This window comes from Papio anubis, chromosome 7, assembly GCF_008728515.1.
Source record: "Papio anubis isolate 15944 chromosome 7, Panubis1.0, whole genome shotgun sequence".
In the NCBI taxonomy this organism is placed as follows: Eukaryota; Metazoa; Chordata; class Mammalia; order Primates; family Cercopithecidae; genus Papio; species Papio anubis.
In genome coordinates, this window is record NC_044982.1 from 134,825,081 (window position 1) to 134,897,169 (window position 72,089).

Consider the following 72,089-nt stretch of genomic DNA (forward strand, 5'->3'; position numbering starts at 1 on the left):
TTCACAGAACATCATAATGGCCCCAACCAGCCCTACCCCAAACTCTACTTAGAGTGGTAAAGAAATGCATTAAACTATTACTCCTTAAGACTGGCCAGGAATCCACAGCTCCAAGAGCACCATCCGACTCTCCCCTCCTACCCAATACACCACTTTTTCTTCATAGTTCTCAGTGAGGAAGAGGGGTGGCAATTACACTTGCTTATGTATTGTTTCTACCTTTCAATTCTGTCTCTCTCATTTATACACAGAAGACAGCAGAATCTGTTTCTATTTTCACCCCATTTACATGCCAAAACCCACTAGTATTCAGTAAATATGACTTCAGCTACGAGAGTCCTTTTCCTAGCAATGCTCTTGTACCTCCAACTTTACAGAACTCTTAATCCCTGCTGTTCTTTCCCCTTTGCAGTGCTCACCCCCTCAGACTTAAACCTAAAATTTACCTCTGCACTTTGACCTTCCGCTTTCGTCTCCTGTTTTTTGCCATTCCCAGCTGCCCTATAGGAGCACCTTGACCACCCTTGCTTCAGCCCCTGCCACTGGAGGTCATCTTAGAGCCAGGAGCTCTGGCCTCAGCTTCTGGCTCATTAATTATTCAGTTAGTCAATAATTATTTATTGAGCACCTACCCTGCTCTAGGCACTGCTCTGGGTGCTAGGAATGCAGAGATGAATTTTAAACATCAGGCCCCTACCCTTAAATTGCACGTCAGTCTCATCAGCAGGAGGAAGAGGTGGGCAGTGACCATCTACTAAGTCCCTCCTCAGATGGAGTTGGGCTGAGGGAGGAATCAGATACTCTCTATTGAAATGGATTTGTATTTTCCAGGCCTGAAAACTGTTATGCATGTTCTCTACCTCCTTCCTCGTCATCCAGTCTCTCCTTATTCCCCTCTAAACCGGTTTCTATCCCCATTTAATCCATACTTCTTAGGACCGGGTCAAAGACCTATCACCACGCTCAATGTCTTTTGTAGTTCATCTACCCAATCACATATGACTCCCGTATTTCAGTTAGTGCAGACTCTGATGCACAGGGACCTTTTATTTTCCCCCTATGATTATGAGTCACTGAAACTTATTATTCTTTGTAATTTTTCTCACACCTGTGCCTTTTCCCCCAACTCCCATTGCTACCAAGCTTGCATCCTCTTGTGACTGAACTGTTGCAATATCATCCTAACCAACATCTCCAACTCCATGGTAATTTCTTTCCAAATTATCCTCCACACATCATAAAACACACCTTTCACATGATGGAAGCATCATGTCATGCCTTAGTCTAGATCCTTCAATGGTTCTCTATTACCTACAGTAAGAGTCTCTAATGTGTGGCTTATTAAACATATAAAGAAACGTTTTCAGAAGCAATAAACTAAATTAACTTCTTAAATAATTTCTGAAAGTCAGGTCCCCTTGGTGGGTCAGGAAGCCCAAAGAAATATGAAAGTTATTACGTAGCAGTTAAGATTATAGGCTCAAGTCTAGGCACCACTACTATGTGAATCCAGGAAAGTTAATTTACCTGAATGTGCCTCAGTTTTCTCATAGGTACATTGAAGATAATGATACTTTTTCATAATACAATTGTAATGTGTAATAATTGTATTTTTACAATTATATTGTGAAGACAGTGTTTTAAAGTGTTTTGCATAGAGCCTGATACAAAAACCAACACTGAAAAACATTGTAATTAAAAATATCAGCAGGTGTTCTGATAATCTCAGGACTAGGTGGGTAGTGTTGACAGGTTTAGGATAGAAGTGGCAACACCATCCATTCTCTGAGGAGATGTAGTCAGATGTCTTCAGAATCTGGCAAGGGACCAGAGCCCCCAAGCCTGATTGCTTAACCGAGAAGCAGCCCTAGCTCTAATTGGCTTGTTCCTCTCTACTGATGGTCACCAGCCCCTCCCCCGGGAAGGCAGGACCCCATCCTCCAATCCCCCCAACTCACTCTTTCTCTTCTCCTTTCCAAGGAACAAAGTTCCCTCTCCTTCCAACCATGTCCTCTCTCGTTTTCCCATTTTCTTCCCCCTTCTTCTGAAAAATCCATATTTACTCATTCTTCCTCTAACTATTCCTGAAAAACTAAATGAGACTGCAAGTTAGCCTGTGATAGATCACACCAGCCTTCTGCATAAAGGTAAGTTCCATTTACATTAAACATAGTGTAACCCATGTAGATAATCAGAAAGGTTCTGGTCAGTTAGAAGCAGCTCCTCATTAGGAGAAAAGGAAGAGAAACACAAGGTGCAATAATGAGAAGGACCAGGCCAAGCCACTCTAATAAATATGGATTTAGCAGCCAAATGTGCCAGTCATGCTACATTGTGCCCTTTCTATCTAGCTTTGTCCTCGCATTGTCTCAGGCATTGCTATGGTTATGTAGTTTATGTCTCCGCCTCCATTACATTGTACTTTTCTCAAGAGTCCTGGCCATGTCTTGCTCATGTAAATATCTCCACCTCAGTGTACACTACTGGGCATATTGCAAGGAGATGAGTGAAAGAAGGGAGGAAAAAGAAAGGGATGGGGAGAGGGTAAAAGAAGAAAGGAGAGAGCAAGAAGGGAGATGCAGCAAAAGAAACCAATTTGCAGAGTAGCAAAATCAGATAAGGGTTCTAATCCTTAGCTGTGTAAACAGGGACAAATGACTTAACCTCTCTGGCCTTCAGTTGACTCATCTCTAAAATGGGGATAAATTAATAATACCTACCTCAAAGAACTACCATGAGGTTTTAAGAAAAGTAATATAGCTAAAGTAATAGATGCAAAGCCTGGAATATAATAGGTGATTGATAAATAATAGCAATTACTATTACAAAGAAATACATTTTTTTGAAAAAAAGGAATGAAGTCACTGCCTATATCATAATAGAGGTGAGAAGGTCTTGGCCTAGCCCTCTCAAGTCTGTCCCCTGGTTTGGCTAGTCCTTTCTGGATCTTTGTCGTTGGAGAGCCACTTTGCCTATATAGCTTTCACTTAAATGGTGCTCTAAATCAAACTGTCCTCTGCCACCATTCTTCCTGGGCTTCTGATTATAATCATGCTGCCTGCTATTAGTACAGGAAGGTTTCAAACTCCTATAAAACAAGAGCTAATTGGCGATCTGCTTAATTAAAGTGAGCCTTTTGTTGTCACATTTACAAAGATAAATGAAATAATCAGCTCTGAACTAATGAGAGATAATCAGATTATGCAGCCCCAATAAATAAAGACCAAAATGCTCCTGATTGTCCCTGTATGTCACAGAGAAGGAGCATAGTGAGCTTTAAAGAAGTGCATATTAGTGAGGTTTTATTTTAACAACAGTGAGTAATTATAGAATCTACTTCACCAACTCAACTTTATTATTCAAATTTGCAACAGTCAACAGAGAACTGATTAGTGCCTTCCTGACTGAAACCCTACAGATTCTTAGCAATTAGTCCTAAGCTGTTTCTTAACATAAAAATGTACACAACTTAGAAATACATATAATTGAATTTAACTCAACATATCTGATCTAATTTATTCATGAAGGGTATTTATTAATGTAGCATTGTTCACTATTGTTGCTTTGTAAAATGTAGTAGAGACCCTAAACCTTGCTTTTTTATCTCATAGTAATTTATTAATTATTTTACTAAAAACGTTGCATTGGGCATAAAAATAAAATTAATCCAATATCAACAAAGCTGACAGTAAGCAAATTTATGTATTCCTGCGTGTCAAGAAACCAAAATGGCTGTAAGTCAGTTCCTGTAGCCTAGCCTTAAGAGGCCAGCTCTTTTCCTCTAAAACACACACACATGCAGAGAAAGAAAGAGAGAGACATCTTAAGTCCCTAGTCCCTATAGCCAAAGGAGACCAAAGCTTTTCAATACAAGAATTGATATGAAGGTAAAGATAAAATTTTTATTTTGCTCAGATAAAGACAGATTACCCAAGACCGATAACATATCAAAAGAAAACCCCCTTCCCCAAATGACAAAGATCACTGTGTCTGGAAAAATATCTGCTAAAGTTGTAGTTTTCAAATTTTTCATCACATGGGCCAGTACTATATGTATAGAAAGAGAGAGCAAGCCATGCATAACTTAACGAGAGGAATACATTCTGAGAAACACATTGTTATGTGATTTCATCATTGTGTGAACATCATAGAGTGTATTTCCACAAAACTAGATGGTATAATCTACTACACATCTAGACTATATGGTATAGCCTATTGATTGTAAGCTATAAACCTGTACAGCACATTACTCTACTGAATGCTGTAGGCAAGTATAAAACAATGGTAAGTATTTGTGTATCTAAACATATGTAAACATAGAAAAAGCATAGTAAAAATGTGGTAGTAGAATCTTGTGGGACCATTGTCATATATGTGATCCATCACTAAGTGGCACATGACTGTATTTACATAATACATTATTTCTTAAATAGAGTGAGTTTCTTTTTATTTTCCCAGTTAAGAATTTAAAAAGAATAATATGTCCTCAATATCATTTTACCATCAAAAATAGAAAAGTATAATTCTGGAATAAAGGGCAGGACTTTAAATGGAATACAAGCACCTTTATCAAGAATACTCACTATTGTCCTTTTTTTTCTCATTTACTCTCCACCAATAGAAAATCCATCTTGGACAGGCAACTTCCAAAGATCAGAGTTTGGCAACCACAGAGCTAGCTATTCTATTCTCGATATCATAACAGCTCCCTAACGCCCAGGAGCTGCTGATTTTTAAAGTCAATATTCTAAGTCATTTTGCAGAATTAAAGGTTGATTTGGAAACAGAATAAAGAAACCAAAGCCTTCAAGGCCCACGGATCCACAGCAGCCCCTTCTGGTCTGGTACATAGCTAACCAGGGCTGTGACCTTAGATGAGCAGGGCAGGCATCTGGCAAAAAGCCACCTGAGCAGCATGGGCTTGCAGACGCTCCTGGCAATGAGCCCAGGCTGATTTTCTAAGAAACTCAGAAATTTCAGGTCCAGTCTACTTTTCAAAGCATTTCTAATTTATGCTCTACATAAATGCTATATTTTTAAGAAATAATCTGTTACAAAAGGTGGAAGCTTGCCATGGTGCAGGGGAAAGAGCCAGGACGCCTGGCTCCATCTTCAGTTCTACACCCATCATGGTCAATCATTGTCTGAGTCTTGGTTCCTCATAACATGGAGAAAACACTTACCTCACAGGAAAATGAACAGACAGACTGAGAGTTAGAGAACAGCACAATGTGGATATTTACTTCCAATTTTAGCCTTAAGTTCCTGGATCTAGAATCTAAATAATGTGTTTGGTTCTATGTTGAACCTTAAGTCTTAAACACAATGTCGGTCTATGCAAAATTCTACCCAGTAATTCGCTCACAGATCCTAAATAAGTTGGCCCTGTCCTCATTCTTGAAATAATATATTCCTGCTGTCCCTGGAAACCAAGGCATGGATACAAGGGGGAGGGAGAGAAAGGCAGTCATAGATCAAGTGTCTCAAATGTCAATAAATGGCAAAGGAGAGTTATGGAGCACATAAGGGAAGGAGGAGGCTCAGAATATGGGGCTTCGGATGCCCTTTGACCCCACTCAGAGAGGCCCAGTAATAAATCCAGAGGTGAGGGACATCTTTAGATATTGGAGCCATCCAGGGAAGCCATAGAGAATTTTCCAGCATCATAAACAGTTTGGAAAGAAAAAGATCTAATATGGGAAGACAAGGGCAGAATGGTGAACAAGGGAAAAAGCCTTAGAAAAGTTTTTTTGCTGTTTGGTGGCTGTTACTGTTTTATCTGAAAAATTTTATGCCATTAGCTTGGAAAATCCTCCACTGGGCCTCTTCCCTAGATCAGGATCTGAGATAATAAGACAGGCACCCCTTGTGGGACCATATTTAGTGACTGTCACCTCAAGAATACTGATGCTCAGCCACCCTGGCCACACTTGGGATCTAGGAGAATTCATTCAAAACTAAAAGTCTGTGTGAGAAGACTGTGTGGAATCCATGCCTGGATTATTAATCAGAACAAGTAATGGTAGTGCCTGTAATAACCCTGAAGTCTCAATTTCTTTACATAATAAAGATTATCTATCTTTTATGCCTAGTCCAGCGCAGATTGGTTGAGAGGGTTCTAGTCCAGCGCAGATTGGAAAGGGGGCATCTGCTTCATGCAGTTAATCAGAGACCCAGGCTTCTTCAGTCTAGACTGCAGGATTCTGTGCTGGGTGTTTTACATTCAGGAAGAGAAAGAATGAGTACTGGGCGGGGGAGGAATCTAGTGGAGTTTTAGAGGCCAGGCCTAGGAATGGTGCATAGCACATCGTCCCATATTCCACAGGCAGAATGTATCAAGTGACCTCACTCAAAGCAGGAGATGTGACACATAGTCTTCCTGTATGAACTTGTGGCATTGTCTCTGCCATACCAGGAAAGTCCACTGAGAAAGATTAGAAGAAAGAAAATGGAAAACAACCCCTGCACTTAAGTGTAGTAGGTATAGCGCTTGTTAGTTAGTTGGTTAATTATCTCTTCCACTCAATTAGAAAATGTTCATTAAGAACCTACTAGACTCACGGCACTGTGAGAGGCACTGAGGAGAACTTGAGGTAAAGATGACCCAGTTCCTACAGTCAGAGAGGACCATCTACTGAGTGGCATAGGACATGGGCAAACACATGACCTCTCTAGCCTCAACGTTCTCATCTGTAAAATGTAACAGCATTGTGTCACTCCATAAGGTATTGGTGAAGAAGAAATAATACGTGCGAAGTGCATGGCGTGTCATAGTCTGCTTCTCCTCCTCCTCCTCCTCCTCCTATTCCTCTTCATCCTTCTGCTCTTCCTCTTTCTTCTTTGTCTGCATCTTTTTCTCTTTATTCCCCTCCTTCTCATTCTCCTGCTTTTCCACATCCTCCTCCTCCTTGTCATCATTAGTACTATTATTATAAGGTGTTGTATGTGGATGAAGCACCATAATGATTCAAAGAAAAGGGAAATTTCACCCAATTGGAGAACCAGGAAAACTTTAGAACACATTGATATTTTCGGAGGGTCCTAAAGAATAGGTACAATTTTCATAGATGTGGAGGGAAAGGAAAGGCTTTCCAGGTGAGGGGCGGCGAAAGCAAGGACATCCGCTGAGAAGCACAAGGCAAGGCCCTCACCTGAACACAGAGATGATGGAGCTAATGATGGGACAATGGGGTGGGGAAAGAAGGGGGAGTTTGACAGAGGAAACAGAAGTCAAAACAATCAAAATGAACTAGACGGTTGGGTAGAAGATATTTCCTTACCTGGTCAAAGCTCCTCCCAGGAGCTGCTCAAGCTCATTTTCAAACCTACCAATCCGGGGCTAAAACAGAGAGATTTAAAGATCAGGAATCCCTGTGAGGGGAGAGTATATAAGACATATAGAGGAGAGCTGGGACGAGCACCGGGGGGTAGGCTGAAGAGCGTAATGAAGACCCTGGTGTGTATCTGAGGCATAGGAAAGGTAGGGAAAGTTAGAGACAATTAAAAATTGATTGGGGACCTCCCGGGAGCATTGGTACTGAGAAAAGAAAACAAGAGCTTGTATTTCCAGTCAGGCCTGTATGGATGAATGTGTGTATGAACCTGGACACATCACATCACCTCTCAGAGCCTCAGCTGTCTCATCTGTAAAATGGAGGTAATAAAATCTCAGAGGGTCACTATGGGGATTAAATTAAGTTGTATAATTTGTGTTGAACACTGAGCCCAGTGTGAGTCACCACAAGAACTCAATTGACGTTAGTCATTATTACTGTTATTATCACTAATTCTGCTAAACTCCAGATCCTGTTCATTTATCAATAGGCATGTGATAAATATGTGATGAGTGAATACTCAAAATATACTGAAACAGGCTGGGCGCAGTGGCTCATGCCTGTAATCCCAGCACTTTGGGAGGCAGAGGCAGGTGGATCATGAGATCAGGAGATCAGGATCATCCTGGATAACACGGTGAAACCCCGTCTGTACTAAAAATAAAAGAATTATCCGGGTGCGGTGGCAGGTGCCTGTAGTCCCAGCTACTTGGGAGGCTGAGGCAGGAGAATGGTGTGAACACGGGAGGCAGAGCTTGCAGTGAGCCAAAATCGCACCACTGCACTCCAACCTGGGCAACAGAGCGAGACTCTGTCTCAAAAAAAAAAATATATATATATATATATATATGTATGTATATATACACACACACATAAACACTGAAACATAGATGATTAAGGTGATGGTTCTGGAAATAAAACATAAGAGCCAAAGCCTTTTGGTTCCCCAGTTTCTGGATAAAAAGATTTAAATGTGGAAAATGGAATACATTTCACCAAACCTGTATCTTAATTAAGGAAAATAGAACTCTCAGTTTGTAAGTTAAAATGTAAACTCTTGAACTGCAGAGAGAAGGTACCAGAATGAGATGTAAGCTACAATCTCTAGAATTCAGTTTGTTTGTTGATTACGTGAAAGCTACACATTGAAAAGAAATGGCACTATGGCCATCATTCAAATGCAAATTGAGTCAAAGATAAACTGTTTCAGCATAAATAGCAAAACTAAAATGCAAAGGATAGAACCTGCCAAGGCCGTTCCACTAGAAGCACCACAGTGAGGACGGAGGGGGTTGTTGACATGCACCAAAGTGGGAAGACGTTACCATCTGTGGTCCCAAGAACCCTTTCTGGATTAAGCAATTCCGCTTCCCATAGAGCTCCTTGAAGTTAAATAACTGCAAGGAAGAACATCAACTGTGGGATTGAAATGACCAAAACGGAGGTGAAAACTCTCTCATTGGGTCATGAGAATTATACAAGTAATGCATAAAAAGTGTTTAGCAACATGGATGCAGCTGGAAACCATCATTCTCAGCAAACTATCGCAAGAACAGAAAACCAAACACCGCACGTTCTCACTCCTAGGTGGGAATTGAACAATGAGAACACTTGGACACAGGAAGGGGAACATCACACACCAGGGCCTGTTGTGGGGTTGGGGGAGGGGGGAGGGATAGCATTAGGAGATACACCTAATGTAAATACCTCATGTTAGAAGATATACCTACTGTAATGTTACATATGTATACATATGTAACAAACCTGCACATTGTGCACATGTACCCTAGAACATAAAGTATAATAAAAAATAAAAAAGTGCTTAGCAAAGTTCCTGGTACAAAGTAAGCAACTGCTAGATGTTGGCTGTTACTGTGTTATGAAACCACTTTTGTGTATGAGGAAACTGAGGTTCACAAAAATAAAGTGACATTCACAAGCTCATGAAGGTATCATACCATGCAAATGTCCACACTACTAATCTTTATCCTATGGCTTTGGTCCGACAATCTGTATTGAGAATAGCACAAAAGAATCTCTCAGTAAATATTATGACAATGGGAGAACATGGTCTTCCTCTTTGTCCTTTAAAGGAAGGTAGTATCATCTTCCATAAATCCCTTGTTTGTTCACGTTGACTCCAATGCAACTGCTGGAGTCGGCTTCCAGAAGTAGATTCTTTCTCTATGGAATTACCAATTCCCTAGTCTCCCACGTGGACCAAATTAACACTGCTTAGTGCTAGGGAGATCATATTCCCTTTTGATATTGAAACCTATAATTTTTGATCAATTAGAGGCTGGTTACAAAAACAATCAATTGATATTTAACTCACTGAGCCAGTAATCATTACAATTTCACTTTGGAGTCTCCCACAGAAAATGATTTGCTGTATTTTGAAATTCATAACAGGCCTTCAGAAAAGCAAAACAACTAATAGGGTTTTTTTCTCTCTTGCTTTGTCAGGGAATGTGGTATTTGCTTCCATTTTTAGCATTTGAAGTTTGAAATTATTGGACACAAACACAAGAAAGGATAGCAATTACTATATCAAGTTCAGTTACAAAGAAAGATGTTCTAGAAAACACTGTGGTTTTATTCTGAAACGCTGGTATTGTCTGGAACGTGGGTGATGTAGACATCTTAACAGTAATACAATGAAAAGCTGCCTGTAAAATAAGAGCATCACCACCATTAAGGAAACTCACTATGTACATGGTGCTAAGGCTCATTAACCTGAACAAAATTACCTTATGATGTAGATATTTTGTTCCCATTTTAAAAAGGAGTTCCCAGAGGCCCAGGGAGGTTAAAGTGCTCAAGGTCAGGTCTTCATGAAGGAGTAATTCAAGGACTCATGCCCACATCGGTCTGATTTGAAAGGCTCTGTCTCTCACACCCAGCCACTAATCTTTGTAGACTGGGCTGTCTGCAAGCTGGTTCCCCCAAAATCAGTTCTCCTGCTGGGAGTAGCCCCTGGCATAGAAAGCCCAGCACAGGCTTTAGAACCAGACTGATACTGGCTCAAACGTTGACTCTGCCTCCTTACCTGCTGTGTGGCCTCAGATGAGGCAGTAAACCTCAGGTTTCTCTTTTCACAAAAAAAGGTAGATTTAAAAAATTATAGACCAACCTCAGCAATATTGCAGGTTTGGTTCCAGACCATAGCAATAAAGTAAGTGCCACAATAAAGTGAGTCACATGAGATTTTGGTTTCTCAGTGCATATAAAAGTTATGTTTATAAGATACTATATACTCTGTTAAGTGTGCAATAGCATTATGTCTAGATAAGAAATCTACATGCCTTAATTAAAAATACTTTATTGCTAAAATATGCTAATGATCATATGAGACTTCTTCAGCAAATTGTAATCTTTTTGCTGATAGAATATCTTGCCTCAATGTTGATGGCTGCTGACTGATCAGGGTGGTGGTTGCTAAAGGCTGGGATGGCTGTGGAAATTTCTTAATATAATACAATATGAAATATTTATCTGTAGCATGCCATGCTATTTGATGGCATTTTCCCTATGGTAGAGCATCTTTCAAAATCAGAGTAAATCCTGCCAAACCCTGCTGTTGCTTTATCAGTTAAATATATGTAATATTCTAAATCCTTTGTTGTCACTTCAACAAGGTTCACAGCAGCTTCACCAGGAGTAGATTCCATCTCAAGAAACCACTTTCTTTGTTCATCCATGAAAACCAACTCCTTATCCATTCAAGTTTTATCTTGATATTGCAGCAATTCAGCTACATGTTCAGCTACATGCTCTACTTTTCATTCTATTAATAGTTCTCTCACTCCTTCTACCATATCTGCTATTACTTCCCCCATTGAAGTCTTGAATCCATTAAAGTGGTCTATAAGGGCTGGAATCAACTTCTTCCAAAATCCTATTCATATTGATATATTGACCTCCTCCTTTCAATCACAAATGTTCTCAATAGCATCCACAATGATGAATTATTTCCAGGTTTCCCATTGACTTTGCCCAGATTCATCAGAGGAATCACTATCTATAGCCTTATAAAAAGTGTTTCTTAAATAATAAGCAAACGTTGAAATTACTCTGATCCATGAACCACAGAATGGATGCTGTTTTAGCAGACATGAAAACGTTAATTTCCTTGTACATCTGCATCAAAACTCGTGGGTGACCAAGTGCATTGTCAGTGGGCAGTGATATTTTGAAAGGAATGTTTTTAAGCAGTAGGTTTCAAAAGTGGGCTTAAAATATTCAGTAAACCATGCTGTAAACAGATGTAAACAGTGCTATTACCCAGGCTTTGTTATTTTATTTATAGAGGACCAGGAGAGTATATTTGGCATAAAGGTCCTAGAAGTTTTGTAATGAGAAATTAGCATTGGCTTCAACTTAAAGTCACCAGCTGCATTAGCCTCTAATAAGAGACTCAGCCAGTCCTTTGAAACTTTGAAGCCTCGCATTGACTTCTCTAGCTCTGAAAGTCCTAGATGGCGTCCTCTTTAAGGCTGTTTTGCCTACATTACAAATTCATTATTTAATGTAGCCACCTTCATCTACGATCTTAGCTAGAGCTTCCAGATAACTTGTTGAAGCTTCTCCATCAGCACTTGCTGCTTCACTTTGTACTTTTTTGTTATGGAAATGACTTATTTCCTTAAACTTCATGAACCAACCTCTGCTAGCTTCAAACTTTTCATCTACAACTTTTTCATCTCTCTCAGCCTTCATAGAACTGAAGAGAGTTAAGCACTTGCTCTGGATTAGGCTTTGACTTTAGGGAGTGTTGGAGCTGGTTTGATCTTTATCCAGATCACTAAAACTTTCCCCATATCGGCAAAAGGCTGTTTTGCTTTCCTATCATTCATGTACTCACTGGAGTAGCACTTTTCATTCCTTCAAGAACTCTTCCTTTGCCTTCACAACTTGGCTAACTGTTTAACACAAGAGGTCTAGCTTCTGGCCTATCTCTGCTTTGACATATCTTGCTCACTAAGCTTAAAAGACAAACACTTAGAGGCCACTGTAGGGTTATTAATTGGCCTAATTTCTTTTATTATGAAAAAAGTTATTATTCATTTGATGTTGGGCTAGGGAAGATCTTTACAAGCAAAAAGTTTAAAAAATGATTAACAGATTTGAATGACATAACAATTTTATATCAAATGTTAGCAAGGGCTCAGGGAAGCACATGCTCTCATGACTGCTGGTGGGAACAAATGGGCGTAATTTTTCTGAAGAGCAATCTGGCTGAACACATTGAAAGTCTTTAAAATGTTCATGCTCCAACTCAATAAGTCAACATCTAGGAATTTTTCCTGAAGAATAAGAGAGATATAAAAAAATGTGTTTACAATATTGAAAGAATGGAAATAACATAAATGTTCAATAATACACAAATGTTCAAAAACAGGGGACAAGTAAATACGAAATATTCATATGACAAAATACATCTGGAATTGGCCAAATTTCAATATTGTTGAAGTGGCATCATTGTGTGGGGTAAATACCCAAGGTTCGTTGTCTCATGCCAGGGGAATCGAGGACACAGACACACAAGAAGTGAGTTTAAGAGCAGAGGTTTAAGAAAAGAGAACATCTCTCTCATGCAGAGAGAGAGGGGCACACAAGTGAATTTTCTGGTTTCATGGTGAAATGCCTGGGGTTTTACAGAGGAGCTTAAGGAGGTAGTGTCTGATTTACATAGGGCAGAGAGATTGGTTGGACAAGGTACGACGTCATTAGAGGGGCCATCCCACTCTAATCTTTTGTTATGCCCTTGGGTTTTCTACTTGGCCAGCGCCATGTTGTCTATTCCTTACTGTACATGTGGTTGACAAAGAAAAGGGAAGATGGAGCCGCCATGTTGAACATGCTTGGCCTCCAAGTACCCTTATCCTATTGGCACAGCTGCTGGCATTCACCCATGCCAGCTTCCAGCTTGCTTATCTATGTCTGTAGCTTTATTTTACAGGCTGCTGGTTTTTTTTTAGAAAAAAAATGATTTGGGGACTGCTTTTCATTAAAGAGAAAACTTTACTGAGGACTTCCTTACCCTCACTATCTGCCTAAATAATTTCCTTTTAACTCCTCTGTCATTGTTGTGTCTCAGGGAATAGAGAAGCCTGGGGATAGGGAGAAAGATAGGGGAACAGCCAGTTGGTGAAATCATAACACTCACAATATTTATTGGTTAAGCTCACTCATCGTCTCACATGAACATGATTTGTGATGCTGCAAAACAATTGCAATAGTAATATCAAAGATCGCTGATCACGGATCACCGTAACAGAAAATAATGATGATGAAAAAGTCTGAAATATTGCAAAAATTACCAAAATGTGACATAGAGATATGAAGTGAGTACATGCTGTTGTGAAAATTGTGTCAATAGGTTTTCTTGACATAGGGTTGCCACAAACCTTCAGAATGTAAAAAATGCAATATCTGCAAAGTGCAAAAAGGAAAACACAATAAAACAAGATGTGCCTGCATTAAAAATATATGTTAGAATATTTAAATAATGTTGTGATAATGTTTTGTTGGTTGGGCTCTAAACACAATCAGCTTCTTGGGAGAAAGTATGGTATGGTGGTAACACTACAGATTATATAAAAACATATCATCTGAGTTTCAGTTTTGACCCTACTACTTAATAGTTCCATGAGATTGGACAAGTCATTTGATCTCCTAGTTTCTCCATCTGAAAATTGGGATATTTATGATACTTACTTCATAGGATTAATGTCATAAATATTAAATGCATTAAAAGAATAAAATAGTACAGTGCCTGCTACATAGTAAGTGCTCCATGTGCTACTATAATCACTTCAACTTTCAGAAATATTTGCTTTTGCCTAATACCAGAGCTTCCCGACATGGCCTCAAATGCCCCTGAACTTCCTCTTAAGAAGCTCTCCTCTTGGGAAACTACATGGGTTACCTGCCCTCCATTGTGAGTAGGCACTTCTCTGTCCTAGTTTTTCTGTTTCCAGTCTTTCCAATCACTGCCATACCCCTAAGCATAACACATGATCTTCACCACACCAAGAAAACAGAATCAGACTGGTTGTGACTAACAAAACCAAGATCTCCATGAGGCCAAATCTTTTATTAAGTTTGTTCATTCACTACTCAAATATATTTCCTTGGCATAAAAAGTACATAACAAAAACATGGGAAAACATATCTTCAGGCTTCTTTGTCTTCCTAAGTGCATTGCTCTGCACACCTGGGAGAGCCACAGCTGGGTTCTTTGCTTCTTCAGACTGGTAAGATTTCATATTCTGGTAGCTTTCTATTTTCAGTTAAGTCATGCCTCCCCACCTAGTTTCCATTGCATGCCTGTTACGAGACACAACTTGTGAACCCCCTCAGTAGTCCTTCTCAGAATGTTAAACACACAGTAGATGGTCAATAAATACTTGTTCATTGTATTGCTAAGCATATTTTCCATAAGAAATATAGTAATTCAGTGTTGTGGTGCATATGCATTAAGGCTTAAATAGCCTTGCCTGGCCCTGTTACCATTATGCACTATTTTCTTCCTATAATTCTGTTGAAGTCACCAATGACTTCCATGTTGACTAATCCAATTACCATTTGACCTATCACTGGTATTTAACACAGTTGATTACCCTCTTCTTGATTTCCAGAATACTATGTTCTTGGTTTTCCTTTGGCACACCGGTGGCTCCTTCTCACTTCTCCCCCAATTTTCAACGTTGAAGTGACCTTGGTTTTTTCTATTCTCTATCTGCCGTTACTTCCTTGAGGATAACATTAAATTCCATATCTTTTGATGCTCTCTATTGCCAACAACTTCTAGGCTTCCTCTGAATTTCTGACTTAATGATCAACGGCTTACTCCACCTAACAGATATTTTTAAATTAAAATGTCTTAAGATACACTCCTGAAAGTCTCTCCTAAGCATCATCCCTGACTTTTTTTTCTCTCACACCCAGGTCCAGTTGGTTGGGAAATTCTGTTGGCTCCATCCAGCATCTGGCTACTTCTAGCGTCTCATGCTGGGGCCACCATGATCTCTCCTGAATTACTGTAACAACTCCCTAACTGCTTCTATCCTTGTCCCCAAAGGTCTCTTCCCAACGCAGCAGCCAGAAAGAGATTATGTCACTTATCTGTTCAAAATCCTTTAAGGGATCCTCATTTCACTCAGAATAAAAATTGTCCATAAAATGGCACACACGACGCTGAATGATCTGGGCCCAATTCTCTCTGACCTCATCTCCCACCACTTCCCCTTTCATTCACTCTGCTACAACCACCCTGTGTTCCTTAGTGTTTCTCAAACACACCAAGCATGCTTCCAGCTCAGGGCCTCTGCACTGGCTATTTCCTCTGCCTGGCATGCTCCTTACTCTTTCTCTTCCCTCAACTCAACTGTCACGTTCTCAGTAAAGCCCACACTGACCACCTCAGCATTGCTGTCATCCACCATCTTCTATTGTACTCTATAATATTTTATTTGTTATGTTTAATATTTATTGCTTGTATCTTTGCAATCTAAGCTCCATGCAAGCAGAGTTATTTGTTGGTCTTGTGCCCTGTTGTGTCCTTGATTCTCAGAACATTGCTTGGCATGTAGAAAGTTCTCAATATTTGCTGAGCAAATTAAATTAATGTGGGAAATGCATTCTCATGCTTTGACTTATGAACAGATTTTAGAATGTAGCCCATAACTATTGTAGGCAGTAGGTAGCCAATTTGCTCATTTTTCTGCAAAAGCAAGCATTTCACTTATGATATAGATACCCTAAATATGTCCCTAGGGAACATTTTACAAGATTGGTACGTGATTAACAACTTCAGGTACACAGAATAAGGGGTGGAAATCATAGCGTTTTTTTAAAAACTTTTGCTCAAGTTCACGTTCACATACAAAATTGCTTTCTGTGGTTTTTATTCCATCTCATTAGTACTTTGGCTCTTTCGGTTTAATTACCTGGAAAAGCAGCACAGCATAGTAGTTAAGAAAAATAACAATGGAGCCACCGGTCTGCATTTGAATCTCTGCAAACCTCTCTGAACCTTTTGTTGATGACATTCAAGTATAAAGTCTATTACAAAAAACTTTTGATAGTGGTCCTCCAACCCAGTTTGCTCATTACTTGGAATAGTCTGCTTCTTTGCTAAACAGCACCATGTATTAGAAAGTTCTGTATACAGTAATAAGCTAAAAATCTAGCTTCCTATCACTTTCAAGCAGTGATTCTAAAACTGGTCCTTTCAGCATTGGAGAATATAAACACCATCTACATAATCTCCTAAACAAAAATTCGAAAATTTTTTAAATTTCTATTTTTGTCTGCTGATTTTGAGCAAAATAATTGTTATGCCTTCCTTGCCTCACAAATGCCATGGAATTCAGAGGAAGTATATTGTATATTAGTGTGTCCCAGATATTGTACTAATGTTGTTCAACGTGGGTCCTTTCCAACCTCACCTGTGCCCCTCACTGTATGCACTGAACCACGAACCAATTCAGTGCTCTTACTTAGTAAGCCATCAATACATTCTCTATTCACCTTCACTCTCTGCTTACAAGTCAACTATTTAAACAGCCAGCTCATCTTTCCTTCACATACTCCCTTTCTATGTCGTGTCTTATTTAATCACATGGTAACGTTGCCTGTAATAATTAGGGCTTTTCCAATCTTAAAATCTCATTACTCTAATAAATGCACAAACTTTATCCTAGGCCTGCATAACTACTCATTCAGAAATTACTTTTTATGTCTCCATATAAACTTTCAAAATAAATTATATATTTCCCCACTTCTGAGGCTTTTGCTCTTTTATCCTTCACATCTGATTTACTGCAAAAATGTCTTTGGCAGCATTCACAAAAATTTGTCATTGAGGTACAATCAACAGAATTCCAGGGAGGCCCCCAACAGACTTCACAACCAGTTAATTCACTGGTTCTGGGTGTCAGAGGTAGTTCAGTTACTTAGTGGGAAAATTGCAAGGAAAATCGGAAGACTGCCTGGATTCAAATCTCAGCTTCAGCATGTAAAAAGACCTCAGGCAAACTATTTAACTTCTCTGACTTCAATTTCTTCAGTTAAAATGGGGGTAACAATAGCACCTACCTCAAAGATCTATTGGAAACACTAAATGAATTATTACATATATAACACTTAGAACAGTGCTGGGCACTTACTACGGGCTCAATAATTGTTAGCTAACATTATATAGCAGCCACTGACCTGCCTATTTCGGGGAGAGGGAACAGAAATTTAAGACCTGATCTTCATCCACATGAAGTGTGACTACTACTGAGGGAAAGAGAAAAAAGAAAAATGCAAATTATGTACAAGGGATATGTCCATAAGAGCAAACTACTTTTGGAATCATTTTCATTTATAGCCTGTCTTCTAAATATCTATACTAGGCACCTAGAAGACACCATAAACTTGGCCGGTCTTAAACTGTCTCTTCCTCGTGAATGATGTCAATCTCATGTATTTATTCAACAAGCATTTATTGACTGCTTATTATGGGCCAACCACCTTCAAGGTATATGAGAAACTCAAAGTTATCTTCAATATTCTCCTCATCTTCTATACATCATTCTTATCCTAACCATTGATTTGAATCCCTCCCCTTCTTTCCATCCCCATTGCCATAGCATAATTTCTTACCAGACCTACCCTATCTACTGCCTGCCACTATCCTCTCCCTGCTCCAATCTCTGCTCTTCATTGCTGTCTGAATACTTCCCTCCAAAATTAATCTACATTTTAAGAACTTCTAATGACTCCTAACAGAAATATTTGTTAGCCTGGCTTATGTTACTGTACTCTCTGACTCCAAACTTTTGCTTCCGTGTCATCTCTTGCCAGTCACCTTATGCAAACCATGCACAACTACACTAAACCTCCCCCCATTCCCTTAGCAGACCAGACCTTGGAGTGATTCCATGCCTTTGTTCATGGCCTCCCTGTTTCCATACATGACAAATACCTACTCATCCTGTAGGACTCCATCCAAATAACTTCTTTGCAATGAAGGCTTTTCCAGCCATCCTGTGTAGCTAGTAGCATTCTCCCTATCTTCTCACCATGCTTTGGTCTCACTTGTTTACATAATTAATGAAATATTGCTAGTTTCCTACTTGTTTTAGGTTTATCACAAAGTAGGTGCAACATAAAAGTTAACATTTATGATTATAATAGGTGAATGCAAAAGTAGTTGAGGTTTTTGCATTGTTGAAATTTGCCATTTGATATTGGAATACATTCTTAAATAAATGTGGTTATGTCATACATCATTTTAATGAGCATTTCTTGCTTTTTCTGCTAATGACTTATTACTTACTGTTTATGTTGTGTGTATTTTAGACTATGGAAATGATGCTAGACAAAAAGCAAATTCAAGCAATTTTCTCATTCAGGTTCAAAATGGGTCATAAAGCAGTGGAGACAATTCACATCAACAACGTATTTGGCCCAGAAACTACTAATGAATATATAATGCAGTGGTGCCTCAAGAAGTGTTTGTTTGTTTGTTTGTTTGTTTGTTTTGAGGTGGAATTTCACTCTGTTGGCCAGAGCTGGAGTGCAGTGGTGCAATCTCGACTCACTGCAACCTCCACCTCCGGGGTTCAAGTGATTCTCATGCATCAGCCTCCCAAGTAGCTGGGACTACAGGCACACACCACCACACCTGGCTAATTTTTGTATTTGTAGTAGAGACAGGGTTTTGCCACATTGGCCAGGCTGGTCTCAAGTTCCTGACCTCAAGTGATCCACGCACCTTGGCCTCCCAAATGCTGGGATTACAGGTGTGAGCCACCGTGCCCAGCCAGTTCAAGAAGTTTTGCAAAGGAGATGAGATTCTTGAAGATGAGGAGTGCAGTGGCCGGCCATTGGAAGTTGACAACAACCAATTAAGAGCAGTCATTGAAGCTGATCCTCTTACAACTACAGAAAAAGTTGCCAAAGAACTCAACGTCAATCATTTTACAGTTGTTAGGCATTTGAAGCAAATTGGAAAGTTTAGAAAGCAGGATAAGTGGGTGCCTCATGAGCTGACCAAAAATAAAAGAAAAAATCATCATCATGAAGTGTCATCTTCTCTTATTCTACAGAACCATGAACCATTTCTTGATTGTATTGTAATGTGCAATGAAAAGTGAACTTTATACAACAATCAACAATGACCAGCTCAGTGGTTGGACCAAGAAGAAGCTTGAAAGCACTTCCCAAAACCAAATTTGCACCAAAAACAGGTCATGGTCACTGTTTGGTGGTCTGCCGATGGTCTGATCCATGACAGCTTTCTGAATCCCAGCAAAACCATTACATCTGAGAAGTATGCTCAGCAAATCAATGAGATGCACCTGAAACTGCTACACCTGTAGCCAGCATTGGTCAACAGAAAGGACCCAATTCTTCTACAGGACAATGCCTGATCACAGATTGTACAACTAACACCTCAGAAGTTGAACTAATTGGGCTACAAAGTTTTGCTTCATCCATCATATTCACCTGACCTCCCGCCAACCGACTACCACTTCTTCATGCATATCAACAACTTTTTGCAAGGAAAGTGCTTCCACAACCAGCAGGATATGGAAGCTTCCACAACCAGCAGGATGCAGAAAATGCTTTCCAAGAGTTCATCAAATCCTGAAGAATGAATTTTTATGCTGCAGAAATAAGCAAACTTGTTTCTTGTTGGCAAAAATGTGTTGATTGTAATGTTCCTATTCTGATTAATAAAGATGTGTTTGAACCTAGTTATGATGATTTAAAATTCACAGTTCAAAACTGCAATTCCTTTAGCACCTTTTTTCCTGTTGTGTAGAAATTAAGTAGAGAGCCCCATCTCAAATCTACCACAGTACCTGAACATAGAGATGGTATAATAAACATTTGTTGAATGAATTAATGAGTGAAACAACCTGAGGCACTTCACTATAAAAAGTATAAAATTGGAATACTAAATTTTTTAATGCATTGTATAGGGATAGGGAGGGAATATTTATATCAAAGACTTTGGGGAATATAGTTACTGAAATTAAACATCAAATTTAGGCCTGAGCTTCCAGAAGGAAACTAAAGGGTAAAGGATAAACAGTCTCGTGGTCTGATAAAAGAAAATATACAACTTAATCAAGACAGACAAACATTTTGTAGACAAGCTTTTCCTGAAGGAGTTTTCTGTGTAAATTATATAAGTAACATTGAATAAATAATACAGCTACTTTTTTTGCAGTGTAAAGAAATCAAAGAAATGTTTTTTCTTTTGGATATCTTAAATCAATTCTCAATAAAATGAAATCCAAGAGCAGTGCCCATTCTGGGCAGAAGCAGTGTAAGAAGGGAGCCTCCCATGGGGTTGGAAGGATGGAAGAGAAAGGGATGCCACAAAGGAAGGACGATCAATATCCTGAGTGAGAGCTGGCAGTGGATGCTGAACGCATGGCTTTGGGGACTCAAGGGCTGCCCCATCAAGGTCCTCCCCAAGCTGGAGTCATGCTAACAGCTGGATAATGCAAAGTAGGGACCGCGGGTAATTTCAACAAAGGGTCTTGAAATAATAATGGGAAGCATATGTAATTCTAAACAGATTTGGGGCTCTTTGCAGTGACATTATTTGATGTTGCAAGAATAGGCATAGAAATCAGTTGAGTGTATTTTTGCAAGGGTTCAGTGATAACAGTATCCAGTTCTGTCAAGAGAGTATGTGGGAAAATGCATAGATATTATCCAACCAGGAATCACTAGGTGAGGGTTACCTGGTCTGTTTCAGTTCTGAACACTCCCTGCCTTGCCTCCCACTCCAGCAATACAATTGCTTTTCTCTTCTCTATGCTTTACAGGTACACTTCCCTCTTTTTAAAATGACCCTCCTACTCAACTGTTCACCACCATCTCCAGGTAGCATCTTTAGGTTGCCTTTCTTGACTCCCTCACCCCAAGCTCCAAGTGCCCCTCTAGCAGCCTCCTGTCACCTCCAATCACAGTAGCCATGTGCACATTCCACATTGTTTACATCTCTTCTGTGAGCTCCTCCAGGGAAAGTACCGAGATTTATTCGACTTTGTTTCCCCAACGCAGTGCTTGATGCACAACAATCGACCATTAAATGTCAAAAGCAGGAAGAAGGGGAGTTTGGAAATTTGTTTTTAAAGAGTATTTGAGCATAGAAATGCCACTGAAGATAACAGGGTCATAGAAGGAGTGATTATTGGGGAAAATAACATGTTGGTATTTGACTCACAAAATAAGTGTGTAAGTCCATTCTCACATTTTTATAAAGATAATACCCAAGACTGGGTAATTTATCAAGAAAAGAGATTTAATTGACTCACAGTTCCACATGGCTGGGGAGACCTCAGGAAACTTACAATCATGGTGGAAGGGGAAGCAGGCACATCTTACATGGCAGCAGGCAAGTGTGAGAGAGAGAGTGTGTGAGCACAGGAAAAACTACCACTTATAAAACCATCAGATCTCATGAGAATTTACTCACTACAGCATGGGGGAAACTGCCCCCATAATTCAATCACTTCCCACCAGGTCTCTTCCTCAACACCTGGGATTGCAATTCACGATGAGATTTGGGTGGGGACACAAAGCCAAACCATATCAGTAGGTATGATTGAAATAGCTATTTGGCGATGTTTGGGAGGAAAATGTGGCATCCACAATACAGATTCGAAAATTGTCTACTACAAAGTAGTAGCCAAAACAGAGAGAAAATGAACTTTCCTTTAAATTGTACCCTGATGAACAATCATCTGTTGACTAAGATCTTTCCATCTTTTTTCCTCATTTGGAGACCATTGCCACAGAATTGGGGTTTGATTCAAGATGCTCAGCTTCATTTGAGTAGAGTTCAAAACCCTCCTTATATTATATCATGCACCAACTCAGTCCCTTCTACTCCAGGGAAACTCACCAACCACCACCTGAGCATATCTTGCTGATTGTCCCCTCAGTGGTATTGCTCAAACCATTTCCCTGGAATAGAATCCTTGAGGATCCTTCCCTTCAGTGGCCATCTGCCTCAACCTCGTCAATCTCTGTCAAAGTCTAAGCTCAAAAGTGTAAAAGGCTCTTCTAAACTTAAGACCCTTGTGACCTTCCTCTGTTGCATGAATGTCTGTCTTGTCTACCAAATCAGAAGGCAGAACCCCTGAAGATAGAAGCAATATTCTTTGCTCCTTTTTAATCCCCCATTGACTGTAAGCGTTATAGTTCTGCACACTCAGCCAATTAATGTTTAGGATATTAATGGACAGGAGATAGCTTTTTATTAAACTCCTAATGGAGCTTCCAAATCATTGTTTCTTTGCCAAATATCAACAGCATTTTTTCTACAGCCAGCACTATCGCCTTCTCCCTATCCTGCAAGCTTCAGCATGGTGATTGTACCTTCTTCCTTATGATTCTAACTCTGGTCTCAGAATGCAATGCATCCTTCTTGATGGCTTCAGCATCCAGGTAGATGACCTGGATTATAGCTACTTGATCACTCCAAACTGAACAATCTTCAATTCTGTGTCACTTAAGCTGCCAATGGGCAAGTCCAAATATCATCACTTAGACCTAGTAACTAACCTGTACATTGTGAAAACCTGAAATGCTACACAGTCTCCCTCTCTACCAGTGAACCTGCTTATCTTGCATCAGTCAGGTGAACTAAGCATCCATCTCCGACTGCAGCTCTTAGAGAGTCTTTCCCTTCTGTGTACAATGAGAGCAATAGTATGGAGTTTACAATGGTGTTGAGAAGATAAAAATAACCTATGAAAGATTCCACAGACAGTATGTGCTCACTAAAGCAAGTCTCTCTCTTTCTCTCTCTCTCTGCCCACCGTCTTCCCTCTAAGAATGAAGAGCTAATGCCTCCTGAAGTAGCCATTCTAACTCTGAGCCTCTTGGACTATTCTAGAAACTCCTTTTACCTTCTGAACCAAAATCTGTCTCCCAGGGTCCCACTCAGGAGTCTCTGCACAGCTCTCTGGAGCTGTAAGAATAAGGGTGACCTTTCTTCCTCCAGGTCAGCCTGCCAGCAGTCTTTGGACAATTCACACAACCCTCTGAGTCTTTTTCTTCTCCAAGAGGATCACCCTCCCCACCTTGCCTCCGCCTGCCCCTCTGAGCCCACGATGTCGTGGCAATGTTAGTCTCCTTCCACCTAGCATATTCCAGTAACTTCTGCCAGAACACCAGTCCCATTCGAAAGTCCCAGGAGAACATGAACAACTAAGGTCAACAATTTTCCCTGATCCAAAACGGCTGAAAAATAAGTCCTTCCCGCTGCTTTACTGACAAATCGAACTCTACGAGGGAGAGGAAGGACTGCAAGAAATGGTAATGCCAAGTGAATGAGGATTTTTTTTAAAGAGTCTTGAATCCTAAGGGCTTGTCTTGTTCTTTTAACTAGAAGGTTTGAGTCTTGATCCATTAATCCAGAGCTAATAAATGTCTGGTGGCAATTTGCCAGTTTGAACTCACAAGTGCGAGCTTATTCATTATGAGGAAGTAGCCATCTCTGTGGGGAAATGCTTGCAAACAGGATTAGCGGAGCAAGGGGAGGGCAAAGCCTTTGGTGAAAAATGTGCCCATTGCTAATCAATGGCCAACAGCTTCTCGCTGCAACGAGTTGCAAAAAGCAATTGCATCTCAGTGATTTTTTTTTTTTTATATGTTCATTTGCCAAAGCAAGAAGTGAACTTTGTGGACTGTCTGAGTCAGGATTTCCAGAACTTTTCCATGGGAGTGTTCCTGACACCAATAGCCAGTAAGCTTGAGTCTCTGGAGGTTCAGAAACAAAATTTAAAAGCTCAAAATGTAGTCAAAGCCTCTGGTTTATTATTTAATATTCATGTAAATTTAGCATCTTATTCCACAATATTATATTTGCTTTCATATAAAAAGCATAGGTTTCCCCCTATTTCCATGCAATTCCTTGAGCCCCAGCCCACACACCATTCCCCTCCAGACCTTCATGTGCTCCACTTTGAGAGAAAGGGACTGACTTCACTCTAAGTGAGGTCTCAATGATCACGTCAGTGGTGGTTTCTTACTCAGATCTATAGGCTTATTGATTCCAGAAGGAATTACACCAGCAGGTACTGCGCTGTAACGTCTCAGTATCAAAGACAGACAGTTTGGATCTTGGATTACATTCATATATCCTGGGACCTGAGGCTGTTTAATTTCTCCAAGGCTCAGATTCCTCATCTGCATGGAGCTATCTACTTCATAAGCTGTGATGGGGACTAAGTCAGGTCAGGTGTGTAAGGTGCTCAGCGTCATAGGTGCAGCACAAATGTTTCTTATCATACTGGTGGTATTGCCAGACACCTAGAAGGTTCCTGCCTTTGTGTGGTAAAGAGAATCCTGGAAATGGAGTCTGAAGTCCTGTGTCTTCATTCTTGATTCTGCCATTAGTTAGCAACATAGTCTGAAAGGAATGCTTTTAAGCTAAAATCTACCCTCTTCTTCTTCTAAAATACAGGTTTCCAATGGTTAACTATTCAGGGGACTTTAGTGCATAGGAGAAACAATATGAATAAACCTACAATCTGAGCTTTTTCTCCCTCTACAGCAACATAGAACAATAATAATAAATGACAATATTGAGCCCACCACATGCCAGGCATTAGCTACATTTACCTGCAATCCCCTGCCTAACTCTCATAAACTATATAGTAAGAGAATAAGAAACTTGCCCATATTGGTAAACCTGAGGGTTGAACCAAGTCTGAGTAACTCCAGGACCTGAGCACTTAATCATTACACCCTGCTAACCTACCCTCCAAATGAGCCAAAGATCTGCTTATTTACTAATTCAGAGGGAAAGGAACTTATTTGGGAATTCTCTCTAGAGGCCCTTTAAGATTCCTGGCTGTTCCTAGCTACAGTTGACCAAGCACAGGCTGAGGCTGTGATTGCAGAGTTAGTAACTAGTGATGTCAGAGAAGGGGTAGCACTGAAGTTCTAGGCCCACCCTTCCTTCTGAGGGGCCAACAGGTCTAAGATGCTGTGGGGTTGGAGTTACAACGACTAGGATTTGATTTCCAGCTTAACTGACAACCAGCTCTATGATCCTCTGCAAGTTACTTAATCTCTCTGAGAGGACACATAAAGTTTTACCATAAATAAAATAAAATTATAATCTCTACATTGCAAAGATTGCTGGGAAGAATAACAGAGATTGTATAAAGTGTCTAACAGAGAATGTGGCTAATAATTAGAGCTATTATAATTCATTATCATTTTTTAAGGCAAAAATCTTTCAAAAAGGAAACCAAAATACATTTTCAGAAGTCACATTATATAAAATGTAAAATCTCAAATACCCTGTTATGCCTCTCTAGAACATTAAGTAAATATGAGCAATTGTCAAATAATTCACAAATAATTCACAAGTGGTCTCTCTCTAAAAGATTTTACCTCTTTCTAAACAAAAGCTGCCTTGAAGTAGCTAAATTCTGACAGAGAGCAGAAATCCATGTGAGTTAGCAGACCAGTCTCCTGGGGAGCATTCAAATGATTCTTGAATAATTTTCAAGCCTAATTCTATTTGCACTTTCCACTGTTCTAAAACCAAATCAAAATTCACTGGCAAACAAGGAGCATCCTGCCAGGATCTCATGATTTCTCATGTGAAATTTCATCATGCAGACCAAGCAGCAAAGGAAGGTGGGTTTAAGAGACACGTGTTCAAATTCCTGATGGTTTTTCTGTTCCTGCTGAGAAAGATGGACCAAGAAGAGTCAATCATTGGACCTCATGGATTTGAGCCGATAAGCTCCTAATTGACCGGCATGTGTTTAATCGGGAAGAATCGCTATAGAATTCCTGAAGACAAAAGGAAGGGGGTATGAACCCCACATGGAGTACAGGACAATGTGCTGGTTCCTGCTCCCTCAGGGGGCAGTATTCATGGCTGAGTCCTGAAAATCAGGAAGAAGGACTAATTCGAGGACAACCCCATGGGGTTCCTAGTCTGTGCTCTCCTCCTCCCACGTAGCCTGCCAGTGTTGTGCCATAGTTTCCTGGCAGAGCCAGAAGAGTGGGGAAAAAGCTGGGAGGGAGGTGGAGGAGGCACTCAGGTGGCTATACTGATCCTGACAGCAGCTACCAGGCCCAGTGGTCCTACCTGATTGAAACTTTGGGTATCCCATGCTGGAGAAGGCTTTTACTGTTATTAGTCAATTAGCCAATTTAACCAAAACAAGAACTAGACTGGCACTTCTCAAGGACCTGCATCCACTTACCAATACACACTGCTCCTAGAAACCTGATGTAGAAGGTGCTATAGGTATATACAAATTAAGAGTTCAGACTCCAGAGCCAGCCTGCTTCTCTGCTGGGCCACCTAAGACAAGTTACTTAACCACTCTGCCTTAGTTTCTCCATTATGAAAGGTGGAACAAACAATCATAGTATCCATCTCACGGGGCTGTGATGACAATTCAGTGAGTGACTACATGTAAGGTAGACCAATGCCTCACACATAGTAAGTGCTCAATACACATTATTATTCTAAACCACGCACCCCTTTGCCATATAGTTACACAGCTTGCTTAGAGCTCACTAATTGCTTTCAGGTTCTCATTCAAATTTCATGACAACCCAGAGAGGCCTGGCAGGAACCATTATCCCCACTTCACAGATGGAAAACGTATGGCTCAAAGAACTTATATGATTTGTCCAAGGCCGAGGTTATGAACCTCATAATTATCAGAGGAGGCACCTGAAACCAGAGGTTTGGGTGTCACATATAACACAGCTTATGTAGAATTTTGGCTACAATGTTCAATTAAATTGAAACAAATACTTCCATTTTAACCCTGCATCCACCTATGTATCCAGCTGGAGATCATTCATCCGACCTGTGGGCTCACAGGGCAGCACTGGGTTTTTAGCACTCAGCTGATCAGGGCACCTTGTCAGGTAGCAGGCCATTCCCAGGAGCCACATCCTGTTCCTTTCCCATTTGCTGTCTTGAGTTTGAGGCACTCCACAGTCACGTGGAATAGGACCAAAGCCAGCAGGCAAAAATCGGCTTTGGGGAAACTAGAGTTAGCATCTTGAAAATATATGACCATTCTGGCCAGAATCGCCACACACAGACTCACACAGAAGTTTCCTGAATTTCCATGTGACATGACAAGCAGCTCTGTAATAAGCTCTCTCTGGTGAATAAAACTTTATCTGCACCACCAATTGTATTTCACGTACCCAAAAAGCAGACTAATCACAAATTTTAAAGTGGCCAATGACAGGATCATCTCAGAGCTGAAGAACCACTTATGTTCTCTCAGCCAGTTGGGGAATGTTACCCCCGCAGGTCTGGATGGCTCAGATTTGCAAAGAGAACAGGTGAAAAGAGAACCGGTGACAGCTGGCCAGTGATTATTCACAGAAACTCCTGATTCAGACAGGAGTGAGTCACATGAAAGGAAAGGATAGAAAAGGAGACGCCAAAAAAGCATTTGGCCCTTGAATTCTCTGACAAGGAGCAGATGGATGTAATCAATTACTTAAATAATTCACAAGGCAGAAAGCCTGCTTTCACCTGAATTATCTAGATAATTTTTAAAGATATAGTTTGGGTGAGGATCTCCTTGTAATCCACACAAACTGCTTGTATTTCCCCAGCTCATCAAATAATTTACTTCCATGTGAGCAGGCCAGGCTTACAGAGCTATGATTGCCATAAATGTAACTGCTCCTGGTCATGTCTTTTCTCTTACATTTGTACTTCAGGGAAGAATTGGTTTCAAGCCGAGTCTTTTTTTCCTCCTTTGTGTCCTGGTAAGCTTTTCCTCTGGAAATAAACTGGGCTGGCTGTCCCTTTGATCCCATTGTGCGATTCTATCTCGTTCATCAAGCTGTGGCACCTGACCTGTTACAAGGGTATAGAAAATAGTACAATTTGAGCATTTCAAAGTGCAGGTTTTCTATTTTTAAAAGGGATATTTGACAGCCACCTTTAGATCCACTTGCTTATTGGGGTTGCGTTTTAACAAATTTTTGTGAAAGCATACCATTTATTCTCCAAAATTGGAAAAAAAAATGAACAATGGTGAGTTCATATCCCATTGAAAATGGCTTGAAACATCCAAATCTCCAGCAAAGACTGATAGAAAGAAAGTATCATCATATCAGTGGCATCAGAAAATGGCCCAGGCCTGAACTTCTACGGCCTGCAATAAAGATGACCACCGCAGCCGGGGTGAGAGCTCACGGTCGTTCTCCAGCACGGGGGAACGTAGCTTCTTCCCTGACCCATCCGTTGTGTGGGTGGATTAGAAGCAACACAAGCAGAAACCTCTTGGTTCCATCTTCATCAAGGAGCTTTTACTGATTACAGGAAATGGCTGTTAAATGGGTGAATGCACAACATATCTGGAGACAGAAGACCTAAGATGATTCAGAACCCCTCCCCTCAGACTCTCTCAGTGGTATGAGTTCCTTCTCCCCACTTGAGGCTCTAATCACCCACCCTTATCATTTCGTTAGAAAGAGACAACCTCGTAATTTGGGGCAACATAAATTATCAAACATCAAATATGGCAATATTTTGTAATAAATATGTTCAAATGATAACACCAAAGCATAACCAACAAAGCCAGATGTTTCTCCCCCCTTGCTTTGGAATGAGATAAAATTCTACTCTTAGCTAAATATTTGTCTGTTTCTAATCAAACATAATTTTAACCACATTGATGCTACTCATTTAAGAACACTCTAATACTTTTCCTTCATCATGTTTTGTTTAATGTTTTTGAACCCACCCTAGTAGATTCTAACCCTGAGAACAGTCGTTTTACATGACATTGCTGTTGCTGTTCAAACTTGCACAAAGCACTTGGTGAGCAGTCCAGGCCTTTGCTATCCTGAGAATCCACACTGCAACTCACTGTTGACAGTCACACTTTTGCTTCCATTTGCTTGTGCTTCTCATTATAAGTCAACATGTTTTCATTCAGTTTGTAGAGTGCCCCTTTTTAGCCTCTAGCTGCTGGATGACACCATCTGTGATTGCCAAGGAAATTAAATTAAATTAAGTTAAAATTCAATCAACAGAAGATTGTTGCCTCTATGACTTTACTAGGAACCTTGAGAGCATACGCGTCTAAATTCCTTTCTCTTAATACAGAAGCAGACCAGCTCTGGTATAGCAACATTGGCCCATGGTTTAAAACTCGCTCAGAGCCAGGGGCCAGTCACTTACCCTTTCTGTCCCACCTCAGATGACCTGCAGTCAATGAGAGACAAATTTATTTGCTTCTGTAGTCTTTGCTTGGCTTAGGGAAATCTTTGTTTCTTACCAAAAAGAAGAAGAAAATCTTTAGACTTATGCAAAAAGAAAAGATTATTAATTGGCACAATATTATATATACTACACCCAAATAAATTCTAGATGGTTAAAGGTTTTTATTTTACAAATAAAAATAAGCCATAAAAATTGATCTTTTTTATAAAATAAAGTAAAACATTGATCATAGGAATTTATAAGCATTAAAAACACCAAGAAAAGTATTGATGATTTGAAAGTAATAAATTTGAAAAAGTAAAATCAAAATAATACCAACAAGATGCAAATGCAAATAAACTACAGGGAAACGTTTGTCACACGTATGACAGGCAATATACCTTAAACAGACATATACACACAAACACTCATATACAAGTGTACATGATATATAAACTTTTACTTGAAAATAAGTAAAAACATCTCATTTATGGTCATAGGGTATAACAGCAATTAACAAATTAAAAACTACAAAAGACCAAAAATCCTTTCAAATTCACCTGTCTAAAACAAGAAAAGACACAGGTACAAACATATACCATCCAAAAACAATGATAAACTATTTTTTAATGTAGCAAACTAACCAAGATTCAAAAACATGATTGTTAATCCGATGACAATGAAGTAAAGTAAGAACTCTTGTACATTGCTGGCAAACTAACATGCTACCATCTTCCCGGAAGTTACCTTGGCCACATGTAGGGAACTTCAATGTATTTGAGGAGAAATTTATCCCAAATAAATAACCACAGATATTCATAGCAATTTTTGTGAAAGAATGTTTATTGCATCTTCATTTATACCATCAAAATATTATAAATAATGTAAACATCAATCTAGCTACATAAATCATATTACAACCATAAAATGAAATATGTACTTTCCTAAAAATATGTAATTATATGAGGAAATGTTTACCACACAATGCTATTAAAAGTAGGCTGAAGAATTATGTATGGATATACATTTTACATTTATACATGTATCTATTATACAGATTTTAACAGTATATAAAATATTTCAACATTATACATTGTTTGTAATAATATATGCATAAATACATATGCAATCACAGAAAGAGATTAAGAAAAGAAAAAACGACAAAATGTGAACAGTAATTATTACTGAGTGTTAGGAATATTTGTCATTTTAATAGTCCTTATGTTTCTGTGTTTTCCAAAAATGTCTAAAATAAGACAGAATTACTTTATAATTTAATAAGTAATAAATGTTATTTTAAAATAATAACTTGCTTTTACTGTCCTCCCAAATGGCAGAGGTCTTAATCTCTCTTGCTGTATAGTGAGGTATATTTCATTACCATTTCCCATAATCACGTTATAATTATCTTCTTAACCAGTTCATAACAGGAAGTGCAAAGACTCGCAGTAAGGCTAAATACCAGTAAAAATTTCCCAAGGGAAAGAACTAAGTGGTGGAGCCAGGAAATGTGGTTTGCATTATCATATGTGGCTTCAAGTTTTGCCTCCCCATCCTCAGTTCTCCTCCGGGTCTTCCTCCAACCCGTGCTAGCAGTTCATCTAAGCAAATGTGCTCAAATTTGGAAAGTAGGCATTGTCATCCCATAACCTGCTCATACCTAATAACTTGAACTTTCACTGCCCCAAACCCAAGGCACTCATGGGTGTACCCCAAACATAACATTCGGGCAGGCATGTGTTCAGAAAGACCAAGAAGAGTTAATTATTTTAAATTCTAGTACTGCCCCCAACACCAAAAAAAAAAAAAACAGAAGTATCATATAAGGGACCATTTGTTCAGCATTTAAGATGTGCCGTCATTCTGCTGAGTGTTTCACACATATTATCTTGTTTATATTCTTAAACCAACCCTGCAAAGTAGGCATAAATATCTCCACTTTAAAGACAAGACAGTTGAGGCCCAAGGAAGATGAGTAATCTGATTTACTTAGATAAGTTTGCCATAGTCAAAAATCTAAATTTAACTCAATGCCAATGCCTATACTCTAAAATCACTGCACCATATTATCTCCAAATAAGATGGGAAATCACGCTTTTAAAACCAACCTGGATCCAAGTCCTACTATTGGCTTTTGATATTTAGAAAGGAGATTCATTTATTTTTCATCTTTTCCCCCTCTCTTTTTCAGTAGATTGTTACTTGTCATGAGTTATGGCTTCATTCTCCAAACCTCCCACCAACTGTTAACCAAAACTTAGTACCAGAAACCTACCTATTAGAGGTCCAAAAGAAACTGAAAACTTCATATAATTTAGGTGGATGAATTGTTGTTATTCATATTTCATGGATACATTCACTAAGTCTCAAAACATTTCAGGGAACCTCCTTAAATCACATAGCTAACAAGTAACAGAGAAGAGCCTGGAACCCAGGCGTCCTGCCCCTGTTCCTGAGAGCCATCAGTATAGGCAACATTTAAAGTTTTCATTCCAAACATGAAAGTTGTTGTTCCATAGCTGGTGATCCTTAAACCATTTATATATAACTTGCCTTCCGTATGGATAAAACTAGTAATTTTAGAAAGCTAATATTCTTTCTGCATTTTTTCCATGACTTTCCCTCCATGATAATAGCTGTGTCCTAGGCACTGTTGTGAGGTATTTACGCAACTTGACTTGTTTAATCCTCTTAAAAGCTCTAGGAGATAAAGTACTATTATTATACATATTTCACAGATGAGGGGACTGAAGTCCAGGGATTAAATAACCTGCAAAGGTGGCAGAATTGGGATTTGAACCCAGGCAGCCTGATGCCAGAGTCTATGTGCCATTCCATACACTGTGCTGTCTCTCCATACAAAAGAAGTGCATGGAAACTGCACCCTGCAACCACCAGAGCTATTATTTTAGTACTATTTACAACACCACTGCTTAAAGATGTGGAAAATTTGGAGCGAGTCCAGGGATACATAATGAAAATTATTAATGTTTGAAAAATGAAACACATGAGGAAAGGTTACAAGAAGTGAAATTTTTTAGGCTTAAAAAGAGAAGTCTGAAGGGGAAGTTAATAACTCTTCAAAAAGAATAAAGGATTATTATGTAGGGGATGGTAATCAGAGTTTATTCCCGCTCCACAGAGGATAAAGTAAGAGAAAACCAGCTTAAATTGCAGCAGGAAGACATTAAACCGGCTACAAGGAAGAACTTCCATTAGGTAGCATTCTATCAATTGTGAATTTCAATTTAACCAGCCCTCCTTATTTTTCCAGTTCAAACATTATTCCTAATGAGGTCAAGAATTCCCTTTTGAATCGCGAATGATTAAATTACACTCAGGACAATATTAGTTTCAAATGTGTTTTATTTCTCAATTATTTGATAATTAGACACCCATACAAGGCTAATATGAAAATTATCAAATTGAAATATATGATTCTTCAGACTCTGTGATTCCCAGACCTATCTGCTTAGGAAGAGTTTACATGACCAACAACTCCAGGTAGATGTGGCATCACTTTCTTGAGCCCTCTGTGAATAGAAGCAGACACCAATTTGTCTGTTTGCTTTTGATGGAGTCCATCCCTGAAGCAAGGAGGTGAACTGTGTTGACCTCTTGTGGTTCTTTCCTGCTTGATGATTCTATAACCCCCTACATTTGGTCATTCATCCCAATAAAATTTCATTGCTAAAATCCATGGTTTCTTTACAACTGGGAAGAATAAAGTACAGCAATGGTACAGGTAAGAATTATTGATGGGTAAGACAAATCAGGCCCCAGGCTAACTTACAAAGATCTTAACTGTGTCTTTAGTTCAGAGTTCCTCACTGTGGCCCTTTGACCACTTTGTACTAGAATTATCTCTAGTACTGTACTTGTTAAAAATTAATCAGACTCTTTAAAGAGGGGCCCAAAAAACTGCATTTTAAGCACTCTTCCAACTCATTTTTTTCAAATGTACACTAAGCTTTAAGAACCAATGAAATTCGTGTCTAAGGACTTTATTCCACTACTAAGGAAAGGGAGATCTAGAGAAATCAATATTTGTCCATCTAGTTACTAGAAGAACCAGGAACAGAATGTGATGTCCAGAATTTCCATCCAATAAATCCCTTATCATCTACTTGGAAGCATTACAAATGGATTTTTAGAAAATGTCCTGTGGAATATATACTTGGCATCAAAGCAGTAATCAGAGTGGTTTGTTTCTCTGCATAATTACTATGGAGAAAAATACCAATGACCTATGTGTTAGCTTACTTGGCGCCACAAATAACTGAATCTCACCTACAAGAGGCTCAAACTATCAAGAAATAGATTAGTTCATTCTAGGGGGAATCTAGAGGCAAGACAGGCTCCTGAGTCAGTTGATCCAATGGCTCAACCCCTGCCATTTAATACCCTATTTTATCATCTCTCCACTTTGCCATCCAGATCATTAGGCTAATCTGTCACTTTTCTCTCTCTGAAGGCCAGAACATCTTTCCAAGAAGGCCCCAGAAAGACTTTTTTCTTTCATTGGCTCCAATAAGTGGAAGTTTATCCATTCCTCAACCAATTGCCAGTAATAAGACTAAAAATACTACAAGACTATAGTACAATAAGACTGAAAAATAATGGGCTGTAATAACCAGCTGGAGTGGAATGGAGGTGGGGAGTCAACCACAATGTGCTTTACAGCCCGAGAGGGAAATGGCTAGAGAAGCTCCCATGCCCTCCATGGCCAGAGTCAATCCCCAGAGGAAGGCCACTCAGGGGCCTGGCCTCCACCAGGTGTTTTCCCCACCCAGAGTGGACATAGGGCTATTTTCCATCTTCAGGGTGTGTTAACCAATGTTATCTTGGGGCAAGGCCTTCCTGACTTCATACACTTAACCCACATTCACGACCATTGACCCAATGCTTTCAGGAGAGACAGGCACTCTCCTTCTCTGTGTATAACAGAGTGCCACATACAGTGAAAATATACTCATATGTGCAAAGAAAAATATCATTTCTTTGTTTTTGTGTTTCAACTAATCTTCCTCCCAAGCCCGTACCATTTGGGCAGAAGAGTTCATTTTGGTCCAATCTAGTAAACTCAGAAGGACCATTGTAAACAATTGCTATAGGTGATTCAGTCATCTTATTTGGTTTAAAGACTCAGTATTTCAGATTTCCTCCTACCTCAAAATGGTGTTAGGGTATAGAGGAAGCCTTAACCATAGAGAAGAGACAGGAGACTTGGGTCCACACAGCATCATCCCATTGCCAATCCTGAGTGTTCCTCACTGCAAGGGGCCCCTTCAGAACATGCTGACTTCCCCACTCTGCCTCTGACCCACTCATTCTCCCTACATTTCCCTAGAGCCAGGAGCAGTGGGCTTTCTCTCCACTCTTCCAGTTGAGATAGAACATTTCCATGTCCTACCCTCCTCCATTCATAGGTTGCATTCAGATTACATACTCTTGCTCCAACCATAATGGTAATGTAGTGTACGGATGAAGGGATCTGATAAAAGAGGATAAAACGGAGCTGTTTCAAAAGTATTATACGTAGTACACATGATAATGTGCAAAACACTCAGGGTATCCTTCAAAGCCACTGGATAAACCTATTCCACTAACTCATGAGGGTATAGGGAGGAAAGAGTAGGACCAAATGTAGCTAACTATAAAAACATAAAACAAAACCCATCATCCCTGTGAAATATCAAAGCTGGAAAGATTTGTCTGTCCCCTTAGAGATTAAGGTTTAAGTACAAAAGGATAAAGTATCCATGAAATTAAAAAAAGAGACAAGTTTCCAGTAATCCTGACTGTGTCTAGACAGGCAACATCTAAAAGCCATATAGGCCAGAATCATTTTTGCCATCAATCTGCATGGTGATGGGGCACAGAAGTATCAGTGACACCAGTGCCATTAACACATAAGCTACAGAAAAGACATCAGTCAGTCCAGACCCCAGCAAAAGAGATCTTTTTAACTGTGGAGAAGACTTCAGTGTCATCATAATTCATCTACTTAGCTAATATATTTTTTCTGAAAAATTACAAATTAAAAACAAACGTAAAGTGTTTGATGAAATGTCATTCAGTGGTGTTGAATATTAATTCATATTTGAGTTCACTGTTGACCTTCAAAAAGATAATATTGTTCTCTTTTTTCCCTAGTATAATTACATGCTTATATTTGAACCTAAACCCACATCCTGTGCTTCTCCTACAAAGCATAGGTATGTACCATGCTACTAGGAAAACCATGTATTGTAAATGTCATTCTATTTGTTAAGGAAAGAACCAACGACCTTCTTATAACTCAGATTGAAAAAAAAATTTAAAATTCAGTTTGTGTTTTAAACATTGTAAATATTTTAATATCAGGCCAGCCTCCATGCTAGAAGTAAATGCTAATTAGCCAGTCAATGCCAATCAAAAATGCATTAAAATTGGGGAAAAAGATAAAGTTAGAAAAGGTAGAAAGAGAAATGACTAGACTATGTTGACACTGCCAGTGCTTGCCAATAGAAAAATATGTGTGATGTTTTCCTTATTAGCAATAAAGAAGATCCAAGATTTCCTCTATTTTTTTCTGTTTCTGATTTAAAACAGGTGACTTCATAACTAAGAGACTGTTTGTTTTGGAATTCCAACTAGGAGAAAGAGATCTTCAGTTAAGGAAGTTATCTTAGTAACAAGAGGTTCATTCATACAGAGAAATTCAGTCAGCCAAAAGGAGGTGACATCTAAGCCAGAATTTGTAGAATAAATGAGAATTCATCTAGGCAGAGAAGACAGAAGGCAATGGTGAGGAGAGCATTCCAAGAAGAATGAATGGTATGTGCAAGGCAGAGACGTGGGCCACTTCTTGGCCTATTCAACTCATCTCATCACACCGCTGATGTAAAGGGGATGTGGGAGCCTTAAAAATAGGAGTGGACTCCCGAGTGTCAGGTACTGCAAAGAAGCTGGCATAAGACAAACACAGACTATTCCCACAGTGATCTTAGTGAGAATGGTGTCAGTGGCTGAGGCCAGGTTGCAGTGGGGTTTGGTAAACAGGATGTTGAAAGAATGAGCTATGATAGGGAAGAGAGATTGTCTAAATACTTGAAAGCAATGTAGAATACAAGGAAGGCTTTGTTCTGGTTTTGCTAGAATGGAGGAACTTGATCACATGTTAGGCTAAGGGAAGGAAGAGAGAAAGCTGAAAACACAGTAGAAAAAGTAGATCGTTGATATAGCAAGGCTCCAGGTGACACAGGAAGAACACAGCAGAGAGGGTAATGCCTCCAGTCAGTCCAGAGAATGATACAGATGTCAATAAGTTTGTAGACAAGGAGACAAGAAATTAAGAAGTTCCTGATTAATAATCCCTAATTTCTCATAAGTAGAAACTAAGGATACTTATTTATAAGTAAACACTGTTACGTCCTGTACATGCTTTAAGGTAGCTAAATGGGATGGTCCATCCACCAAGAGAAATTAGGATAGGCATCACAGAGAAGACAAAGCTATTAAGGGAAATAGAAGCACTCCTCAGAAAGGAGAGGAAAGTAAGTGGTAAGGGATCTTGAGATCCAAAAGATATTAGAAGTTATGAACTTGTACTGACACAAATATGCATTTTGTGATTTTCTCCAAGAGTATTCAACAGACCGACTGTGCCACTAGAAGTGTGTAGGAGACATATGCCAAAAACAAGCAGTAGAGAGTATACGGTATTGGTGAGAGAGAAGTTATGAGGAACAGTAGCAATTTTAGGCTGGTGCAGAAAGAAGTCAAAAAACTGAGTAATTGAGAAGCATGAGAGGCAGGCACTGTTGGGGTGACAGAGAAGGCAGTACACATGGGAGGTGCCATCCTAAAAAAGGGCTGTGGAGCTTCAGATTTCAGGTATGGAACAGTCCCATGATGGCAACATGTTGCTGTAGATGAGAATTGTTGATGTGGATTAGAGATGAAGGCCATTGGCACTGAGATCAAGGAATTGGAAATAGGGTGCTAAATATATTGTCTACATGATATAAGAATTCACTCAGGTGATGATAGAAGTTGGAGAGGAGAAAACATCCTCATGTCACTCATATGGGACAAATCAGAGGGGAAGGAGTTAATGGCAACAGGGCATGGAGAGGAATATAAAAAGCTTGGTGTGAGCTTCAAAGCAGCGATAATGTTTTGGGAATCAAGAGAAACGATATCAAAGAAGCTGTAGAAAGTGAGAAAAGACACAGAGGGGGAGAAGTATAGACTCATTTAGAGGGATACAGATAAGCGACGACTTCAGATAAGACATAGATCATGTCTTCTGACCTATGAAAGATAGGTGATGGTTAGGGCCAGAATGGGGAAGGAGTGCTGCAAGAAGAGGCTGAGGTGCCAGAAACACTGTGTAAAAAATGGACAGGAGGAGCTCCATTTAGAAAATGGGTGGACACCTAGGAGAATTATGGAGGCAAAAAATTGAATGAAGGTTGATAGAATCAGCATATCTACGGTGTCCAAGACCTTGGACTCAATTGAATTAAGTGGACTCAATTTTCCATTGCTTGGGTAATGCTGTTAGGGTCTTGAAAAGGCCAAGGACCAGAGGAGTCTGGGGCCCCGTCCTGCAGCTGCTCCCTACTCTAGCCCTGTGTGGAAACTGCCCAAGGGCTCCTGGTAATATCTAGCCCAGTGGCCTGGGCATCTCAACTACCACATCCAATTTTATTAAGGTTAGCTGTTGCTAGTAGGAATCATGCAAGTTCTTTTTCTTATTTAACTCTGGCATGTTGGTAAATTTTCTGTTGAGTTGTAGTACCTTTCCCAACTTTAGTGTAGACTCTATAAAACTGTGATTGGTTTTACTGACCAATTTAGTTAGGTTACAACCTGGCTAGTAGTTCTGTTTTGTAACCCAGGAAGGAAATAAATTTTAGATGCCAATTTTCCGTCTTCCACTGTCTACTCATGGTCAAGTGACCCAGAAAAATTGGGCCACTAATATTCACAGCTCATGTGTCATGGCATCTAGGTTTTTGGTTTACAATTAAACAGAGTTATTAGAACTGGTACTAAAAATATTTATCATCTTAATTCCCTTGCCTGTACTGATGTTAGTTTTAACTATTCTTTCCACTTGTGAACTAAATGTTTCCTATGGGTTTCCCTTCATTGCTTTATGGTTAACCATCTCAATTACAATAAGACCAGATATTTATAGACTTCCTTGTTCTCTTCACTAATTTGATCTTTAATTCTTTAAACCTATCTGTCACAACTGTCACAGTAACCCAGAGAATATGTAAATTCACCCACCCTATAAAATGCCTAGATGAAAATTTCAACCATAATTTTATTTATTCACATCTATTTTTCCTAGCACATAGTCTACCATTTATACATTTTGAAAAAATAAATCAAAAGAAAGATTTGTCTTTCACATTTCCCACATATACAGCTTTAATGGGTTCTTCTGTCTGTTATTTGAAACTGTAATCATTGCTGCCAAAAGAGGCAAGTCTATATACATAAACCTTGTACTTAACTGTGGTAGATGAAGAGTTAAATCAAAGGGCCAGCTAGCAATCTAGTCAAGGGTAGGAAGAGAGGAGAGGAGCAGGACATCATGAGGTCTCTCTCCACTCCTAAGCTCTGCTCACTTTATGTTCACTTACAGTGCTAACCCCTAGAAAGCCCCAGGGAAACCAGGAGGAATTGGTCACCCTACCACAAGGGACCCTCTCCACTGTTCTCAGTCTCTGCCTCCTGTTGTTTTTACTTGGACAAGAAGCTACTAGGTGTGTTTACCCTCAACCTAATTTCCCAGATTCCCAAATCCGAAGTTTTAAGGAAAGAAATATATCTTAAACATATACAACCCATCTCAGTTTCTTAGGAATTACTACTTTCTATGTTCTTCACAAGATAGAATCAGCTTCATTTAAAGCATGATTTCTCAACCCTGACACTCGATATTTAGAATTGAATCATTTTAGTTGTGGGGAGGTGTCTTGTGCATTGTAGAATGTTTAGCACCATCACTAGCCTCAACCCAGTATCCTCTCTAGGGGGAAGCCAGTAGCATTCCCCTTCCCCTGTTATGATAATCACAAATGTCTCCAAATATTGCCAAATATCCTCTGAGAGGCAAAATCACCCCAGTTGAAAAATCGCTGATTTAAAAGATTATCCTCCCCACTGTACCTTCAACCCAAGAAGGACTGCTAGGGAAGAAAGAAGGAAAGAAAGAAAAAAAAGCAAGAAAATGGGGAGGACAAAAAGAAAGTGAGTAAGAAAGGAAGGGAGAAAGAGAGGGGAAAAAAGAATATGGTAAAGATACTTAGTATATTGTAAAAAAAAAATGAAAAAATAAAAGGGGAGATAGTTAGAAAGAAAATTAGATGTTTATTCCAAGAATAAAATGCATTGATCCACTTTCCTCTAGACCTAATCCTAATTTCAAAGATGAGAAATTTATGGCAAGACTTTAATCCTGCTTCCCCTAAAAATAGACTTAAGTTGATTAATTTATATAAATAGCGATTTTGACAGAGAAAATATGAATCAGATTCTGACAGGTACATAGATCAGAAGTCAGCCAATCCCACTTAAAAACATTCATTCAAACAGTATGGCGATTCCTCAAGGATCTAGAACTAGATGTACCATATGACCCAGCCATCCCATTACTGGGTATATACCCAAAGGATTATAAATTATGCTGCTCTAAAGACACATGCACACGTATGTTTATTGCAGCACTATTCACAATAGCAAAGACTTGGAATCAACCCAAATGTCCATCAGTGACAGATTGGATTAAGAAAATGTGGCACATATACACCATGGAATACTATGCAGCCATAAAAAAGGATGAGTTTGTGTCCTTTGTAGGGACATGGATGCAGCTGGAATCCATCATTCTTAGCAAACTATCACAAGAACAGAAAACCAAACACCGCATGTTCTCACTCATAGGTGGGAACTGAACAATGAGATCACTTGGACTCGGGAAGGGGAACATCACACACCGGGGCCTATCATGGGGAGGGGGGAGGGGGGAGGGATTGCATTGGGAGTTATACCTGATGTAAATGACGAGTTGATGGGTGCAGCACACCAACAAGGCACAAGTATACATATGTAACAAACCTGCATGTTATGCACATGTACCCTACAACTTACAGTATAATAATAATAAATAAATTAAAAAAAAAAAAAAAAAAAAAACATTCATTCTGAGTTGCTGACAGGCAAACTGTTGGGAGAAGACTAGAGGCACAGAGGGCTTTGCTCATCTGAATCAATTGTTTGCTATAAAGAAATGTATGTGTTTTCTCACAGCTCTGAGGGTTGGGAAGTCCAAGATCAAGGCACTGGCATCTGGTGAAGGTTTTCTTGCTGCCTCCTCACAGGGCAGAAGAGCAGAAGAGAGCAAAGTCACTCCTGCAGGCTGTTTTTATAGCAGCATTAATCCTTTCATGAGGGCAGAGTGCTCATGACCTAGACATATCCCATTCTGCCCCAGCCCCCAATACTGTTACATTCAGGATTATGTTTCCAACTCATGAATTTAAGGAAATATATTCAGAACATTGCACCTGATAAAATGTGGAAGTGGTATACTCTACCAGGCCCCTCTGTGCGTATGATTAAATGTTTTTTAAAACCTGTGCTCAAACTTTCTAAGGGCAAAAAGTCTGAGTGATGATATAATAGACACAATAGACCTGTCATTTGTGGCTCCCAATGATTCTGTTAATCTCATTTTGGTAGTTTTATGCATGATTCATTAAGCTTTTCCCAGTAAGAATCTGAAAACCTCCATTTCAAACATCCCTTGCACATGACTAGCTTCAACCAAGCAAATGTACCCTGTGAGACTTTGGATTTAAAAAATTAAAATTGATAAGGCCACAGCCTTTTCTGGCAAGCATTGGTCATAAAAGTGTTGAGTTTATCTGCAGCAGCTATCGCAGAGGTTCTGGTGTTCAGGTGGTACTTTCATGAATGTTGAGTGACAGGTGGCAGCAGCTGTGGACTTTCCACTGGAACAGCCTCAGGAAGTAACTGAGCATTCTTCCTCGCTGCTCACTTCTGCTGTGTGGCATTCATGTTTGGTTCTCTCACCTGTCCCTAGAAATCTATAAGTTCCTAATACCCTGTAATAAATCTCTTTCTGCTTAATGAAACTTGAATGTGCTCTGTGGACTGCAATTGAACCCTGGCTGATAGGAAGGGGTGAAAAAAACCTCTTGCACATCAGCAAAGGAAGCTGCTCTAGCAGGGTTGAGCTGGACAAGAGATACAGAGAAAAAGAAAATGTATTGGTGATGGCCAACGGAGTCCCAAGCAGGTGGTTTATGAGTGAAAATAGAGAAAAACATTTCCAATGAAACGGATATGAGGGGAACTGGCAGGATCTCATCCTTCCCTCGTCTCTTCTCAAAGCATTTATTTTGCCATTTTTGTGTTCACTGGTTATTTGTATCTGGCCCTCCCCCAGACTCTGAGCTCCTGAAGAGTAGAAACTAAGTTTTTCTTTTTGTCACCCACGTCAGTATCTGAATATAGGACTTTGGACTCCGTAGGTGTTTTGCAAGTGCTCTAGCAATACTTACTGGGTGTGGTGTGATACGGTTGTTTGTTGCAATGATGTTCCCTGCTCCTCCTGAAGAGGGATGGAAGTTTCTGTTTACAGACAATGGAGTAGACAGAAAAAAGCTTCCCTTGATTCTTTTTACTTCAAAATATGGCCTCAGAAAGTCTGTATATAGGTTGAGACTGAGTGGGTCCTGCCAGCCAGGAGTCTTATAGACAGCTAGCAGTGGCCCTGGTGGTTCTCCAATTTGTATTTATATCTGTACATGCCTCCTCCATCAAAATATGCCATATGCAACTAAAAGATATTGAATCAAATATTAATGCCCAAGATGCCCACGCATTTTTGTAATGTCTTCAACCTTCTTTACAAAGGATTTTAATGCACTCTTGTAATTTTACTTCAGCACAATGCAGTCAGCAAATATCAGTTTCTCTCTGGGACTATGAAGACTTGTTAACTGCAGTTCTGCTATTCATGCCCTAGTGAGGGAAAGAGTTGCTGTGTCAGACTTTTGGAAATTATCTCAGTTCTGTAGACCTTAGCATGAGGAAACTATAGAGCATGAGAAGTAAGATCATTTACCAGGCTCCTGCTGTATTGTTTTTAAGAGGGGATTTCAAATCATTCTGTCTTAAGTTCTCATCCCTTTTCTCTGCCTGTTAGATCCTTACCCATTCTATGAGGCTAAACTTTGAAGGCTTTCTCCACCCAACCAGAATGCTTCCAAAGTACTTTATTTCCCATTTATGTATCAAAAACTGCCTTTTCTGGTAATTATTTATTCAAATCTTATATAGTCTACCAGATAAGCAACTTGAGAGTAAGGACCAGATATTTTCCATATTTACACCTCAGGATATTGCAAGTCATGAAATATTTGTTGACTAGATACATGGGGAAAATCATCACTTTTATTATCAGGGTTAGGATAGCGGGGTGCTGAAAGTTCAGAGACATTTTAGTTGAAATAGGTTTTTTCTGGTCTAGCTTAGATATGAACTGCCTTTTAAAAGCCTATTTTCCTGGGGAAAAAAAAAAATCTAATTTACAAGACACCTTGGTTTTGAATTGGGTGAAGATAAAAGCACACTGAGTTAGAATTAGCTCAATATAGAGTCAATCTCTAAAATAAAAGTAAGGGCTTTTCTGCATTTTTCAATGACAAAATAATCATATTCCTTGTGCTTCATAAGCGCTTCTTACATCCAGGCAGACAGAAAACCTAGGAGGTTGGGTGGAGCTGTTTCTGTCTTTCTCTCACACAAATCCACTCTTCATTGCCTTTTAATTTTTTCTTACAGAATCATAATTAACTCTCAGCAAAATGAGTCACCAGTATTAAGCAGGTAGTTTTATGGCACTGTCAAATTTTGACTCTGTGCACCCGAAGTGTTTGTCAAGCACGAACATTTAATAAATATGTAGGTACTCACTAAATGATGCCCTGATAAGCATTGCTCACTTTTGCCCAACACAGAATACTGGTGTGGCATTCCTTCAGGGTTATTAGCAAAGATTTCTATGGCAACTTAAGGTTGGGGCTTTTAGTTCCACATCTACAAAACTTAATATTTTCTCCTGGATTCTATCCCTGCAATTCTTTGTTGTTGTTGTTTTGAGGCAGGGTTTCACTCTTTTGCCCAGGCTGGAGTGCAGTGGCACAATCACAGCTCACTATAACCTCTACCTACCGGGGCTCAATGATCCTCCTACCTCAGCCTCCAGAGTAGCTGGAACTGCAGGAGCACACCACCGTGTGTGGCTAATTTTCATGTTTTTTGTAGAGATGGGGTTTTGCCATGCTGCCCAGGCTGGTCTCAAACTCCTGGGCTCAAGCGATTCGCTCACCTCAGTCTCCCAAAGTGCTGAAATTACAAGCATGAGCCACTGTGCCTGGCCCTATCCCTACAATTCTAGCAGATTATCTCCAGGAGAAAAGTGTTGCCTTAGATCAGCTTTTCCCAAAGTGTTTCAGTGATGTTAACAGTTAATGTATAGAAAATGAGCCAAATGAGTTTGAAAAATACAGTCCTGAATTTAACAAAATTAAGCAGATTAACTTACTTGGGGACATCACAGAGCCTTTAACACAATATTGTTCAGTGTGAGTCTTACAGAGATTTCTCAAGAAACTTGTGTTCTGAACATGTATTTTAGAAAATGCTGCCTTATAAAATGGCTTGCCCTGGTCTTTCCCCTTAAACTGCCAAAGACTAGTGTAGAAAGCAAGGGTGAGTGATGCCAACATCATTTTAATACTTTTTCTATAAATAATATCATAAAATGTGATGACTTTCTCATTACAAAAATTTGCAGAACACTCATCAATACTTTAAAAAGAATCAAACTCCTTGGCACCACAAATATTTTCTGACACCATCAACTTTTGTTCATCATGCTTAACCTAACCTCCCTAAATCTTTTCTTAAGAGTTCGTCATTATTATTATAACTGTCCTTTATAGAGTTTTTAATATGTTCTAGGGACTGTGCTAAATGCAGTTCTTTGTTTAATCCTCAAACTCTACAAGGTGGAAACTTTTACTAAGAAAACTGAGACTCAGACAACTCACCCAAGTAAATGTCAAGGCCAAGATTCCAGGCCAGGTCTCCAGGACTCTAGGGTCCATACCGCAGTCACTGGGAGGCACAGCCTCATCACTATGACTCTGTAGATACATACATGCTGCTCTCATGGACTCCCACACCCAGCTGCCCTTGTGTCCATGTAAACGCACACCAACCGAAGCCCTCCAGGAGGCTGGATGTCAGTCAAAGAAGGCTTTGAGTATCTCCTTATAGCTAATCAAAGGGATAGGTGTTAGCTAACTAATTAATTTCCCACTTCGCTCTGAGTTACTGTCTTTCACGATTCTCATGGACTCCCTCTAGCACACTGGAATAAAAGAGAGGTGCCTTTCATGCTTTTGCCAAGAAAGGCAGTATAGAGTTTAGTCACCAAAGGTTTAACTTCGCATCTACTGCATTCTCTCTTGTAGGCAGAAGAAACACTGCAGAGAAAAAGCACTACATTCCTGATGTCAGATTCCCCACAGCATTTTCTCCATTTGAATTTCTCTCCCTCTCCATCCCTACAGATAATCCCTGGTAACTAGGACAGGGTTCATGTTTAATAGTTGCCCAAGTGCTGTGACCTCAATATTTTACCACCTGCTTTACTGGCATCCTGTTTGTCTTTTTCCCTGAACTTTTAAAATGACATTTGAACAAAAAGGACTATGTTTCTTGTTTCTTGCCAAACACCTGGGCATTTCCTCCCACTACTTTGTTTGCAAGTTATTCTTTAATCAACAGGTCATGCTACAGTTGCATTACCCAATTTTACATATGAAGAAATGAGGCACATGGGGACCCAAAAGGATCGTAGTAGTGATGATTTTTCAGGCCGTTCAAGCAGGAAAAGGAGGAAAGAAATATCCACAGTGATATTAGATCTGCCTTTTCTGTGTCCTCATGTCAGATCCTCTTCCTCAATTCCTAGGAAGGTTGCTGCAACTCCCTGCACCCAATTACAAAATTACAGTCAAGACTTAGACACAAACTCTTTGATGAAATGTTCTCCAGAAACAAAGTAAATTTAATTTGCTATTGAATAAGAGCTTTAATCCACGAGTTAATAGTACCAGCTTTTAAAAGTGAGTTTGTTTACATGTCGTTGGGATTAAACTACTACCTTGACTTCTGTTTATTCATGTCTTCTGACTCCAGTATTACTGAAGACTTTCAGACATTGTGGCCCTTTATGTGCCAGAGAGTAATAACATTGGGCTTCAACTCACAGGTCCTCACATCTCTAGCTGGCCAATTCTCTTGGATCAAATATCTTTAGACCTGAGTATACGTGAGGCAGTGGGGAGACAAATACCTCTGAGGGATAAGACAAAGACCCTGCATGTGGAGGTTATTTGCTCTTTCCAAGAGGCATTATTGTCAAATGAAAATAGAATGCAATCAAGGGACAAAGCACACCTGGTTACTTGCAACCCAGCTCTACCACCTACTAACTTCATGACCTCAGGCAAATTATTTAACCTTTCTGAGTCTCCGATTCCTCACCTGTGTAATTATAGTTCCTCTATATACCTTATTAAATAAAAGTTTTAAGAATAAACTTTAATAACATGTATGAAAATATCTATCATATTGCCTACCATGTAAGAGGTAGTTAATAAATACTCACTTTTTTCCTGTTCCTTATCTTCTTGATTGTAAAGTAACTAGATAATAACAATATTTTGTCTCAAAAGAACTTGTGAGAAAATATTGTGAGAATACCTACAACATAGTAAATATTCAGCAGTGATAAAAATAATAATAAGACCAGCAGCTACCATACCATCATTACCTACTGTGTTAGTCTGTTCTCACACTGCTGTAAAGAACTACCTGAGGTTGGGTAATTTACAAAGGAAAGAGATTTAATTGACTCACAGTTTTGCATGGCTAGGGAGGCCTCAGGAAACTTACAATCATGGTGGAAGGCAAGAGGGAAGCAGAGCACCTTCACGAGGCGCAGGAGAGAGAGAGAGCGAAGGAAACTGCCACACTTTTTAACCATCAGATCAGATAGTGAGAACTCTCTCAATACCACGAGTACAGCATGGGAGAAAACACCCCCATGATCCAATCACCTCCCATCAAGTGCCTCCCTCACCATGTGGGGATTACAATTCGAGATGAGATTTGGGTGGGAACACAGAGCCAAACCATATCACCTATTATCATGTTTAAATTGAAATGTTTTCAAGGCACACAAGCCTGATGGCCTGAGTGGATCGTGCCTCAAGTGTGTCCTCACATGCCTTTATGCCTGGTGGAGGGGATGGACAGCAGGTGAGGGGCACGTTTATCTTAACATCACTTAAGTCTCAGGAGCCTTTCTTCCTACAGTCTCTTCTACCCCAGCCTAGTTTTCAATCAGGTAAACTAGAAAACCAGCATCAGGGATTTTAAAATCTGATATATGAACACAAAAGCCTGGAGTGTTTTCTTTGCTTTCCTTCTAGAGTTCATTAAAAATGAGAATGTTTGATCTAGATATGGAGTCTGTGGCTCATGTCACCCACCCACATTTCCTTAGGATAGTTTGGCCTTCTGGGGCTTGCATAACCAAAGGCCCTGGAGTCACATGGCTTCTCTTTGGTCCCAAGTCACTGTGCTTGGTTTGATTCATCTACTACAGACAAATAAGCTCATCTAGTCTCTGTCTCACTTCATATTTATATGTAGTAATAGACAAAAATTCATGTACTGTTAATTTTTAAATTAATATAATCTTCCTGTGATACTTCATTTGAAGTTAGCACAAAAATGCTTTCGTGTAGCCCGGTAGTACTATTTTTTTATATACATATAGGCTAAACTGTCACAAAAGAGTAAAATATTATCTTAAAGGTAACTTCACTTGAAAAATGTACCATCTTATTCGTGAATTCTATCATCATTAGACCATTATTGTCCATGCTAATGACATCCTGTGTCTTTCTATACCCTCTTTCTGAGACAGACTACATGCAGGACTCCTCTTCTGGAGCCGAGATGAAAACATAGCACTATTTTATCCAAGATTTTAAATGCCTGGAAATATTGATCCAGCCTGCTAGCCTGCTCAGAAGGATGCTGCACTTGCTGCCTTGTGCTTAGAGACAATCTAATAAAAGCTTGCTGAATAATAAACAATGGGAGCCCACCAATTCTAAAAATTTAGATTGACAGGAATAATCCCCTCCCTGGAAAAGACAGACCAGCGGGCGCTTCCCATAAACCCATTACTGTCCACTCACCCATAAGCCAATAGAAGATGTTGGGTTATTGGAACTCCTAGCTTTAAGAGAAATTGCTTTCCTAAATTTGACTTCCCACACTAAATATAAAATATGGACCATCTGTAATGAAGGGATTGCAGCCCAAACAGCCATCATCTCCTGAGGCAGAGGTTAGAAGGTTGATGCACATTGGTTCCAAAGGGATGGGGATGGGGATGACCTTTTACCTTGAAAATGGTCACTTGGAGCTGTAATGTGAGAGAGGGAGGTCAGGTATTAGCCAGTAAAGTGTCTCCAAAGCTTCTGTCTTGTTAGATTCTTACACGAGGTGGGGTGGGAGAAGCCACAAAAGCAATATGAGAAAACAGCATCAATTCTCATAAACATGAGAATGGAATACAGAGGGAATGGGAAACTGGATATACCTCAGACAAGGAATACATTTCAAAGCCTTTCAAAATAAACAAGTAACTGTAGGTAAAAGACAAAGGATTTGGAAAGGAAACAATTTCATATTTACTTGTGACACACTTTTGACCATTTGATTGGCGTGTCAGTGCTGCCACTTGTCTTCAACCTGCAGGCAAAGCACAATTTCTTCGAGGCTGATTCTTTTACAGAAAAACACTTTATAAAAACAATTTCTGGAGTTCAGCAAAATTCCCATTGTCCATGTCTGAGATTTGTTTAATTCTAACAAAAAAACCTATGACAGCAATGAAAGGGTAGCTCCAAAATACTGAAAGCTTTGTAAGCAGTAGCTTTTAGAACAAAAGGGAGGAGGCTGCAGATCAAAGATTTCCTTTGAGAACAGAGTGCCTCATTTAAGACAGGGTGACATTATACAGGAAACTGAACTGAATAGGCAGGAGGGGGACACCCCAGGCTGATGGAAACTTCCAAGGTGGAGTGCATTAATGCAGGATCAGATCAGGAGGATGGTTTTAATAAACACACAGGAACTTATACATCCATCAGCCTCCTGGAGGCTAGTAGCAGAGTTCTGGAGTTATCATTTCAAAATATAAGTGAGGAAAAATGGAGGCTGCCTGACTTTAGGTTGTGTCATAATTGGCATTTTGGAAAGACAAGATTGATATGATTAATCGTGAATAAAAATTGAATGTGATACTTCTCTCTTTTATCTCAAAAAGAAGTATTTCCCGCTCAGCTCTCTTAGGCCATCTCTCCTAGGCCACTCACAGTTTTTAGCAAAACGGTTCTCAATGCAAGGCATACATGGAAATTAAACTTCAAAGAAAGAAGAAACAATTAATAGCTATTCCAGCTAGTAGAACCTTCATCAGCTCGGTATGAGAAAGAAAAATGACAGAGTAATATTGCCACTAGCAATTCCTAAGTCATGTGATTTTTTTTTTTTTTTTTGGAACAGATCAATGTTGGTTGCCAAGCAACACACACAAAAAAAGAAAAAAGAAAAAGAAAAGAAAAAGAGAAGGAAACATTGTTATGTTTTGATAAATTTCCATTTTTAGAAAATTCATTAATTTCATACTGATATTATCATTATAATTATTTTCAAGTTCTGTGTTACCTTAAAGAAGGATCAGCCTCATTAATTGAGAATAACTTTGGTGAACAATGGACAATGTGCAAAATCTACTTGGTAAATAAATAGTGAACTTTATAAACAAGAGCTGAAAATTCATAGTTGCCACCTTGGAGTGCTTTATTAATGATATGTGTATGTTTATTAATGAGTTCATTGCCTTTGTGTCACACTTATGTCATCATCAAATATTAATGTTTTATATATTATAATAATATCTATTGATATAACTGAAATTTGCTTTCCAGTAGATGTCACCATGAATAATACTTCTGAAATACCAAAATCAATAAGAAGAATATTAGGGGGGCATTATAGCATGTCAATGAAAAGAATTCCTCTTAAACACTGCATGTAACATAAACCAACTAAATATACCAAGTTATAATTTTAAATACATAAATATAGAAATTACAGATATGGATCATATAATATGCAACATACATGGCCTGAAATAATAGAATAAAGCTACCAAATAAATGAAAAGAGGCTCTGTGGATTCTCTAATTCAAAGTCAAGCTCCTTCTCATTGTTGGAATTAATAAGCATCAGTTTCTTTCAGTATGACAGAAGATCATGTCAACAAGAGGTAGACTAAGTGGTTCAAATAAATCCTAAATTCATTTACCCTTGGATAAGATGGCCGCTGTTCCTCCCTCCACTCACTCCTCCCACAATTGCAAGCTCTTGTTCAGAAGCCAGTTTTTTTTCACTCCATGTTGCGCAGGATTGGACAGTGTCTGTGCGAACAAGGGACCTTCCCAGTGAATATCAAGGCAGAAATGTTCGCCCAGCTCCTGGGACTCTGAGCAGAGGCAACTGTCAGGGCAGCTGGGAGTCTGGCTGTACTATCTGGAGATCAATAGAGCACTTCAGCCTAGCGCTTTGCGGAGCTGCTAATAAAGACAGAGGGACAGCAGGCTTCCATAACTAAGGGAGAAAAACCATGAGTATTCAACAGACACACAACCCCACCTAGATGCTGGTTAAGTGTGAAATTATCTATGGCATTGTTTTTTAATTTCCCTCATAGGCAAGGCTGCTGGGATAGGCAAAACAAAAGCATCGTCCCCTGATTACTTCTTGCTTTATGTAGCCTTGGACTTAGACTGCCCACAGAGGTCCTCACCCTACTACATTCTGCTGAAACTTGCTTGAATGTCGTTGCTCACACTTGTACTAATCCAAGGGCAATTCTCTCTGGGCCTGTCTAGCTCATCTGACAAAGTCAAGGTGTATCACTAGCATAATGGTTGAACATGTACTCCTCCTGAATCATGCAAAATTCTAGAATTGCTGCTGTCTTAATCCAAAGTATCTATCAATAGTAAGAATTTCAGGCCCCATTGTTAGTCAACAGGAATGCAGACAGGACATCCTTCCACTCCAACATCACAGATCATTGCCTGTTTTACTATGTGCAGAGGAGAGTTAACTGTAACAGCTAACAGTGCCAGGGGCTGTTCTAAGCACTTGACACATGTTAGTTTTCTAATCTTCATAATGACTCTACAAGACAGGCCCTGTCTTTGTGTACATTTTACAGTAGAAGCGATTGCTCAGGGTTCCACAACTTGTAAATCTGGGGCAGAAATGTGAACCCTGAGCATCTGGCTCTCAAGCCCAGAATCTTACTCATTACCCAACAGCTGCCTCTCACAGACTGTCACACCATAAGGGGCTCCTTGTTGATATGTGTAGCTAGTTTCTAGATACCAACTGGGAAGCTGCCCTGATTTGGACCCTCCTGTAGTAACTTTTTAAAAAACTTTTGTCGATCACCTAGTTCAGAGATGACTGATTACCTGAATGTCTCTTGCTCTGAACACCGCAAGAACCACAAAAAGAATTTGTTAAGCAGTTTGGAAACAATACCTAGGGGTACTGCAATATCTCTTCAAAGATTCTCTCTCAGACCCAAGCGTCAGGCTCACCACCTTCTAGGCAAGCTCTACCCTGTTGGTTATCTTATCATAATCCTCAAGAAATCCTACGAAGAAGTCTCAGGAGTCCATGGTGTCCCTGGTCACGCTGGCCAGCCTGGCTTCATGTCCCATACTGGGCACCCTCTAGCCATTAGCAATCTGAAGGGAGCTAAGAATTTTGCCCATGTTTTCTGTAAGAAATTTATGAATGTGGCTGCTAAAGGATTATCTTCAGGGAAACAGAAACAGATACATTTATCTAATAGAACTGGTTCTTAAATTTCAATGAGCATTGGAACCACCTGAGGCACTTATTAGAATCACAGACCCACCTCACCTCCATCCTCTCCTAGAAAATTCTGACTTGATAGGGCCCAGGGATTCATATTGTTAAAAGATAGTCCACTGATGTTACTTCCAGGACAGCTGCTCTGTGGTTTATCCTGATTTCCATTTCAGCACTTGCCTCTGACTAATGAGTCTGTGTCCCTGGGCTCAGAACAGACTAAAATACACACACGCATGTATACACACACACGCACACATACACACACACAAAATAAAACAAAACAACAACAAAATTTTGAAACCCTTACTTGTTCTTAACACATTATATCTACTTCAACTAGAGAGGGCAAGTGATTCTCTCACGCTTTCAAACTTAGCTACTGGTAGATCTTAAACCATATCTTTCATGTTTTACTTCTTTCCTCTAACACATCCTACCTCCCTTCTCTAAGGTATTCTGAATAAGGAATAATAAAACATGTATTTTTGCATATATAAAGGTAACATTTATTGAAAAGTTAGATAATTCTATAAAAGGCTGGCCAAATTTTTACAGGATCAAAAGAATCACAGATTTTTTTTTTAAGAAATATAATCGAGAGTTAATAAAATTATCTATTTGGTGTCTTAACATTAGCCATCCTGATTCCTAATGCTAATTTTTTACCTTGTGTAGGAGGTCACTAAAAAAAAAAAAAATCTGTATGTGCCTCAGTTTATCTTTCATCAATACAATACACAGGGGCATTGTAATCTAAAGATTATAATCAACATTCAAAAAACTCAAAATAAAACATATTTTCACCTCAACAAATAATTATGTATGAAAATCAAAAGTTTTCAGGAAAGGTAATTGAAGTGATTCTTTTTTCTTAATACAAAAGTATTTACCACAACTCCTTGAAGAAGCTCCCCTAAAGTATGTCAAATATGATGTGTCTTATGGAAAGTTGGAAAGCAAATGTATTCCTCTTGGCCATTTTAGAAAAAAAAAAAAAAAGTCACAGAGATTGTCGTTATGTAACATCAAATAGTTGGATAAAAACTAGAAAACTTCAGCCATGTACCCAAATATTTGGTATAAACTATACTAACATGTAATAGTTAAAAGGAATTTCCTAATTCATTTGTTTCATTTAGATTGAAGCAGCAATAACTAATATGTTTATCATGAACAAAGGACAGTGCTAGAAAATTTAGTATTGGGCATATGCAGCAGTTAAAGGCCAACCAAGTGCCAAACATCTCTAGGTTTGGTGCATAGATGGGGAAGGAAGAAAATGGGAGTAGAAAAATTTGTACCTGGAACCTATTATGGTACTAGAACTAGAAAGACATAATTAATGCTTGAGAATTACAATGATGAGCACTATATCAAATGACTGAAGAAAAGGAGAGACCAATGCATTACTAAATAAAGAATTTTCTAGGTTGTTGTTGCTGTTGTTGTTTTGTGAGACAGAGTTTTAGCTCTCGTCACCTAGGCCGGAGGGGAATGGCATGATCTCGGCTCACTGCAACTTTTGCCTCCCAGGTTCAAGCGATTCTCCTGCCTTAGCCTCGAGTAGCTGGGGTTACAGAGGCCCGCCACCACACCCAGCTAATTTTTGTATTTTTAGTACAGACGGGGTTTCACCATGTTGGCCAGGTTAGTCTCAAATTCCTGACCTCAGGTGATCCACCCGCCTCAGCCTCCCAAGGTGCTGAGATTACATGTGTGAGCCACCACGCTTGGCCCAATTTTCTAGTTAACATTGCTTTGCAGACAAAATGCAGATGGGCCGATCCAGAAGATTACAATTTCTCAATAGGTCTCAAAGCCTTCTTTAGCTCATTGCTTATCAATCTCCTGTATAGCCTCCTTGTCCTAATTCTTCCATCACCTTCCCCCTTCATCCTCCTCCTCATTCATCCATTTATCATTCAGTCCCTGTCAGGGATCTTAATGTTTGGAAGAAACCAGTTTTGTACAGGAAGAATAGAAATCCCCTGTGTAGGGCAATGCTGTCAGTTAAAAACAAAATAGATTTCATTATTTAAAAGACAATCAACATTTTAAAGTTGTTTCAATAACGTTATAAATTATGTCAATTATAATCACAGGGATTTTTATTTTGCTGTGTCTCGTGACCCCAAAAACAAAGTTTTAAGGAAGATAAGATTTATTTGGTCAAAACGTTTGACATTTACTTCATTACTCAGTGCACTAAATTCTCTCTAAATAAATTCCATACTGATCTGACTTTCCCCATGAAAATCTGCACAGTGAACTCCTAGTTTATTATGCCTGCTTGAAAAGGGTAATTTAATAAGGCATCAGTACAAATACTTAATTGTGAATGGCTATCGACAATGCCTTTAAACAGTTGCATATTTGCCAGATTTAGCTAATGGAAGTAGAATTGCCACTTAATGTCTCAGCTTGCACTGGTGGAAAATAAATTGTATCTGACATTCCTTTGGCTTTTAAAGGACATACTTAGATAATATTTACAGTCAAATTGATCTATTGTTGCATTTATGTTTTCTTGGGTTTAAAAAAGGGATCAAATGGGTTCTAAAGGATAATATTTCTTTGTATCTGCTCAGTTTGGAATGCTTTTGCACACACATGCCTCATTTAGTGGGTGTCTAACCAAGGTCTAAATATCTGAATGGGAAGTAGACATTTCAACCAGGCATACAGTTGTTTTAGCACCAGCTCAAAGACTCGGGTGTGTGGAAGATCAGCTGGTCAGTGAGCAGGGCTGTTCACTTTTCATGGAGGTCATATAGACAGAATTTGCTTTATTAAGCCACCTGCTACATGCTGTGACCAGGAAGAAGAAAGAGGTCATAGAAGAGAACCAATATTTCAACATCCAATACTTGCCAGGCACTCTTCCAAGTATACTATGTTACCTCATTCACTCCTAAAAACAAAACAATGAGTTATAGTATTATTATCTTAGTATTTTTCTTTAGGCTTCTACTTCTGTGAAATTCAAAAACAGGCAACTCGTATCATTATTGATGGTGTTAAAAATCAGGACCATGTTTACCTCAGAAGGTGGTAACTGGAAGCTAGCACAGGGGACTGCTTGGGTACACTGGTCAGAGTGCTGGCTACGTTGATGTGTTTATGGATACATGTGTTGCATTAGTCTGCTCAGGCTGCCATCACAAAATATCATAGACTGGGTGGCTTAAACAACAATATTTATTTTCTCACAGTTCTAGAGGCTTCAGATTCCAAGATCCATGGGTAAGTATGGTTAGCTTCTAGTGAGAGCTCTCTTTCTGGCTTGCAGTTGGCTGCCTTCTGTGTTTTCATGAGAGAGAAAGAGAGAAAGACAGACAGAAAGAGAGAGATTCTCCTCTTATAAGGCCACCAGGCCTACTGAATTAGGACTGCACTCTTATGATCTCATATAAATTTAACTATCTCCTAAAAGTCCTATCTCCAAACATGGTCACATTGAGAGTTAGAGCTTCAACATACAAATTTCTTGGGAAGACAATTTGGTCCATAGCATCTGTCTAACTCAAACTGCTATCAAGATAGAAAACACGATCATCATCCTAGAAAGTTGCCTTTCCTCACCTGCAGAGATGGTCACTGTTCTAATTTTTTGCACCATAGGTTGGTTTCAACTGTTCTAGAACTCTACATGAATGGAATCATACAGTAGATACTCTTTTATATAAGGCTTCTTTTACTCAATATGTTTTCAAGACTCATCTGTGTTGCACATACCAGTAGCTTGTTCCTTCTTATTTCTGAGGAGTATCCCCTTGTATGCATATACCACATTTTGTTGATCTGTTCTCTTATTAATGGACATATGGGTCATTTCCAGCTTGAGGTTATTGTGAATATGGTTTCCATAAACATTGTTGTATGAGTCTTTTAGTAGACATGTTTTTATTTCTCTTGGATAAGTACATAGAAGTGGAATTGCTGGACCTTAAAGCAGGTAAAGGGTATTATTATCTTGATTTCAGCATGATACATGATGGATTTTCCATTATCCTTGTGATAAAGAAAAAGAAGTTAGAGATTATGACAGCAGAGTCAGGAAAAATTATATCTGAACAAATATCTTTTCTCAAAGTATTAATCAGAATCAAAATCAGCCAGAAAAGAGATCTTTAATGACATGCTCTGGGACCTAGGCCTACCCCCTTGTAATCAATATTTTTATAGTAAGTTAGATAAAGACTCACATTAGACATGCTCAAAAAATCTTTAACAGACTTTAAGGGCTTGTCGATTCTATCAGTGCTATAACCATACTGTTCCCTGATCACGCCAAGAACCCTCCTTACCTACCATCTTTTGCACAGATTTTCCCCCTCCCTGACAAAGACCCTTCCTGAGAGCTGAGGTAACTGTAAGTGCAACGTGGGCCATCACTCTGACATGGCAAATTTTCAAAAATATCTAATGCATATTTAGAATTGTAAGAAATACATCAAAGTTGCTAACAGTCTCTCTGGTTTCTACATCAAGCCACATCTAGAGTGTTGTGTTCAATTTGGGACACCTCACCCTACAAGAAACATTAGCAAGTTATGGTGCATCTGGAGGAGAAAGAACATCCAGAATAAAAAGACTTCCTCAATAAGGAGAAATTAAAAGACCGTCCCTCCAACCCCAGCCCCACCCCATGGAGCCCAAGTTTTGCTCCACCAGACCCAGTTTGCTCAACCTGAGAAGAAACCTTTGCAGACCTCTGGAATTTTTAAGTCTTACCCACATCTCCCCTCACCAGCCCTGTTTCCATTATCCTTGGCATGCACAACTAAGAAATATGGTACAAATCCTAAGGAAGAGCAGGGAGAAATAGGAAGGACATTCAATGACTGTAGGAATTTACTATACTCACAAAAAAGATGTAATTAATTGAATGTAAAGTTTTGTTTACTTGACTTTGGAAAAAGTAATTGTAATTAAATGCTCCCTATATTATAATTCTGTAAGAGCTAAACGAGTTAATGCTTATGAAAGCAATTTTAAAACAGACTTAAGGGATTGTTGACTCTATCAGTGCCATAACCATAGTGTTCCCTGATTATGCCATGGACTCTCACCCACTATCCCTTGCACAGTTTTCCCCTCCCTGAAAAATGCCCTTCCTGAGAGCTGAGGTAACTGTAAGTGCGATGTGGGCCATCACTCTGACATGGCAAATTTTCAAAAACACTTAATGCATATTTAGAATTGTAGGAAATCCATCAATGTTGCTAATAGTCTCTCTGGTTTCTACATCAAGCCATATTTAATTCTACGATGAGGCATCCAAATGCAAGCAAAAAATCAGAAAAGGCATTTTAAGAATTTCTTTGCAGAGAATATCCACAATACAGAGATGAATCTGAAATTTTCTTAACAAATTTACTTCACCAGCCCTAACACATACAGTCTAATATTAGTCCTTACGAGCCATGCACTATTGTGTTCCCAGGCCATGAGCTAAGTGAGAAGAGTTAAGCTGGTCTTGCTTCGGACCCTCATAGACTCAAATTTTGGTTTTGGTCTAACATTGAGGATTTGAATTGAAATTGTTCTTATTTCTGCCTTGTATTTGGGGTTACATTTCTCTAGATGCCCAACCAGTCTTCACCAAGACTTAAAAGAAGGAAAGAAAGCTAGCAGATCTTTCTCTACACTATCACAGACAGGAACATCCTTCACTCCTCTCACCCTCCTATAACTAGAATAAAAATGAGGAAGATGTGAGATATAAAGGCCAAAGTCTACTCTTTTTAGGTCATTGCAAGAATATGTAAAATGTTTACCTAGGAGTAGATGCATTACTCACATGGTTTCACATTCCATATCCTCAATTAAACAGCAAAGATTTACATTTTAAAAAGAACTGATCAACCTAGAGTTAAAAGGCCATCTCAGCAAAAGCCTTTGATATGGCATTTCAAATTTAACTATATTCTAGAGAATGCCTCTGAATTGGTTAGTTCAACTATTCCAATTTACTTGTTACATAATAATGAGCCAATGTCTTAGATTCACCACTATATCTGCCCACAACTTTCAGAATGTTCAGGGGAGCCATACAGCTCATCTAATTCTGATGAGGCATCTCACCTAAAACATGCCCCTGGACACCAAGAGATATCAAAGAGGACTCAACAAAGTTAATTACTATTCCTAACAAATCAGCCCATAGTACCTATCTAACCTGGTGGAAGATCTAAAACTTTAGGATCTCATATGCAGTTTTATTGATTTGTGTACCAAAATTGACAGAATAGCACATGGCCTATATTAATTAACTTATTTACTCATTCTACAAATACTTTTTGTTAAAGAGATGTTAAACATCTCTTTAACAAATGTTTCCCCATCTGAATGTTTCCCTGTCTGAATACAGTGGCTATTCACAGGTGCAACCTCAAACTCCTGGGCTCAAGCAACCCTCCTGCCTCAGTCTCCCAAGTGGCTAGAACTACAGGCACTATACAAATACTTTTTGAGTACTGACAACGTGCCAACACATGTTGTGCTAGACCCTGACTGTACATTTTCTAGTCAATTAGGACAAATCTTTGAGTAACTAATTGGATACCCTTTACTGTTAATCCAATTTTATTTTAGGAACAAATTGTAGGATTCTTCTGTTTGCAAGATAATGCACTTAAATACTTCAGGAAAAGGGAGATTAAATGCATATGGGTCTGAAACTGACAAGCTGTTGAGAACTGAGGTGGCTCTGCAGACCAACAATTCTTGCCATTTTTCATTGGCAACATGATCCTCTGATTCTTCATAAATATGATGCATTCCCCTGTCTTTGTTGGTCAGGTTCCTTTCCTTACTTGTAGATCTTGCTCCCTCACAATTTTGGTGTCTGACCATTTTGCCACAATCATGATGTCAACTTTGTTATGGTTAGGAGCTACATTTCTCAAAATATCCTTCCTTCTATGGATCTAAGTTAGAGTTGATTTAAAAAATGAACTTCCATGGCCAGGTTGCATACCTACATTGTGGCTTTATAAATTACAACAACAAAAATAATAGTAATAAAGACCAAGCCACTTTAAGAATCCAGATTGTAGTGAAAAAATAAGCTTTTACTCTAAGATCAAAAGCAAAACAAGGATGCTCACTCTTGCCACTTTTATTCAACATAGTCCTGGAAGCTCAAGCCAGAGCAATTAGACAAGAGAAAAAAAAAATGACATCCAAATAGAAAAAGAAGAAGTTAAATTGTCTTTGTTTGCAGAAGACATGATTTTATATATAGAAAACTCTAAAGACTCCACCAGAAAACCGTTAGAACTAATACATTGGGTAAAGTTATAGAATACAAAATCAACATACAAAAATCTGTTGTATTTTAATACTTTAAGAATGAACTATTCAAAAAAGAAATCAAGAAAACCGTTTTATTTACAATAGCCACCAAAAAATACTTAGAAATAAATTTAGCCAAGGAGGTGAAAAATATCTACACTGAAAACTATAAAACATTGATAAATGAAATTAAAGAAGACACAACAAATGGAGAGACATCCCATGTTCATGGATTGGAAGAATTAATATTGTTAAAATGTATATATGACCCAAAGCTATCTTTAGCAATGCAATCCCTATCAAAGTTCCAAAGTTCCTATGACATACTATACAGAAATAGAAAAAACAAAAATTTATATGGAAGCACAAAAGACCCAGATACACTAAGCAATCCTGAGAAAAAAAAAAAACAAAGCTGGAGGCATCACACTACCTGATTTAAAAACCTGCTACAAAGCTATAGCAATCGAAACAGCATGGTACTGGCATGAAGTCAGACATATAGATGAACAGAAAAGAATACAGAGCTCAGAAATAAATCTACATATCTGTGTTCAATTGATTTCCAACAAAGGTGCCAAAAACACACAGTGGGGAAAGGACAGTCTCTTCAATAAATGCTGGTAGAAAAGCTGGATTTCCACATGCAAAAAAATAAAATTAGACCCTCATCTCACATCATACACAAAAATCAACTTGAAAAGAATTAAAAACAACATAATACCAGAGACCAGAAGAAAACATAGAGGAAAAGCTCCATGACATTTATCTGGGAAATAATTTTTTGAATATGAACCCAATCTCACAGGCAACAAAAGCAAAAATATACTAATGGAATTATATCAAACTAAATAGCTTCTGCATTGCAAAAGAAACAGTCAACAGCGAGCAGACAACCTACAGAATGGAGAATGTACTTTTGAAAACCATACATCTAATAAGCGGCTAATATACAAAATGTATAAGGAACTCAAACAAATCAATAGTAAGAAAACCATCCAATTAAAAGTGGGCAAAGGACCTGAATAGACATTTCTGAAAAGAAGACATACAAATGGCCAATGGGACCAGTCATGCATTGTTTAATAATGGGAATACATTCTAAGAAATGTGTTGTTAGGTGATTTAGTCATTGTGTAACTTTTATAGTGTGTTTACACAAATCTAGATGGTATAGCCTGTCACATACCTAGGCAATATGGTATAGACTATTGCTCCTAGTTTATAAACCTGTACAGCATGTTACTATACTGAATGCTTTAGGGAATGTAATACAGTGGTAAGTATTTGTGTATCTAAACATATCTAAATATAGAAAAAGTGCAGTAAGAATACAGTACAAAATATGTTTTAATGATATGCCTGTATAAAACACTTACCATGAATAAGTTGCTCTGGGTGGGTCAGTGAGTGAGTGGTAAATGAATGTGAAGGTCTAGGACATTACTGTATACTACTATAGACTTTATAAACACTGTACACTTAGGCTACACTAAATTTATTTATTTATTTTATTTTATTTTATTTTATTTATTTATTTTTTTTTTTTTTTGAGACAGAGTCTTACTTTGTCGCCCAGGTTGAAATGCAGTAGCACAATTTTGGCTCATTGCAACCTTCACCTCCAGGGTTCAAACGATTCGTGTGCCTCAGGCTCCCAAGTAGCTGGGTTTACAGGTGTGTCACCAGGTTCAGCTATTTTTTCTTTTTTTTCTTTTCATTTCTTATTTCTTTTTGTGTGTGTGTGTGTGTTTTTTTAGTAGAGACACGGTTTCGCTATGTTGACCAGGCTGGTCTCGATCTCCTGGCCTCAAATGATTTGCCTACCTCGGCCTCCCAAAGTAATGCCTGCTGGGATTACAGGCATGAGCCACGGTGTCCAGAAAAATTTATTTTTTAAACATATTTTCTTTCTTCAAAAATAAGTTAACTTTAGCTTACTGTAACTTTTTCATAAAATTTAATTTTTTACCTTTGGCTCTTTTGTAATAACAGTTTAAAACACAAACACATTGTACAGGAGTAAAACTATTTTCTTTCTTTATATCTTCATTCTATAAGCATTTTTTCTTTTCTTTTTTTTTTTTTTTTTTTTTTTGAGACGGAATCTTGCTCATTGCCCAGGCTGGAGTGCAGTGGCACGATCTCAGCTCACTGCAAGCTCTGCCTCCCGGGTTCACGCCATTCTCCTGCCTCAGCCTCCCAAGTAGCTGGGACTACAGGCGTCCGCCACCTCGCCCGGCTAGTTTTTCGTATTTTTAGTAGAGACGGGGTTTCACCATGTTAGCCAAGATGGTCTCACATCTTGAGATGTGAGCCACCGTGCCCGGCCGTGGTGCATGACTTTATATGAAAAAAATGTTCAACATATGTAATCATTAGAGAAATGTAAATCAAAACTACAATGAGATATAACCTCACACTTGTTCAGATGGCCATTATCAAAAAGTCAAGAGGCCAGGTACAGTGACTCACACCTGTAATCCCAGCACTTTGGGAGGCCAAGATGGGATGATTGCTTGAGCCCAGGAATTTGAGACCAGCCTGGGCAACATAGTGAGACCTCATTTCTAAAAAAAACTTAAAATAAGTAACCAAGTGTGGTGACATGTGCCTGTAGTCCCAGCTACTTGAGATGCTGAGGCAGGAAGATCACTTGAGCCCAGGCATTCAAAGCTGCAGTGAGCTGTCATCATGCCACTACACTCCAGCCCAGGTGACAGTGAGACCCTGTCTAAAAAAAAAAACAACTTTAAGTCAAAAATATAAAATGTTGGTGAGAATGTGGAGAAAAGGGAATCCTTGCACACTATTGGTGGGAATATAAATTTGTATAGCTATCATGGAAAACAGTGTGGCACTTCCACAAAAAATTAAAAATAGAACTACCATATGATCAAGCAATCCCACATTTGGGTAGATAGCCAAAGGAATTGAAATCTGTATGTCAAAGAGATAGCTGCACTTCCATGTTCATTGCAGCACTATTCACAATAGCCAAGATATGAAATCAATCTAAGTATCCATTATCACATGAATGGATAAAGAAAATGTGGCATATATGCACAGTGGAAAACTATTTAGCCTCAAAAAAGAATGAAATCCTGTCATTTGGGGCAATATGGGTGAGCCTAGAGAACATTATGTTACATAAAATAAGCCAAGCACAGAAAGACAAATACCACAAGATCTCACTCATATGTAGAGTGTAAAAAAGTTGAACTCACAGAAACAGAGAATAAAATGATGATTTCCAGAGACTGGAGGGTGGAGAGATTGAGAAGAGGTCAGTCAAACAAACAGAAAAATTTCAGTTAGACAGAAGGAATGAGTTCAAGAGATCTACTGTACATCATAATGTCTACAGTTAATAACAATAGAGTGTATATTTGAAATTGCCAAGAGAGTAGATTTTAAGTATTCTTACCACAATAAATAAGTACGTGAAGTAATGCATGTGTTAAATAGCCTGACCTGGCCATTCCACACTATCTACTATATAAAAACAACATGTTGTACACCATAAATATATACAATTTTTACTTGTCAAATAAATATAAAAAGTATTTTAAAAAAACAATAATCTAGACTATAAAACAAAGAAGTAAGGCACAAGGAGAGAAGAGTGGCTAAACACAGACCCAGACAGCAAAGGGAGATGCCAACCAAGAGTAAGTTAGGTGTGTTTTGAGATGGGAAATTCACAGTTACTTGAAAAAGAGAGACAGCCCAAACTTTTCATGTTTTCTCTTCCTCAAGTCTGCCCTAATGCCAAGGCTTGTGAAAAAGGAATTAAGACAACTTGAGTTCTGCAAATCAAGAGAAGGGAATAAAGGGCATTCCTGGCCACTGGGAACAAACTGGATGGCCTTTCTTCAGAAATGGAGGAAAACTACCTAAAACAATATTGGTTTTTACTGTGAAAAAATGATTAGTGGTGAATTTATACAAAAGAGTTTGTATGTTTAGAACTCTTGTTTTTGCAATGATTCTGTGTCTACTTTTCAACTTAAAATTAATATTTTTTAGAAAATGATGCAAATGAATGGATCATGTACTTTGGCCCTGCTTCTTCTCATCTGGACCTTAAGGGCATTAGTGTCTTTTAGCTCAAGAATTCAGATGCTACAGTTCACCTAGTGGCAGGTAAACATAGCAGAATGTTTAATTCACGCCTATGGAGTGAGATTCCACCTTTGAAAACAACAAATTTTACAAATATGAAGTACTGTAGCCAAAGCATACAACAGCCTAGCAGACTTGACTTTGGCTAAATTTCAAAATTATGTGCAATTAATAACTGAAGGTGAAAATTAGATTGTTTACACATCTCAAAAAATAAACTTCTTAAAATATTTTTTACCTTCATTATATTATGCTTCTAGATGTGCAAACAGGATAAATTTTATCCTTAGTATGCTAAAGGGCATTTTTTAAATTCAATAATATTCCAGAAGAATCAAAAGTGCCAAGTGTTTACATAATTGAGTTGAACAACTGTTATTAAATCAGTGGCAAAGGTTATCTTTTCCGATAGTAAGTAGTTTGGATAAGTAGTAAAACTATTTCAAATTCCCATGGAGTCTCCACCAATATTTAAACTTCCATTCCTGTAACTACAAAATGCCCAAGGGGATGATAACAATTTTCTCTTTCTCCTCCTGTTTTTTAAAAAAAACTAATAATAAAAAAAAATCACAACAAGAAGTAATGAAAATCTACAGAATGAGGTCCCATGTACACACTCTAAGAAGGCAGGGTTTATGAGGATTTTCTTATTCCAATTGGGGATTGTTTAAAGTGGTGGATTCTATTGTAACCAATATTGGAGAGAGACAGGCTTAGAGTAACAAAATTTCATCCAAATTCAGAAAATCAGAACATGAAGCAAGCAGGTCAGCAAAATCTGATGTTGGCTAAGGAAGAATAATAGAAACAAATGAAGATAAATTCATGTTTTAGGCCAAGTTTGTGCCGTCAAAATAAATAGGTGAGAACAATTCTGGGGTACCAATATTGTGGGTAATGACCACAATCATGATCATTTAAATCAATCTTTTTTGCCTCTCAGTTTCAAGTGATTCTCATGCCTCAGCATCCTGAGTAGCTGGAATTACAGGTGCGCACCAGTATGCCTTTAATTTTTGTATTTTTAATAAAGACGAGGTTTCACCACGTTGGCCAGGCTGGTCTCAAACTCCTGACCTCAAATGATCCACCCCCCTTGGCCTCCCAAAGTGCTGGGATTACATAAATCAATCATTTTTTTAACGTGAATTTCTTTTACTCAGCCAACTGGACTAACTCTTCTATCACAAATTCATAGAGTGACCTCGCCAGGAGGGTCATTTGGGATCATCTACTTCATTCTTTTCATTTTGCAAAGATGAAACTATGACCCGAAAAAGAGAAGTAGTATCCCCAAGGTTTCCCAGCTGCTGATGAGCAGACTGGGCCTAGAACCCGTCTTCTAGGCTAATGCTCTTTATACTATACTCCAGGTCCTCCTTCCCAAAGAAAAACAGCTACCAACCGTTATTGAAGACATACTATGTGCCAACAACTACTTCAAGGGCTGTCCGAGGATTTACTCTTTTAATACTCACAATAATGAGTTACGTTCTGTTACTGTTCCCATTTTACAAATGGAGAAACTGAGATTTAGATTAAGTAATTCACCCAAAGATACATAGCTACACTGGCAGAGCTAAAATAAATATTGTTTGCATATTCTAAATATGAGCTGTGAACCCTAAATATGAGTTATATATATCTGGACAATCCTGACAAGATTGCTAGACATTTAGGCTATTTCCAGTTTGAAATTCTTATCAGTAATGCTGCTATGAACATTCTTGTGCAAGCCTCTGTGTGGACATACGTTTTCATTTCTCTTGGGTATACACCTAGGAACAGTACCAAGTCATATGATAGTTTTATATTTAACTGTTTAAGAAAATGTCTAACTTACCACAAATGGAAACTGTAACCACAATGGATGCACAATTTTCCATTCCCACCAACAATGTATGAGGGTTCGTGTTTCTCATCCTCACCAACATTTGTTATTTTCTTCTTATTTTTATAGCCATTCTATTGAGTGTGAATCATTTCCCTAATGATTAATAATGCTGAGTATCTTTTCATGTGCCTCCTAGACATTCATACATGTTCTTTGATGAAATATTTGTTCATATGTTTTGCTCATTTTTGTTTGGGTTGTTTGTCTTGTTTTTGAGCACTATGATTTCTTTATAAATTCTGGATACAAATCCTTTATGTGTTTTGCAGATATGTGTTTTGCAAATATTTTCTCCTGATTTCTCATCTTTTCATATTGTTAATAACATTTTTTGAAGAAGAAAATTTTTAATTTAATGAGGTCCAGTTTATCCATTTTTTTATGAACAGTGCTTTTGGTGTCATATCTAAGAAATCTTTGTCTATCTGAAGGACACAAAGACATTTTTCTACGTTTTCTTCCAAAGATTTTACTGTTTTAGCTCTTACTTTAAGTCTGTGATACATTTTGAGTTCATTTTTGTGTGTGGCACAAAATGTGTATGAGGTAAAGGTTTAAGTTCACTTTCATATATATGGATATCCCATCATCCCATCACCATTTGTTGAGGAGACTACCTTTTTCCCAGTGAATTGCCTTGACACCTTTGTAAAACAAACAAACAAAAAAGTCTAAATTCTAAATATAGGATTTATTTCTGGATTCACAATATGTTCCACTGGTCTACATCTATCCTTATCCAGTATAATACTGTCTTAATAACTGCAGCATTAGGGTGAGTTTTGAAATTGGGAAGAGAAAATCCTACAAGCTATCCTTTTTTCACATTTGTTTTAGCTATTCTAGGTGGTTTACATTTCCACGTAAATCTTGGAATCTGCTCATCAATAGGCATAGAGTTAAAAAACATTGCTTTTAAAGCACTCAACTCACCAAAAGTCTTGTTATACCCTTCTTCCATGACAATAAGGCCTTACCTGGTATATAGTTACTTCACTAAAAAAGAACACAAAAAGTACTCTTTTTGTTTTGATTTGTTTTGTTTTTGTTTTTTATTATACTTTACACGTGCACAATGTGCAGGTTTGTTACATATGTATACATGTGCCATGTTGGTGTGCTGCACCCATTAACTCATCATTTACACTAGATATATCTCCTAATGCTATCCCTCCCCTCTCCTCCTATGCCACAACAGGCCCTGGTGTGTGATGTTCCCCTTCCTGTGTCCAGGTGTTCTTATTGTTCAATTCCCACCTATGAGTGAGAACATGCGGTGTTTGGTTTTCTATTCTTGTAACAGTTTGCTGAGAATAATGGTTTCCAGCTGCATCCATGTCCCTATAAACGACATGAACTCATCCTTTTTTTATGGCTGCACAATATTCCATGGTGTATATGTGCCACATTTTCTTTATCCAGTCTGTCATTGATGGACATTTGGGTTGGTTCCAAGTCTTCGCTATTGTGAATAGTGCCGCAATAAACATATGTGTGCATGTGTCTTTATAACAGCATGATTTATAATCCTTTGGGTATATACCCAGTAATGGGACGGCTGGGCCAAATGGTATTTCTAGTTCTAGATCCTTGAGGAATCGCCACACTGTCTTCCACAATGGTTGAACTAGTTTACAGTCCCACCAACAGTGTAAAAGTGTTCCTATTTCTCCAAATCCTCTCCAGCACCTGTTTTTTCCTGACTTTTTAATGATCGCCATTCTAACTGGTGTGAGATGGTATCTCATTGTGGTTTTGATTTGCATTTCTCTGATGGCTACTGATGATGAGCATTCTTTCATGTGCTGTTGATTGCATAAATGTCTTCTTTTGAGAAGTGTCTGTTCATATCCTTTGCCCACTTTTTGATGGGGTTGTTTGTTTTTTCTTGTAAATTTGAGTTTTTTGTAGATTCTGGATATCAGCCCTTTGTCAGATGAGTAGATTGCAAAAATTTTCTTCCATTCTGTAGGTTGCCTGTTTACTCTGATGGTGGTTTCTTTTGCTGTGCAGAAGCTCTTTAGTTTAATTAGATCACATTTGTCAATTTTGGCTTTTGTTGCCATTGCTTTTGGTCTTTTAATCATGAAGTCCTTGCCCATGCCTATGTCCTGAATGGTGTTGTCTAGATTTTCTTCTAGGGTTTTTATGATTTTAGGTCTAACAGTTAAGTCTGTAATCCATCTTGAATTAATTTTTGTAGAAGATGTAAGGAAGGGATCCAGTTTCAGCTTTCTACTTATGGCTAGCCAGTTTCCCCGGCACCATTTATCAAATAGGGAATCCTTTCCCCATTTCTTGTTTTTGACAGGTTTGTCAAAGATCAAATGGCTGTAGATGTGTGGTATTGTTTCTGAGGGCTCTGTTCTGTTCCATTGGTCTGTATCTCTGTTTTGATACCAGTACTACGCTGTTTTGGTTACTGTAGCCTTGTAGTATAGTTTGAAGTCAGGTAGCGTGACGCCTCCAGCTTTGTTCTTTTGGCTTAGGATTGTCTTGGCAATGCGGCACCTTTTTTGGCTCCATATGAACTTTAAAGTAGTTTTTTCCAATTCTGTGAAGAAAGTCATTGGTAGCTTAATGGGGATGGCATTGAATCTATAAATTACCTTGGGCAGTATGGCCATTTTCACGAGATTGATTCTTCCTATCCATGAGCATGGAATGTTCTTCCATTTGTTTGTGTCCTCTTTTATTTCATTGAGCAGTGGTTTGTAGTTCTCCTTGAAGAGGTCCTTCACGTCCCTTGTAAGTTGGATTCCTAGGCATTTTATTCTCTTTGAAGCAATTGTGAATGGGAGTTCACTCATGATTTGGCTCTCTGTTTGTCTGTTACTGGTGTATAAGAATGCTTGTGATTTTTGCACATTGATTTTGTATCCTGAGACTTTGCTGAAGTTGCTTACCAACTTAAGGAAATTTTAGGCTGAGACGATGGGGTTTTCTAAATATACAGTCATCTCATCTGTAAACAGGGACAATTTGACTTCCTCTTTTTCTAATTGAATACCCTTTATTGCTTTCTCCTGCCTGACTGCCCTGGCCAGAACTTCCAACACTATGTTGAATAGGAGTGGTGAGAGAGGGCATCCCTGTCTTATGCCAGTTTTCAAGGGGAATGCTTCCAGTTTTTGCCCATTCAGTATGATATTGGCTGTGAGTTTGTCATAAATAGCTCTTATTATTTTGAGATACGTTCCATCAATACCGAATTTATTGAGAGTTTTTAGCATGAAGGACTGTTGAATTTTGTCAAAGGCCTTTTCTGCATTTATTGAGATAATCATGTGGTTTTTGTCTTTGGTTCTGTTTATATGCTGGATTACGTTTATTGATTTGCATATGTTGAACCAGCCTTGCATCCCAGGGATGAAGCCCACTTGATCATGGTGGATAAGCTTTTTGATGTGCTGCTGGATTCGGTTTGCCAGTATTTTATTGAGGATTTTTGCATCGATGTTCATCAGGGATATTGGTCTAAAATTCTCTTTTTTTGTTGTGTCTCTGCCAGGCTTTGGTATCAGGATGATGTTGGCCTCATAAAATGAGTTAGGGAGGAATCCCTCTTTTTCTATTGATTGAAATAATTTCAGAAGGAATGGTACCAGTTCCTCCTTGTACCTCTGGTAGAATTCAGCTGTGACTCCGTCTGGTCCTGGACATTTTTTGGTTGGTAGGCTATCAATTATTGCCTCAATTTCAGAGCCTGTTATTGGTCTATTCAGGGATTCAACTTCTTCCTGGTTTAGTCTTGGGAGAGTGTATGTGTCCAGGAATTTATCCATTTCTTCTAGGTTTTCTAGTTTATTTGCATAGAGGTGTTTATAGTATTCTCTGACAGTAGTTTGTATTTCTCTGGGGTTGGTGGTGATATCCCCTTTATCATTTTTTATTATGTCTATTTGATTCTTCTCTCTTTTCTTCTTTATTAGTCTTGCTAGCGGTCTACCAATTTTGTTGATCTTTCCAAAAAACCAGCTCCTGGATTCATTTATTCTTTGAAGGGTTTTTTAATGTCTCTATCTCCTTCAATTCTGCCCTATTCTTAGTTATTTCTTGCCTTCTGCTAGCATTTGAATGTGTTTGCTCCTGCTTCTCTAGTTCTTCTAATTGTGATGTTAGGATGTCAGTTTTAAATCTTTCCTGCTTTCTCTTGTGGGCATTTAGTGCTATAAATTTCCCTCTACACACTGCTTTAAATGTGTCCCAGAGATTCTGGTATGTTGTATCTTTGTTCTCACTGGTTTCAAAGAACATCTTTATTTCTAACTTCATTTTGTTATATACCTGGTAGTCATTCAGGAGCAGGTTGTTCAGTTTCCATGTAGTTGAGCAGTTTTGATTGAGTTTCTTAATCCTGAGTTCTAGTTTGATTGCACTGTGGTCTGATCAACAGTTTGTTATAATTTCTGTTCTTTTTAACACATTTGCTGAGGTACTTCCACTTCCAACTATGTGTATGTCAATTTGGAATAGAATACTGTATGTGATTTGATTGCTGAGAAAAGAGTGTGTATATTCTGTTGATTTGTAGGGGTGCAGAGTTCTATGGAAATGTCTATTAGGTCACTTATTATTTGTAGAGTTGTTCATATTCTGTTGATTTGGGGCAGAGTTCACAACAGATGTCTATTGAGTCCACTTGGTGTAGAGTTGAACAATTCCTGGATATCCTTGTTAACTTTCTATTCGTTGATCTGTCTAATGTTGACAATTGGGGTGTAACTCTCCCATTATTGTGTAGCAGAATTCGTCCTCTTGTAAATCTCCAAAGACTTGCTTTTATAGATGGGTGCTCTATATGTATTTAGTGCATATATATTTAGGATAGTTAGCTCTTCTTGTTGAATTCAGTCTTTTCCCGTATGTAATGGCCTTCTTTGTCTCCTTTTTGATCTTTGTTGGTTTTAAGTCTGTTTTATCAGAGACTGGGTACAACCATACCTTTTTGTTTCCGTTTGCTTGGTAGATCTTCCTCCATCTTCATTTTGAGCCTATGTATTGTCTCTGTACATGAGAAAATGCATCTCCTGAATACAGCCAACTGATGGGTCTTGACTCTTTATCCAATTTGCCAGTCTGTGCCTTTTAATTGGAGCATTTAGTCCATTTACATTTAAGGTTACTATTGTTATGTGTAAACTTAATCCTGTCGTTATGATGTTAGCTGGTTATTGTGCTCATTAGTTGATGCAGTTTCTTCCTAACATTGATGGTCTTTACATTTTGGCATGTTTTTGCAGTGGCTGGTACCGGTTGTTCCTTTCCATGTTTAGTGCCTCCTTCAAGAGTTCTTGTAGGACAGGCCTAGTGGTGACAAAATCTCTCAGCATTTGCTTGTCTGTAAGAGATTTTATTTCTCCTTCAATTATGAAACTTAGTTTGGCTGGATATGAAATTCTGGCTTGAAAATTCTTTTCTTTAAGAATGTTGAATATTGTCCCCCCTCTCTTCTGGCTTGTAGAATTTCTGCCGAGAGATTCGCTGTTAGTCTGATGGGCTTCCCTTTGTAGGTAACCCGACCTTTCTCTCTGACTGCCCTTAACATTTTTTCATTCATTTCAACTTTGGTGAATCTGACAATTACGTGTCTTGGAGTTGCTCTTCTCGAGGAGTATCTTTGTGGCGTTCTCTGTATTTCCTGAATTTGAATGTTGGCCTGCCTTGCTAGGTTGGGGAAGTTCTCCTGGATAATATCCTGCAGAATGTTTTCCAACTTGGTTCCATTCTCCCCATCACTTTCAGGCACACCAATCAGATGTCGATTTGGTCTTTTCACATAGTCCCATATTTCTTGGAGGCTTTGTTCATTTCTTTTTACTCTTCTTTCTCTAAACTTCTCTTCTCGCTTCATTTCATTCATTTGATCTTCAATCACTGATACCCTTTTTTCCAGTCGATCGAGTCAGTTACTGAAGCTTGTGCGTTTGTCACGTAGTTCTCATGTCATGGTTTTCATCTCTATCAGGTCATTTAAGGATTTGTCTACATTGGTTATTCTAGGTAGCTATTCATCAAATCTTTTCTCAAGGTTTTTAGTTTCTTTGTGCTGGGTTCATACTTCCTCCTTTAGCTCAGAGAAGTTTGATCATCTGAAGCCTTCTTCTCTCAGCTTGTCAAAGCCATTCTCCATCCAGCTTTGTTGCATTGCTCATGAGGAGCTGTGTTCCTTTGGAGGGGGAGAGGCACTCTGATTTTTAGAATTTTCAGCTTTTCTGCACTGCTTTTTCCCCATCTTTGTGGTTTTATCTACCTTTGGTCTTTGAAGATGGTGACGTATAGATGGGGTTTTGGGTTGGATGTCATTTCTGTTTGTTAGTTTTCCTTCTAACAGTCAGGACCCTCAGTTGCAGGTCTGTTGGAGTTTGCTCAGGGTCCACTCCAGACCCTGTTTGCCTGGGTATCAGCAGTGGAGGCTGCAGAAGAGTGAATACTGCTGAACAGCAAATGTTGCTATCTGATCATTCCTCTGGAAGCTTCGTCTCAGAGGTGTACCCAGCCGTGTGAGGTGTGAGGTGTGAGGTGTCAGTCTGCCCATAGTGTGGGATGTCTCCCAGTTAGGCTACTCTGGGGTCAGGGAGCCACTTGAGCAGACAGTCTGTCCATTGTCAGATCTCAAACTCCATGCTGGGAGAACCACTATTCTCTTTAAAGCTGTCAGACAGGGATATTTACATCTGCAGAGGTTTATGCTGCCTTTTGTTTGGCTATGCCCTGTCCCCAGAGGTGGAGTCTACAGAGGCAGGCAGGCCTCCTTGAGCTGTGATGGGCTCCACCCAGTTCGAGCTTCCCGGCTGCTTTGTTTACCTACTTAAGCCTCAGCAATGGTGGGCGCCCCTTCCCTAGCCTTGTTGCCGCCTTGCATTTAGATCTCAGACTGCTGTGCTAGCAATGAGGGAGGATCTTTGGGCATGGGACCCTCCAAGCCAGGCACAGGATATAATCTCCTGGTGTGCTGTTTGCTAAGACCATTGGAAACACGCAGTATTAGGGTGGGAGTGTGTTTTCCAGATGTTGTGTGTCACGTTTTCCCTTGACTAGGAAAGGG